At 43.6% G+C, this 66,454-nt stretch overlaps 2 protein-coding genes across 3 annotated transcripts; both read left to right on the top strand.

The window, feature by feature from the left end:
- The first annotated feature begins 5,794 nt into the window (after positions 1-5,794).
- Positions 5,795-36,502, top strand: Vps26a (VPS26, retromer complex component A). 2 transcript variants are annotated; one of them, XM_036168218.1, is made up of 9 exons: positions 5,795-5,910; positions 13,847-13,996; positions 21,981-22,056; positions 23,085-23,241; positions 24,597-24,761; positions 27,015-27,121; positions 28,035-28,103; positions 32,569-32,711; positions 34,930-36,502. In XM_036168218.1, exons 1-9 carry the CDS (start codon positions 5,908-5,910, stop codon positions 35,041-35,043), a joined length of 984 nt encoding a protein of 327 aa, XP_036024111.1. In that variant the 5' UTR covers positions 5,795-5,907; the 3' UTR covers positions 35,044-36,502. The 2 variants fall into 2 exon arrangements, with proteins under 2 accessions (XP_036024111.1, XP_036024112.1); XM_036168219.1 differs by lacking the exon at positions 32,569-32,711 and having other exon boundaries at positions 34,930-35,022.
- Positions 36,503-43,581: 7,079 nt separating this feature from the next.
- Positions 43,582-63,998, top strand: Supv3l1 (Suv3 like RNA helicase). The gene is made up of 15 exons (XM_036168388.1): positions 43,582-43,906; positions 45,373-45,450; positions 46,002-46,109; positions 46,755-46,869; positions 48,322-48,490; positions 50,738-50,849; positions 53,390-53,467; positions 55,460-55,551; positions 57,485-57,665; positions 57,789-57,882; positions 59,728-59,947; positions 61,075-61,155; positions 61,595-61,771; positions 62,764-62,912; positions 63,543-63,998. Exons 1-15 carry the CDS (start codon positions 43,636-43,638, stop codon positions 63,955-63,957), a joined length of 2,340 nt encoding a protein of 779 aa, XP_036024281.1. The 5' UTR covers positions 43,582-43,635; the 3' UTR covers positions 63,958-63,998.
- The last annotated feature ends 2,456 nt before the right edge of the window (positions 63,999-66,454 follow it).

The following is a 66,454-nucleotide window of genomic DNA, read 5'->3' as shown; positions in this document are numbered from 1 at the left end:
CCATGAGTTCTTGCCCTGATTTCTCTCAGTGATGAACTGTGACCTGGAAGTGTAAGCCCAGTAGATCCTTTCTAAGTTGCTTTCAGTCAGAATATTTTATCACAGCAACAGAAAGGAACAGATGACATGGCTTCCGGAGAACTTTCCCCCAAGGGGACATTGTGAGAGTCCCAGTGAACTTTAGGCATGACATTTTAATCCATGTATGCAAGGGATGAGAGCCAAAAATAGGACTCACCTTGGGTGTAATGGAGCTAATCACAGGATGGGCCTGCTGCATAGCTGAGAAAAGGGACGGTTGAGACTCAAGTATGTACAGAGGTTCCTCCTAATATTTTACCATTTTTAGCCAAGGACCAAACCATTAGGAATATTTATGACCATTCACAATATAGTAGTGGAAACACAAATAACTGTAATATATTTTTATTATACGTTTTTCCCAAATCGATAATAATTATAAATGGAATGCTAGGACAGCAGAGGGAAGGGGTGAATGATTGTGCAGAAGCGAAGCTGTTTGTTGCTGTTGTCTTAGTATTTTAGTCACTGTTTAAAATATTAATGTATTTATATCTTATGGTATTCTGCCTTCTTTCATCTGTGCTGAACCAGGATTTCTCATTCTTGTTATTATTGGTGCTTTGGGAAGGGTTTCTTTTTTTCCTTTTCTTCTTCTTCTGGCTGAATTGGTGTTTAAACCTAAGGCTCTGTGTAGCCGTAAGTTTCTCCAGTCCTGCCACACACACACCCATATCCCGCAGCCGCTTGGTCCCAAGTAAACACACAGAGACTTATATTATTTACAAACTGTATGGCCTATGGGTCAGGCTTCTTGCTACCTAGCTCTTACAACATACCTCAACTCATTTCTATTAATCTATATGTTGCCACGAGGCTGTGGCGTTACTGGTCCACTGGCATCTTGTTGCTCCTTGGATAGCAGGCTGGGGTCTCCTTCACACCACCCTTCTTCATCTCTTCATTAGGTTGAATGTACTGCCTAACCTTATCCTGTCCTGCCATAGGCCAATGCAGCTTTATTTATCAATCAGAGCAACACATATTCACAGCATACAGAAAAACATCCCACAGCAGCTCTACCACTAAGCTATACCCCAAGTCTCTGGACAGGATTTCTTTGTTGCAGGGTGATGCCTTGTTTATTGTGGAATGTTTAGCCATGTCTCCAACCACCCAGCTAATCCCAGCACTTCTTAAGTGGAGGCAGGTGAGTTCAAGGCCAGTCTGGTCTCTATAGTGAGTTCCAGGTCAGAAAGGGCTACAAAGTGAGACCCTGTTTAGAAAAACAAAACAAAACTGTCTGTAGAAAATAAGACACCAGTAGCATAGTCATTCAACTCTTTAATATAAAATTCCTTTTTAAAATATTTTTTATCTGGGAGGTGGTGGTACACGCCTCTAATCGCAGCAATCTGGAGACAGAGGCAGGCAAATCTTTGTGAGTTCCAGGCCTGGTCTACAGAGGGGATTCCAGGACAGACTGGAATACAAAGAAAAATCATTTCTTCAAAAAAACAAACAAAAACATATTTCTTAATGTGCATGGGTGTTTGCCTGCAAGTACATATGTTTACAGTGTGTGTACCTAGTGCCCACAGAGGCCAGTAGAGTACGTCAGGTCCTTTAAAACTGGAGTTACAGTTTCAGTCACCATTTGGATAGTGAGACCAAAGTTGGGTCCTCTGCAAGAGCAGCAAATGTTCTTAATTGTTGAGCCATCTCTCTAGCCTCTGACAGCAAAGTTCTTATGGAGGAAATTATATCAACAATTGATGTAAAAAGCATCCCCTTTCCTTTTTTTAGATGTCTGTGTGTTGATTACTTGGTGTTTAGTCTCCATAAGGACAGAATACTAACAGGATTTCCAGAGAAGAAGAGCTCTTCAGAACTGAAAATATGTTGGCATGAATTCCTTACTTATTGCTACATAATGAATCACCTTAAAATTTACTGGCTATGTATGTTTTTAATCCCAGTTCCTGGGAGGCAGAGGCAGGTGAATATCTGTGAGTTCAAGATTAGCAAGTTGCAGGCCAGCCAGGGCTAGATTCACACATTCACACACACACACACACACACACACACACACACACACACACACACACACCAAACAAACAAACCAAAACAAAATCTTGGTGGCTTAAAACAATACACTTTATAAACCTTACAGTTGCTGTGGATCAGAAATTGAGTAGATTGTTTAGAGATTCTACTCGAAGGGTCTTTTACAAAATCGCAGCCGGCGCTGGAGAGATGGCTCAGTGTTTAAGAGCACTGGCTACTCTTAGGACCCGGGTTCAATTCCCAGCACCCACAGGGCAGCTCACAACTGTCTGTAACTCCAGTTCCAGGGGATCTGACACCCTCACATAGATGTATATGCCAGCAAAACACCAATGCACATAAATCTTAGGAAAAAAAATTCCACTTAGGGTGTTCAATAGGGCTGGAGTCATCTGAAGACTTGATCAGGGATGAAGAGGAGAGCTTCCATGTTGAGATACTCAGGGAGCTGGCAAATTAATGGCCATTTTCAGAAGAGTTAAGAGATGACCTCTGCCTGTGGCTCTACAGCAGGGGAAGTGACCTCTATAGAAATATGTGACCCGGGGGAAACCAAGGCAGCAGCAGCTTGAGACAGGCACCCCCCCCCCTACTTTCTTTCCATCTTAGTCGGTTAGCCACACAAACCAGCTTTCATGGAACCTGACAATGGATCACACACTAAGAGAGAAGGCTCACGGAGAGCTAGGCCTGACATTGGCTACCACCATGCAGCGCAGGAGAAAGACTCATCATCAGCATCAGAACATGAACCATCATGGATATATGTGGTTCACGATATAATCTTTGCATTCAGGAGACCGAGGCAGGAGGATCACAAGGGCAAGGTCAGCCTGAGAAGGGTACTAAGACCATTTCCAGGACAAGAAGAAAAACAAGGGCTGGTGAGATGGCACAAGTGATGAACGTGTTGGCTGACAAACGTGAAGACAGGAGTTCAAGTCCCAGAAGGGACATCTATACATTCTGCTCTGTATGTACTGCATAACTCCCGCAATAAATGAGCATAAAGACATGGAAAGGGAAATAAACAACCAAAGACAGATAGTTAGAATACAGGAAAGAAAGTGAAAATCCACTCAGGAGGCTCAATCTAGAGTTCAAGTAATTCCAGGAAGAGGGCTGGAGATGTGGCCTAGGGGTAGAGTGCTGGATTGGGATACATGAGGTTCTGGGTTCAATCCTCAGCTCCACAAAGGGAAAACGAAATCCAGGTAGAGAGAGGGTGGGGGAGAAAATAAAAAGGACGGGAGCAAATCACCAAAGAAATTTAGAAAGATTGCAGGCTACACACAGTCAATACAGGACTGTCACTCACCTCACATTGACAAGCTGGAGAAGGAGTGATTTAAATCCTATTTATAATAGTGTAGAAGCTACAGGTACCTAGAGAGGAGTTTAACAGAAGATGTGCATGACTGAGAACTATAAAAAATGGTGAAGGACACTAAAAAAGATCTAAAAAATTAGGAAAATGTACCATGTCCATGAATGGAAGACCCAATATTGTTTTTATACTTCCTTGACTCAAGATTACTCTAACGTTTTAGTAGTCAAGACAGCGAGATGGTGTGTATAGATACAGAAAGTCTAGAAGAAAGAGACCCTTATTCTACAGTCAATTGATTAAAAAAAAAAAAAAGCAAAAACCCCAAACCCATATATATATATATATATATATGGATGTTTTGCTGAATGTCTGTGCACAACATGCATTGGTGGTGCCCATCGAGGCCAGAAGAGGGCATCAGTTTGGAGCCGCTGTTCTGATCCTGGGAATCAAATCTCATCCCTAGCAAGTGCAGCCAGCAAATGCTCTTCATTTAGCTGAGCCATCTTTCCAGCCCCAATCGATAGATTTCTGACAAGCATACTGCAGCAATTTAGAGGGGAAAGTTTTTTGAGCAAATGGGGCTGGAATCATGTGAGCACAGTTAAGCTGTCAGATCTTAGACTACATCAATTGTTTTTCTCTCTTTCGTTTATTTGTAAGAGGGTCTGGAGCCCAGCAGCTCCTTGCTGGCCTTTTAACTCACAACAGTTCCACTTCTGCCTCCAGAATGCTGGGATTACAGGTATGAACCGCTTTGCCTGTCTTTCTCTCTCTTACAGAGTGGCTGATGCTCCTTTGTCAAACAATCTGATTCTCAGTCCCCACCCCCCAACCTCCCCACCCCTCCAGGTAGCCCTGGCTGTCCTGGAACTCACTATGTAGAACAGGCTGGCCTCGAACTCAGGATCTACCTGCCTCTGTCTCCCAAGTGCTGGGATTAAAGGCGTGCACCACCACTGCTTAATTCACAGGTTTTTAACCAAGAGAATGTTGTGCTATATATCCTTCTCTGACTCCATACTATTTTTTTTTTTTAAACCTTTTTGTAAATCTGGCCAGTGGCAACACTGGCAGGTAATCCCCAGTTCTGAGAAGGCTGAAGGTAGAACGGATGTGTTTCTTGACAGCAGGGGCTACATAGAATGCCCCAGACAAGCCTGGGCCACCTAGTGAAACCCTGTCTCAACAATAAATAGATACACAAACATCCAACTGATCCAAAGCTTCCTGGTACAGAAATCTTTAAACCTTGTTTTCAGATAATATAATTTTAGGCTAGAGATTCCCCCTCTATGCATGCAGGAAGCCCAGGGGTTTATCTGCAGCAAAGCATAAAAGCCGTACGCGACTGCTGCAATCCCAGCATTGGGAAGGCACTTCAGGAGTGGAGGCGTGACCAAACATTTAAGGACCTCCTCCACTTGAGGCCAGCCTACACCTTGTGAGACCCTGTCGAAAAAGAAGGAGGAGGGGGAGGGGGAGGGGGAAGAAGAGGAAGAGGAGGAGGAGGAGGAGGAGGAGGAGGAGGAGGAGGACGAAGGAGGAGGAGCAGCAGCTAACTTCCAGTATTGGGATTCTGTCGTGATTAGAGACCACAGTCTCATATCAACCTTTAAACATTTTAGACTTGCAGACTTGGCACACCTGCTTGCCTCGTTGAATTTTGTTATGACGGGAGGATAGTTTCCCTCCCGAATTCGAGTCAAGGTTCAGCTCGGAAGCCTTGGTAGTATTTCATCCATCCTCAGATCTTCTAGGCCGCCACAACGGCGATTGGGTCACGGTGGTTGTTAGAGACGTGTTTTGCACTCTCTCGGAACTTTTAGGAAGGGCTGTTCCAGGGGAGGAGGGCGGAACCCGTTTGTGAGCCCAGCTACTCCGGCTCGGAGGGAATGAATGGTGGCGAGCTGTCCCTGGACTTGCAAAGGATGTGCTCGAAGATTAGTTTTTCTCCCCATGGGTCTCTCTGGAGGTGAAAAAGCCAACAGTTCTCGGGGGTGAGGCAGGAAACCGCTGCAGGTGAGATAAGGTGCGAAGGTCGGAAACGCAGCCAGGCAGCCTGCAAGGACACGCGACCCGCACAAACCCTGGCTTCCTTCCGAGCCGCTCAAACTTCTCTAGGGGAGAGGAAATGGGTGTGCCGGGGGAGGAGTTCCACAGCGCACTGCCCGTCACGTGACAGCTCTAGGGTGGAAGGACTGGGAGACCGCCCTTCGACCCCTCCCACCGGACGTCACCCACAGCGACCACGCCTCTCCCCCCCGAAGGGCGGGGCAAAGAAACCCCGCCTCTCAACGGCCTTCCTGGAGGGCGGCGCCTCCAGCGGGGCGGGGCCAGAGGCCAGGAGGGAGGGGAGGGAAAGGAGTGGTCACGTGCGGCTGGTGGCCTGCCGTCACGTGACGGGCGGCGGGGGTGCAGGCAGCCCGGCTGGGAGTTCTCCCGAGGAAAAGCCAAGTGAAGTGGGGGACCCGGCGGCGGCGGTGACCATGGTGAGTGCGCGGCGGTGTGTGCCGCCGTCTCCTGCGGGGTCTCGGTGCGCGTGGCGGGGCTCCAACGGCGGGCGCGGCGCCGAGGCTGCGGGGAAGGGGCGCGGAGCCGTGAGGCCTGACGGCTGCCCGGTCCGGGCCAGGCCTCCGGAGCACCTGCGGCCGGCCGCACTCTCCTGGCCATGTCGGAGCCTCTGCTCGCCTTCCTCGACCGGTTTTGGGGGCCGTGGCTGGGCACCCGCAGCCCGCCCAGCCGGAGCCCCGCGGCCTCGCCTTCCAGGGTAGCCGAGGACAGCCAGTGCCCAGACCCTCAGTTCCGGACTCTGCCTAGACCTGTTCACCTTCCTCTCTCGTCCCGAGCTCGATAAAGTCCGCTTCTTTTCTTTAAGCTGGATCTGGGGGCTTTGCGATTTCATGACCCGGGTGGAGGCTTTGGCATTTGTAAACTAGGATAGGGGAAAGAGAAAAGGGTGTCGGAACGGCGGGGACCCTCATTTATCTCCAGACGCCGACTTAAGCACTTGGTTTCACTTCCTTCCCTCAGCGGTTTCTACAACGTCGCGCTTTGGGATGTTGCAATGTCTTGGGAGCCAGGGAGGGAGGAAAATCAGAACACTTAACCACACTTAATGGGAAGCACCATTGGGCACGGTACTGTTTAACTGTGCCCACAGTCGTCTTTAGCTCGGAGCTCATTTGGCTCATGTTATTTAGCCTGTACACCTTGAGAGCCTTCAGTGTACCACCTGCTCTCCCCAAGCTCACCAGTTTCACTAAACTGCTTGAGACTTTTAGTTTAGACCAAGCCAGCCGGTTCTATTTAAAAAACAAAAAAACAAAAAAACGTTGCTTTGATTAAATAATTTAAGTCAGAAATCATGTTGCTCTCACCATAGATGGGGGGAGGGGGAAGAGGAAGGTTCATTCTGGGAACTTTTTCTTAAACACGTTATTTTGGGTGATCCCAGGGACAGATAAACTGTAAGGCTAGCCGCCTGCTCCCTTGCAGCTTACAGACTAAGGAGTGAGTTAACGATTTGTTCGGATAATTAGTTTAAGGTGGAAATTACAAATGCAATAAATAAGAAGGAATTATTTGGGTGTTAGGAAAACCTTCTTTCATTGCTTATAATTTGAAAAGGAAACTTAAACAGCTCTCCTACTTTTTGGTTATATTTGTAATTAGTCCTTCTGGTTGTGTTCAAGAGCAATTTATCTTTATTTTCAAAATACTGGCCAAACAAACGAAGTTATAAAGCTTTAAAACCTTGAAATGGCCACATATGTATATATGTATGAGAATTTGCTGTTTCATTGTGTGTGGGCTCAGTGAATACATTGTGGGAGCCTTGGTTCCCTTCTCCATTTCTTCTTTTTTCCCTTAATGAACGTTTTTCATATATATATATTTATGTTTTTCCTTTCCCTCAAGTTCTGTTTCTTTACATCCACCAGAGTTGGTGAGTTTTCTAAAACGGAGGTCAAAACTTTGTTAAATTTTTTCTGTATCCACGTGTGATTTTGTAAGATGGTAATGCTCAATAATGGGATTTTAAATTATAAGAAAGTTTCTTTTCTTTTTCTTTTTTTGAGTGTATGTGATTTCTTTTTTATTTTTATTTTTTTAATGCAAGGCCTTGCTATTTTGACCTTGTTGGCCTGGTATTTCCTGTGTGTGTAGCCCAAATGGGGCTTGAATTTGTGGCAATTCTTTTGACTCGACCTTTCAAGTGCTAAGATGATAGGTATTATTAGCCCAGATGAAGGGCAGTGAGACCCAAGAGTTTTAACTTTTATATTAATTTCCAGTACTTCTCCTGGAATGATTTGTGTGTGTGTGTGTGTGTGTGTGTGTGTGTGTGTGTGTGTGTGTTTCTCAGGAGCCAACTGCAGGTTTTGCACCACTTAGGGAAGAGATCCACCCCTGCTGTTCCTCCAGCCCCCAAGTCTCAAATCCTTTGTGCTTTGTTTGGCTTCTTGCAAATGAGATCCAAGAAACAAGCAAACAAACAACAACAAAACAAACCACGACACTAACCAAACACATTAAAAACCCACCCTCACCCCCAAGAAAGGACAGATGTATATGTGATGTTGGTGTCTGGAGCTGGAGAGATGCTCAGAGGTGAAGAGCACTCACTGCTCTCTCTCATAGGATCTCAGCACCTGCATGGCACTTCACAGTTACATGTAATTCCAGTTTCAGGGGTTCTGACACCCTCTTCTGGCTTCCACAGGAACTGCATGCACATGGTGCACATACGTCCGAAGCACTCATACACTTAAAGTGAAACAATTTAAAACATTTTGAAAGTTGGGTTTAGTTGTGATAAGCCACATGAACTGGGTTCAGTCCCCAGAATCCACGTGGTAGAAGGAGAGATCACTCTGCAGAGTGCCCTCTGACCTCCATGTGTGTGCTGTGACATGCTTGTGCTACCCTTTAAAACAATAAACAATAAGTAAGACAGAAATCAATGAGAGGCAGGCGTGGTGGTGCGTGCTTGTAGGCCAGAAAGTAGAGGTGAGGGCTGCTCTAAGTCCCTGGCTAGTTTGGGCTGCACTGCGATGGTGGCTACGGGGTCCTTACACCTCCCAGTGTACAACAGTTCAAACCAAGTCTTTGGGTGCAAACAAGCTCTTTACTTTGCTTTTTACTTTCTTCTTTTTTGTTGTTGTTTTTTTCCTTGTGTTGTCAAAATGTTCAGTAGATGATGTGTATAACTGGAGGCTTTTACAGTGATAGCGGTAATCTCGTTAAAGTGCTGCTTATTTCTCCTCTTCATATATGCTGTACTAAGCTTTGAAAAGGATCTTCTGAGCAATTTAATTTTGTTAAAATAGTGCTTAATTTGCATCTTTAAATGTCAGATTTCAAATTGGGAAGACTGTTCTGCTTGTTATATAGAGTATATATGTGGGGGGAAGTTGCCATATTTCATTTGATATATAAAACAACTTTCATGGTTTCCAAGTCTTACTTTTTTCCTTTCAGAAGCTTTGGGGAGTATACAGTTAGGGAGAGAATTCATCTTCATTCCTTGCCTGTGTTTTGTAACATGAGTTGATGTTGGCACTGTGGGAAGGGGAGTCCGCCCTGTTCTTTTCAGCCTTGGTTAACATAGCTGACTTCGTTCCCCTGTTTCAGATGGGCAGCTACGTGGGTGGATTGTCTCTCCCTCTTGTCAGTTTTTCTTTCTGCCACCACCTTCCTCCCTTGCTGCCTCACTGAGTTGGACATAGTGGATAATTGCTAACTATCAGGCAATCAGTTTTGAGCTGTACAGACATAGAAGTTTTTGGGGATAAATGCACGGTTTCAAAATTACCATTTTGCTTTTTAACGAAGTTTGACTTTCAAGACCGGTGTGTGAAAGGTAACTAAGACACCGGGCATGGTGTTGAATGTTGCCTGGTTGTTGAGACAAGAGAGATCTCAAGTTTAACCCAGCCTGGGCAGCTTAGACCCAGGCTCAGGCTAGAGTAAAGGGAATCAAAAGAGGATGTTCAAGCTCAGTGGTGGAACATAGTAAGCACAGGCCCTGGGTTCAGTCCTCACTGCCTGAAAGAAATCAAAATGGGTCAGGCGGTGGTAATGCACATCTTTAATCCCAGCACTTGGGTAGGAGGCAGAGGCAGGTGGATCTCTGTGAGTTCGAGACCAGCCTAATCTACAGAGCGAGATACAGGACAGGCACCAAAACTACACAGAGAAATCCTGTCTCAGAAAACAAAACAAAACAAAAACAAAAACAAACAAACAAAACCCCCCAAAACAGCCGTGCGGTGGTGGCACATGCCTGTAATCCCAGCACTCTCGAGGCAGAGCCAGGCGGATCTCTGTGAGTTCAAGGCCAGCCTGGTCTCCATAGTGAGTTCCTGGAAAGGCGCAAAGCTACACAGAGAAACTCTGTCTCGAAAACCCAAAAACCAAAAAACCAAAACAAACAAACAAACAGCTGGGAGTGGACCATGCAGATCATTTGCCCGCTATTTTCTCTTTGTAAATATTTAACTAATATAAGTTTTCTTGTTAAAGTTAGCTTTCTGGTTAAATTTTGAGTTTGTTTGTAATGTTGCTAAAAAAAAAGTTAAGAACTATCATCACAGAAAGAAAATTGCTGTGTGTCTTTGGAGCATGTCAAAAATACTAGTTTGTAGTTAGTTATTTGAAATTGTCCCTTCTGTTGGGGCTGGAGAGATGGCTCAGCAGTTAAGAGCACTGGCTGCTCTCTTAGAGAGGACCTGGATTCAATTCCCAGCACTCACACAGTGGCTTACAGCCACCTATGACTCCTGTTGCAGAGGATCGGATGCGTTCTTTAGACCTCTACAGGGATCAGGCACACACATACAGATATAACCACAGGCAAAACATCCATACAATAAAAATGAAGATGGTGCTGCAAGTCTTTAATCCCAGCACTCAGGAGCCAGAAGCAGGTGGACTTCTGAGTTTGAGGCCAGCCTGGTCTACAGAAGGAGTTCCAGATAGTCAGGGCTACATAAAGAAACCCTCCCTCAAAAAAACCAAAAAAAAAAAAAAAAAAAAAAACAAAAAAAGATACAAATAAATAAAAAATTATTTACCAGAGTGGGGAGTCTCTTTTGTTAATATAGAAATAATGAAAACAGGGTGGTCATTGTGTCACCTGTGACCCACATGACCTTAGGAGGCTCCTCACTTAGAGTGTTTACTGTCATTGTCCACCCTAGGACAGTGTGGATGCTTAATGAGTACAGACTTAGACTTTGCTACCTCACTAATCCTGACTTTCTGAGGAAGGGTTTGGGTCACCAACAATTAGAGATTTTAGTCCATGTTTTAAAAAAAGATTTATTTATTTATTATGTACACAGTATTCTGCCTGCATGTGTCCCTACAGGACAGAAGAGGGCACCAGATCTCATTACAAGTAGTTGTGGGCTATCATGTGGGTGCTGGGAATTGAACTCAGGACCTCTGGGAGAGCAGCCGGTGCTCTTAACCTCTGAGCCCTTTAGTCCATTTTCTTGTCTGTAGTCACTTATTTTCTGTTACTAGAATGCTGTGTGTATTGAAAATTAACACTCCACAGGTATTTGAGGCCTTGTTTCAAATACTATAAAATGCTTTTAGGTTCTGTTTTCAGTGGTGAACAAAGGAGAAAATGTCTGGCCTCACAGAGAGTCATAAACCTCCTCAGCCTGGAGACCAAAACTTGCAGAATCCAGTTTGCACTAGGGTGTCAGGTAAAGTAAGCCCTTACAGAGATGAGTCAGCCACCAAAGGCTGAGTGAGTCAGGCTGTAGGACATTGCCTGGCTCTAGGACAAGGGGGAGAGGGGCAAATTTGATGAACTTCTGCACAAATTATTTCATCATTTGAGGCTATTGTATCTGGAGAGCTGGTAGGTCTATCTAAGCCACATCAGAGAATATAGTGTATGTGTGTTTAAAATAATATATTTGAAGTCACCATTACCTATGAAGATTTTACATAATGGAACTAGAGCAGTGGCTCAGTGGTTAGAGCACTGGCTACTCTTCCAGAGGACCCAATTCAAGTCCCAGCACCCACATGATAGCTCACAACTATCTATGTAACTGAATTCCTAGGGGATCTGATACCTTCTTGTGGGCTCTGCAGGCACCAGGCATGCACATGGTGCACAGACTTATGTGCATACTAAACATTCACTCATACACAATAAAAGAAAAATTGTATAAATTGATGAACTCCACCTGTGAACAGCAAGAGCTTAGATACAATATTATCAGATACAATAGCACCTGGGTTGGGTATAGTGGCCCATCCCTTAAATGCCAGCACTCAAGAGGCAGAGATAGGTGGTGGGTCCCTGTGATTTTTGAGGCCCACCTGGGCTACATGGTGAGACCCTGCCTCAAAGAAACAATATGTATATTACTTATATGTAGTACATACATTAGCACCTCAGCTCCTCTGTAGCTTTGTAGGTTCTTTGTTGTTGTTTGTTTATCTCTGTTTTTAGACAGGTCCTGTTCTTAGCCTGGGCTCTCCTGGAACTCACTACATAGGCTAGGCTGCCTTGAACTTTTGTAAGCCTCCTGCCTCAGCTTCCTAAGTGCCGAGATTATAGGCATTCACCACCATGGCCAGCTGCCAAAGTACATTTTTTCCTAATTGAAGAAATATTTATGTCATTTTTTGTGTGTGTGTGCTTGTGCATGCACATGCCACAATGCATGTGTGGAAGTCAAAGGACAAGTTGTGGGCGTTGGTTTTCTCTTTCTGTCATGTGGATCCTAGGGATTAAACTCAGGTTACCAGGCTTGGTTCCAGGCACATACACTCAATGAGCCTTCTCTCTGGCCCCAAACTGCTCTCTAATGTAGTTCCACTTTATAAGCTTTCCAACCTCTTGCAATATTTAAAAGAAGTGCTGTGATCAGATTGGTTTTTATTTTATTAGAATTTCATTAGGACATTTTCTTTTTATTTCTGAGTTGTGGTGTGTGTGTGTGTGTGTGTGTGTGTGTGTGTGTGTGTGTGTGTATGTGTATGTATGTGTGTATGTATGCATGCATGCACAAGCCCACTAAGGCAGTCACACCTACAGTCAGCTTATTTTTTTTCCTCACATGGGTACTGGGGATCTGAACTCAGGTCCTCTCCCCAGTTCCCACTAGGACGTTTTCATACTTAGGTATCATTGTACTTTGCTTATATTTGCGCCCTTCTTAACTATCCTTTGTCTCCATTCCCTCCTTTCCTTGCTAGTCTCCTCTTCCTCTCTAAATAATTCCTCTCTACTTTTGTGATGTACGTGTGTGTGTGTGTGTATGTGTGTGTGTGTGTGTGTGTACACGTAGTTAAATATAGATTCTATCTATGAGAATTTTGCAGTATTTGTCTTCTTGAGATTATTTTACTTAACATCATGATTAGATGAATATTTTAAAAGGTCACTTTTTGTGTGTGTGTGTGTGTGTGCAGAACAGAGTAGAAAGGGGGCAGGCATATAGACACTGGTGTGGGGGGTTGTGCCTGTGGACCTAGCTACCTTGAAGGATGAGTGAGGTAAGAGGACTGCTCCAGCTTTCTGGGTAGAGACCAAATCGAGCAACATAGAAGGACCCCGTGAAAGCACACATGAGAAAGGATATAGGCCAGTATGATGGGAGGCTGTCACCCTTACATTTTAAAGACTAGAATGTCATCGTTGGTGATCACACAATCCATGGCTGTATCTAGATGTCTGAGCTGTCACTAGTGTCTGCTCATTGTTAGCTGCTGCATTGCCAGCTAGAGAGCTTTGTCCTTGGGAAGCAGTTATCTGAAGTTACAGTGTCTCTGTGTTTTCTTTGGAAATGTTTATAGGAATTTCATTAGTCTCAAATGTTTGTTAGTGCCGGGTTTACTCAAAAGTCTTGTGGGTTATGACACATTCTGTCCAGACCTGATAGGGCAGAGATTTTATGGTAATTAGTTCACTCTGCTGACACTGGAGCTTGAGGGTTACTTTAGACTGCAAGGTTTTCTCTGATGGAAGTCTCTTAGGGGTCTACACTTGCATGTAAGAAATTGACTTCCTACACTTTGGTTAAGTTAGTATTTGATTATTATGTAGGTTACCTGTGGAAATGGTTGACGTTATAGCACGTTCAAGTTTTTTTCATTTTGTTGATAAAAATTATAACGTGAAGTCTATTCTCCAAATTGTGAATTAGATAGTGTTAACTGTGTGTGCGCTGTGCTCAGTTCAGGTCGTTGCTTTGGTTTGATGGCAGAGCTGGGGATTAGATGTATGTGCGTTGAAGGCGAGCCCTTCAGTTTGATTTTCATGGAGAATTTAATACTTTTTAACTCATAGATTAGTAATTTGCTTGGCTTTAAAATAGAAGTAATTAAGTTTGAATTTCAAAATGTAGTGACTGGCTAAACATGATAATAATGAGCATTTTAATTTTGTTTCAGAGTTTTCTTGGAGGCTTTTTTGGTCCCATTTGTGAGATCGATGTTGCCCTTAATGATGGGGAGACCAGGAAAATGGCAGAAATGAAAACTGAAGATGGCAAAGCAGAAAAACACTATCTCTTCTATGACGGAGAGTCTGTTTCAGGAAAGGTAAACTTTGGTTTGGCCAATCACCTCATTTTAGGGTATTAGAATCAGTTATCAAAATAGTCTGTGCTGTATCCAAATCTGGATGATTGTATTAGAAACAGAGTTGTTTGTTTTTTCCCCCTGAAGGTCAACTAAAATCCTTGATGGATTAAGAGTAGAAACGGAAGATGCTTTCCATGGGAGGGTCTTGGGACAGAGTATTTGACTTTCACAAACATTTGTATTCCTCCTTTAGATAGAGTTGAGTTGGAGAGATGAGTCGTTGTCTGGGGTGGTGGACGAAGGGTTCTCTGACTGTAGCTTGCCCTCTATGCTGTCTGTATGTCTCATTTGTTCTTGTTTCTTCAATGGGGGCGGGGTTAGAGACATTGAAGATACCTTCTTCTGTAACAGTCAGACCTCTCTTGCCTTTTTAAAGACAGGATCTCACTATTGTAGCCTTTGCTAGACTGGAACTCAGTATGTCCACCAGGCTGTCCTACTCAGAGACCTGCCTGCCTTTGCCTCTAGACTGTTGTGATTAAAGCCCAGGCTTTTTTTTTTTTTTTCTTAATTCCTTCTATTTTCTTTTTTTGCGGGGAGGGGGTTGGTTTTTTGAGACAGGGTTTCTCTGTGTACCATTGCTCCTGTCCTGGATCTCACTCTGTAGACCACGTTGGCTTTGAACTCATGAAGATCTGCCTGCCTCTGCCTCCTGAGTGCTGGGATTCAAGGCGTGCGCCACCACCACCCGGCCTCCTTGTATTTTTTTGACTTGACTTTCTACTCATTTTCTTTATTTCTCTCTTCTAATTAGCGGATGATTGATGTCTCCTTTTTGTTCTTCTCAGATTGAGTCTAGGCATTTTCCAACCACAGCCAGGACACAAAGTTACTCTGTTTTCTTTCCCCTGAGTTTTTAAATTACATGTCCTGTCCTGGTTCTTAATTCATTTGGAATTGATTTTGCTTTATTGTAAAAGTCAAACATATCCCCACACTTGGACCTATAGTAACCCAGGGCATACCACGTCACCCTTCCTCTCATTGTTCTGTAATGGCACCTTTGTCCTAAAGCAAAGGTCAGGTGGGTCTATTCTGGCTCCTCTGTTCTGTGCTGTTGGCTTATCTGTGACACGTACCTCTTCATCCCTCTTAAATATTCTAATTAAGTTGCCATTCATTACCATAAACTGGCCCTCCTCTGCTTCAGTTGCTGCCTGCTCCATTTACAGAGTTGTGCAGCTTTCTCAACTTCAGAACATTATCCCTCTGAACAGAAGCAGTGTCCACTACCTGCCGATCTCTCATCTACAAACTTAGGTTGTTCCTCTCTTGAGTTGCCTGTTCTGGATGTTCGTATAAATGGAGTCACTGTGGCCTTTGGGTGTGGTTCCTTTCACTGAGCCTTATCTTTTCAAGGTAGCAAGTGTACTACTGCATTCTCTTAAACTATATTTTAAATTTAAAAATATTTTAGCTTTATTCAAGAAAGATCTCTTATCCTCCTTTATGAAAGGCTTTGACTTTGCTTACCAGACACATTATTCCTAGATATTCTGAAGTCTTCTATGGTTTTTAGATTAGTAACTCATTGTAAGGTTATTAATAATGATTATTATATATGTTTGTTATTCTGATTCATAGGAAAATTTTGCCTATTCAATTTTTGTTGGTATTGATATTTTATTGAAAATATACATAACAAAGATTTTAAGGGATTTTTCATGTTAATTTTTTTAAGACAGGGCTTCTCTGTAGCTTTGGAGCCTGTCCTGGAACTCTTTCTATAGACCAGACTGGTCTTGAACTCACAGAGATCTGCCTGCCTCTGCCTCCCAGTACTGGGATTAAAAACTTGTGCCACGCTGGGTGGTGGTGCCACACGCCTGTAATCCCAGCACTCGGGAGGCAGAGGCAGGCGGATCTCTGTGAGTTCGAGGCCAGCCTGGTCTACAAAGCGAGATCCAGGACAGGCTCCAAAGCTACAGAGAAACCCTGTCTCGAAAAAACAACAACAGCAACAACAACAAAACAAACAAAAGCTTGCGCCACCCCCACCTGGCTTAAAATTTTTTTTAAGCATTTATTTTATGAGGGGGTAGGGGAGGGTACGTGCCACACACATAGATCATAGACAACTTGTGGAAATTGGTTCTTTCCTTCCATCATGTTAGGTTCTAGGGATCAAACTCAGGTCAGCAATATTGGTGGCAAAGTGTCTTTACTTAATGAATTGTCTTGTCAATCCTGACTTGTCATTGTCATCATGCAGCCTAATGGCATTACTTGTGTTTTTTAATCTCAATCACACTGCATTTTCAAAGTTTTGATATGACCCCAAACAGAAACGTTATATCCTGTAGTCACTGCTCTTCCCTGGTGCCCTCTCCTCTGCTTCCTGACTGACACTCTACCTGCTGTAGCTATTTTGTATAAGTAGTTGCATAATATTTGTCCTTTAATGACTGCATTATTGAGCATGTTTTCAAGATCCCCTGTGTAATAGCATGTGTTAGAAATCCATTTTATTCTGAATCATATTCCTGCTATATCGTACCCATGTGGTAAAGGATATGCCAGGTTGGTTGTGGTAGTTCACACCTGTAATGCCAGCACTTGAAAGGTTGAGGCAGGAAAATTGCTGCTGCAGGTTGAAGACTAGCCTGAGTGTAACGTAGCATAGGTATACTCTAACAGTGAGTTAGAGGAGGCCCTGTTGGACCCTCCTCTCGGAAGAAAAGATGTTTCCTTCTCTCACTGTAAGGTGTCCATTTGTAGCCGTGTACTTAGGACCAGAGTTGCTGCTCTGTGCCAGCGCTGCTTCCCCTTGGAGGAGCTGCCTGCATTTGTAGAGCGGCCGGCCGCATCACTGTCCTCCCCAGCACTCAGGGAGGACTCTAATCTCTCTTCATTCTTAATGACACTTGTATTTCTTTCTTTTTTTTCGAGACAGGGTTTCTCTGTGTAGCTTTGGAGCCTGTCCTGGAACTCACTCTGGACTCAAACTCACAGAGATCTGCCTGGCTCTGCCTCCTGAGTGCTGGGATTAAAGGTGTGCGCCACCACTGCCAGCCTGCTTCCACCTTTCAAGTGCTGGGATGCCAGGTGTGTGCCACCCCAGGCAGATTGTGGATAGTTTTTCTGATTGTGTCTGTCTTAGTGTGTAGTGTTAGCTCATGGTTTTGATTTCTTTTCTTTTTCTAGACAGGGTCTCATAGAGCCAAGGATGACCTTGAACCGCTGGTCATCTTGGCTCCATCTAAGCACTGTTTGTAGGTTTGCACCACCATGCCTGGTGGCTTCCCAGTTCTTTGGTTTGTTTGTTGTTTTTCAAGGCAGGGTTTCTCTGTGTAACAGTCCTGGCTGTCCTGGAACTCACTGAGATCCACCTGCCTCTCTCTCCCAAATGCTTGGATTGAAAATGTGCACCACTACCACTCAGTTCTTGATGGTGTCTCCGCAGCACAAAAATTTAAAACTTTGATGGAGTGCAGTTTTTTTTAAATTTTATTTTTAAATTTTATTTTATTACTTGTGCTTTTAAGAAACCACAGCCTAACATGGCGGTGGTGGTGCACTCCTTTAATCCTAGCACAGAGCCAGGCAGATCTCTGTGAGTTCAAGGCCAGCTTGGTGTACAGAGCGAGTTCAGGACAGGCTCCAAAGCTACACAGAGAAACCCTGTCTCAAAAACCAAAAAAAAAAGAAAGAAAGAAAGAAAGAAAGAATTAGAAAGAAAGAAAGAAAGAGCAGCTGAAGTGAAGGTCCTGAAGTTGTGATTGTGTAGTCTACTAAGAATTTGGTGGTGTACAGGTCTTTATGTGTGCAGTGGGAGGCAGTCTTTCAGTGCTGGTCATTGTTGGTCAGTGTTGACATCCATTTGCCCCAGCACCACTTACTGAAAAGAGAATCGCTTCTCTTGTGTTGTCCTGACGCTCTTGTGTAGATACTTTGCAAATGAAAACTCCTGTCAAAAATTTAAGACAATTCTTAAATTTCTTAAGCTTCAATTTCTTCTCTGTTCTGTTCTGTACCTTGTATTATAAATTTATAAAGAAGGGCAAAAAGTAAAAACTCACTTTGAACTGGGAGGCTCATTCTCCTTTATTTTTCAGATAGCAGTCTTAAAAGGGCATTGTTGGGGCTGGAGAGATGGCTCAGAGGTTAAGAATACTGGCTTTTCTTCCAGAGGTCCTGAGTTCGATTCCCAGCACCCACATGGTGGTTCACAACCATCTGTAATGAGATCTGGCGCCCTCTTCTGGCCTGCAGGGATTCATGCAAACAGAACACTGTATACATAATAATTTTTTTAAAAAGGCATTGTTTTTACATGGAAAAACTATTACTATTGTTATTATTTATTAATTTTCAACAGGCCCTGCCTGCCCTAGAACTTACTATGTAGACCAGGTTGGTCTTTTTTTTCCCCCCCCATAGCTGAGGACCAAACCCAGGGGCCTTGCGCTTGCTAGGCAAGCGCTGTACCCCTGAGCTAAATCCCCAAACCCCCAGGTTGGTCTTAAACTCAGAGATCCGCTCACTTTTGCTTTACAAATATTGGTATTAAGGGTGTGCACTACTCTACCCTGCTTAAAAACAATTCCTGTCAAAGCAATTAGGTCCTGCTGTCAAAACTGTTGGGTCTGTAAATAGGAGTTCTGCCTTAGAAGGAAAAATTTGAGACCCTGTTAGATTTCATCAAGATAAAGCATTATAATTAATATCATTGGTAATTATTTTAAAGTGACATTATTATAAAAGTCAGTTTTTCTTGTTTCTAGCTTGTTTTTATTGGGCATTTTTACTATTTTGTCTGTGGACAGGGACTTGATATTTGATGACCTGGGGGCACTGGGCTGCCCACACTGAAAGGTGCTTTTTTCCTTTTGCAGCAGTAAATGCAGCAGTGCATAAAGGTGTATGTTTAGTCTGAGCTTATGGTTTATAGCTGAACAACTTAGGTGAGGGATGTTTGTGTAGTATCTTCCATTAGTGTGGACATGGACTGTGTTCTTCGGTCAGAACTTGAAAGGTGATCTTAGATCATCACAGTATTGAGTAATAATAATGTACAAATATTTTGCTGTCTTCCTGTGACACTGTAAATGGTATATGGTACATTGACACATTTGTCCTAAAGAGTACACCCTCTCAGTCCCTCAAATAAATCATGAAGATAAAATTATTTGACATTATTTGAGACATGTACAGATTAGTTTGAGCCAATACTGTGTAAATAGATCTGTCTTCCCTACATTCAGTATTCCTCACCTTTTAAACAAAATAGCCTCACCCATTTCTACACAAAATCCTTATTAGTAATAAAGGGGAAATATCAACTTTAAATTGGAGAAACTGGACAAATGGCATTAACTGAGTGATTGGAATTAGCATCACTTATGTTGAAACACAGTGACATAATGTAGCTAGGGATGGCATTCCTGTTTTGTGATGCCAACACCTGAGAGTTGGAGGAGAAGCCATCCTTGGATATATAGGGTGTTCAAGACCAGTCTGGGCTTCATGAAACTTTTCTCAAACAGACAAAAGCAGACATTATATGCTTCCTAATATGGATACACTGAGAAAAACACAACTTCATTTTTGTAGTGTTATTGCTAAAAATGTATAATCCTAGTAAAATGTCAGACTAAACAAAATAAGGGACATTATTGACCTGTGTTCTGGAAAACTTTAGTTGTGAGTTAGTTTAAACCCACCCCAGACCTCCAAACATACTTTTTAAAAAAAAAAAACAAAACAAAACAATTTATTTATTTTTGGGACAGAGTCTGTATTTGTAGCCTAGGATGGCCTAGAACGTGTTATGTAATCCAGGATGGGCTTGAATTCTTGATCCTTTTATCTCAGCTTCTCAAGTTCTGGGATTGAAGATGGGTGCTACCATACATGGCATAAACCTAAAATTCTTGGTATATGTGAAGCTTATTTAAGTACTTGTCTTTCTTAAAAGTTTTTCTGACAGAGTGAATGTAATTTATTAAGGAAAAGTAAGAAATTAAGTTTTCTGACTTTTGACAGGATTATTGGCCTATTATAAAAACTAAAACAGAGCTTGAAAACTACAAAGGAAGGTCTGGTCTTGGTTTACACTTGTAACTCAGAGGGCTGAGGCAGGAGGATTTAGAGTTTGAGTTGTTGTGGGCTTGTTGGAGTATCTCATCTCCACACACTTGAGTGAGGTAAATGCATGATCAGAGCAGATCCAGTGGGCTGTGGTGGTGGCCAGCCAGGCTACTGCCGCCATATTTCTCACAGTTATTGAAGCCACGGAGGTTATGTCACTGTCAAGTGACTCTTCCCAGAATACCCTGCTGCTGCCCCAAATCCAACTAGTGCTACCACCATGGTAGTGACAATGTCCTGCAGTCAACAGACAATCTCCTCTCTTCTGCATCTCTCTCCTGGTACACTTATGTCAAGAAGTGTCTCTGCCTATTTTCTAAATCCAGTTCAGATGGCTTCCAGAAGTTCAGTGTGGGAAGGAAGAAACAACTTTGCATCTAATCTATTAATTCCATGGCTTTTTTTTTTTTTTTTCTTTCTTCTTTTCGAGACAAGGTTTCTCTGTGGAGCCATGGCTGTCCTAGAACTTGCTCTGTAGCCCAGGCTGGCCTCCAGCTCAGCCTCCCTAGTCCTGGGATTAAAGGCCTGGGCCACCACTGCCTGACTGCATGTTTTTTTGATACAGAAAAGGTTGAAAGTTCTCCAGTTGATAGGTTGCAAACACACCTTTTGTTCAGATGAAATTTCTAAGTCTGAGGGGTGGAGGATGTATGTAGCTCAGTTGGTAGAGTGCTCACATGCATAAAGCCTTCCTTGGTTGCTTCAATCTACAGCCCCGCATAACTGGGACATGATGGCACATGCCTGGAATCCCAGTACTTGGCAAATAGAGTCAGGAGAGTCATAAATAAGTTCACAGTCATCCTCAGCTATGTAGAAAGCTTGAGGCCAGTCTGAGTTAGATACCCTGTCTCAAAAATAAACAAAAATGTATAAGTTTAGTATTTCTACTTGGCAGGTACATCAATCTAAGGATTTTGAGATAATGCAATTCAAAAGTAAGACAGGGCTGGAGAGTTAGCTCAGTGGAAGAACACTTGGTTAGTGTGAACAAGGCCCTGGGTTCAATTCTTAGCACTGAGATATGAATAAATGGGTTCATACAAGATAAACCATACCTAAAATTAATTTATATCTTAAGACAGTCTACATTTTAGCATGAGTTAGGGTAATAAGTGTTCTTTCAACTTTTTTTTTTTTTTTTTTTTGGTTTTTCGAGTCAGGGTTTCTCTGTGTAGCTTTATGCCTTTCCTGGATCTCGATCTGTAGACCAGGCTGGCCTCAACTCACAAAGATCCGCCTGCCTCTGCCTCCCTAGTGCTGGGATTCAAAGGCGTGCACCACCAACGCCCGGCTAACTTTTTTTTTGAGGCTGTGTCTTAAACTAGTCTCAAACTCAGTATGTAGCCCTGGCTGGCTTTGAACTCATGATCGATCATCTTACCTCAGCCTTCCAACTGCTGATTACAGATATGAGCCACTGTGTCCAGTTTAGTGAGCATTATTTTTAAGGCTAGAAGTCATAGCAAGTATATTGCTTATGGTTATACAAAACTGTAAGTTTTTAGGTTAATTCTTGGAATTAGTGATTATTTCACATTAAAATTATTTTAGTCCTAGAATTGTTTCATTATCCGACCAGACATATGGGTAGGTGGAGATTTCCTTTATCTTTGAGCCTTTTTATATATTTCTATACTATGAGGGACTCCTTCTTAATAAAGTAGATGCTTTATTTGTGCAAGTAATGGGTTCCTCGGTGACTGCCTCTCCCTGGTGCTGTGGGGATCACTGCCTTTCACCCCTCTTGAATGAATGCCTCAAGTACTTCCAGATTATAGTCATCTAAAAGGAATCTGGTAGGCGCACTCAAAGGACTGTTAACATCTCTGATAATTTCATGTTTTGGCAGGTAAACCTAGCCTTTAAGCAGCCTGGAAAGAGGCTAGAACATCAAGGAATTAGAATTGAATTTGTAGGTCAAATTGGTGAGTTTTAAAATAGTATTCTTTTTTCCTTTGATGACTGAAAAGGGTTGGATTTAGTAGTTAAATAATTGAATTAGAGCTTAGCTTTATGAAAAGAAGAAACCGATTATATGTAATAAAAGAGGACCTAGTATTGTAATCATGCATCTCAGTTGTATTTAATGTGACTCATTCTGCCTTTGTTCTTAGACTCTACTATTAAATTAAAGGAGTTATGTAAACTACCAGCCTTGAAGAATAATCATATTGTCTCTCACCTGCCTTCTTTTTTCATCAGCCTTACTCACAGTCACCACCTTCACCTCCATCTTTCCTTTTCTAACTACATGTCATCCTGGAGCCAGACCCCCTCCTGAACAGACAATCCCACATAAAAAGGAAAAGGAGTAATTTCCTCCTCACTTAGATCAGATTGTGTACATTTCCATGTGGGTGCTTTGGAGACACTCGAGTTAGCAGAAAGCAAAACCACACATCCATCTGGAGTTGAAGAGTCAGGAAAGGAAGCATGTCTTACTAAGACTCTCTCCATAGCTAGGTTTAAAATCTAGCTCATTTTTATTGTACTTTTTTAAAGTACCAAAGCTGGGATGGTGCATATTTATATCTCTATTATGGATAAGACTGTACTCAGGAGCAAGTTATAGAAATTAACTGGGAGTTGGTGTTATTCTTTTGTGCATGGTAGTTTTATCAAAGTAATATATTTATCTAATAAAATAGAATTGTTCTTAAAGGGAGGATGCTCAGATGACTACTGGGGTGTGTCTGCTTCATATTAGGAAGTATAGCTATGTGAAAGGAATGAGGACTTTTCTATCAGAAGTTGTCTTTGTGCCAGATTATTTATGCTCAAGTGGATGAAATGAGGGAATAAAATCCAGATCATAGCTTTAGATTATTAAAGTAGAAGCATAGTTAGCTAATTTCTTTTGGTTAAAAAAAATTTGTTTAAGCGATAGAAGCTTGGGTTTTATTGACTTGGATAATAAATATAATTGGTCTTTTTGCTGTTTTAAATTTCTTAGAACTTTTCAATGACAAGAGTAATACTCATGAATTTGTAAACCTAGTGAAAGAACTAGCCTTACCCGGAGAACTGACTCAGAGCAGAAGTTATGATTTTGAATTTATGCAAGTTGAAAAGCCATATGAGTCATACATCGGTGCCAATGTCCGCCTGAGGTATGGATGTGTATTAGAAATTATAACAGAATCAAAATTGGAAAACCATGCTACTGCCGATGTCTTTATATAAACTTGTAATTACTGTTCTGGAATGGAAGACTTAAGATTTAAAATATCCTGTTACATACTTTGTTTCACCTGACTGATAATGGGATTTAAAGTAATCATGGCTATTACCATAATGGATTCAGAGATGTTTCAGTTTTACTTTGTATGAATTATCAGTATTAGTTCAGATCTTTAGTTTCCTGATGAACCTCATTTAGCATATGTATGGTTAAGAAGAGATATCCTGGGGTTGGGGATTTAGCTCAGTGGTAGAGCGCTTGCCTAGCAAGCACAAGGCCCTGGGTTCGGTCCTCAGCTCTGGAAAAAAAAAAAAAGAAGAAGAAGAAGAGATAACTCGATCGGGTGGTGCACACCTTTAATCCCAGCAGAGGCAGGCAGATCTCTATGAGTTTGAGGCCAGCCTGGTCTACAGATGGAGTTCCAGGACAGCCAAGGCTACACAGAGAAACCCTGTCTCAAAACACCAAATTTAAAAAAAAAAAAAAAAAAATAGAGGAAGAAGAAGTGTTAACCCAGGGGCTGAGTGCAAAGGGCAGAACTGAAGTAGGATCCAGTTTTCTTTACCTTTTGTCTTTTTATTCTGTGGGTGGGCACCTGCATGCCACTGTGCACATCCACCACATGGGTCCCAGGAGTCGAGCTAAGGTTTCAGGCTTGGCAGCAAATTCTTGTACCTGCTGAGCCACCTCAATGACCCCAAAATCCCATTTTCTAAATTCTCAATCTAGTGTTTTTTTCCTGTAAGTCTCCATGCAGGAGGCCCAGGCTGCCTCCAAGAGTAATGAAATATTTGAATGGTGATGAAGCAGGTCCGAGAGCCCTCTCTCTTTTTCTGTTTAACATGGTGTTATTCACTTGGGGTTGGGTTTGACAGCCCCGGAGCTGACACTGGTGCCTTGACTAGAATTGAGGAAACAGCAGAACCAAAACAGTGACAGGGAGGGGCTTTTTAAACAGGCTGAGGATGGTCCTCCAAGGTCGTTTCAGAAGGGTTAGTCATACAATTGGATTTTGTGCTTTTTCGTGTTTGCAGCATTAAAAAATTTTTTGGAGAGCCAGAAGTGTAGCATAGGTAGAGTACATGCTTAGCCTGCAAGGGCCTTGAATCTACTCCCTAGTACCAAACAAAGCACCCCCAAATTAGAGTTCCTTTCTGAGTAAACAAATGGAGTAAGTTGACACTTAGTCCCATCAAGAAGAAAGCTGAATTGGCTGACATTTGCTTACTGAAGCACCTGATTTGGACATAGGTGGTTGACCCCATCTTCTCGTTAACTTTGTAGGTATTTTCTTAAGGTGACGATTGTGAGAAGGCTGACAGACTTAGTGAAAGAGTATGATCTTATTGTTCACCAGCTTGCTACCTATCCTGATGTCAACAACTCTATTAAAATGGAGGTGGGCATTGAAGATTGTCTGCACATCGAGTTCGAATATAATAAGTCAAAGTAAGTACCTGAGTGGTCAGACTACATGACAGGGGCAGGGTCGAGCAGTGAAGACTGCAGGCTTGTTTCTGACTACTCAAGCAATGCATGTGCACTGTTGGAAATTTATGTAAAAGTGAAAGGAGGAAAATCACATGACTCCATATTTACCACTAACCCACTATTCATGTCTTCTTGTATGTCTTTCCAGAGGTAAAAAGGAGTGGTATACATGCCCTTCATAGTGTACTTTTAGACAGTGGTCTCAGTTTGTTTATTGTAGAATGCCTTTTATTGTTGTTGTCGGTGCTGGTGCTGGTGCTGGTGCTGGTGGTTTGAGAAAGGCTCCTAACTACATAATCTTGGTGCCCTGGAACTCACTATGTAGACTAGGCTGACTCTGGACTCATAGAGATCTGCTTTTTTTTTTTTGGAGTGCTGGGAAAAGTACTCCTTTTTGGAGTACTTCTGGTCTTGTATAATGCCTTTGAAAATTGTATTATGGAAGATATGAAAGATGTGAAGATACCAGGGTACACGAATGATATAGTGATCAATAGAAGTCTTCACATAGGTATTGTCCCCTCTAATAGTTTGTTTTTAACTTGTATTTTGAGATAAAAGTTTGCTATATGGTCCAGGCTGACCTCAAACTCATGGTGCTACTGTCTCAGCTGGGATTTTAGGCATGTAACCACCATACTCAGTGTCACAGTAGTTACTAATACATAGTCTGATATGTTTTATCCATACAAAGTTCTGCCCTTCCCATTATATTGAATCAAATTGCAGACATTCATAAAATTATATGATGTTAAAAAAAATCTCTATACCATTATATTAAAATATTAATAACTCCTTAATATCATATATCTCTCCCCCCCCCCTGCACCCCCGCCTCCTTTTTTTTTTGTAGCCCTGGAACTCATTCTGTAGACCAGACTGGCCTCGAGTTCATAGAGATCCTCTTGCCTCTGCCTCCCAAGTGGTGGGATCAAAGGCATGCACCACCAAGACCAGCTTCCTGCTGTGTTCTAAACATTTTTCACGTGGTTTGTTCAAATCAGCATCCAAACAAAGATATTCTTCAGTATATTGCATTAGGGGTTTTGTTTGTTTGTTTGTTTTGCTTTTCAATAAAAGGTTTCTCTGTGTAGCTCTGGCTGTCCTGGAACTCACTCTGTAGACCAAGCTACCCTCAAACTCAGAAATTTACCTGTCACTCCCAAGTTTACATCACTGACACTGTCATACATGCCTTTGGAACTGTCCGTAAAATAATCAGGCAGTTTGGAACCTAAAAAGCTGTCGCTGAAGGGTTCCTTCAGATTTCTGTATTAATCTTGCATGTGTTATATTAATACCTAGTTCTGGGAGGGAGCAAAAAATACTCGAGTATTGTAGGGATTCTCAAGTTTATTACTTCATGATTTTATGGCTTATTTATTAAATACAATGCAGCAAACTTAACCCGAGTGTAGCCCCTGGATCTCTTTGGCTAGATGATGGGGTAGTTATTCTGTTCCATGCTTATCACACTAATACTTCTAAGTTCTGATAAGAACTTTAGTGTTGAAAACATATTAATATACTGTTAAATAAACATCAGGCATATAAGAGTCTAACTTTCTATTTAGTTAAGTGCTTGAGTGCCCTGAAAACTAACTTATTTGGGGCAGGCTTTTTGAGATAGGGTTTCTATGTATAGTCCTGGCTATCCTGGAACTCACTTTGTAGACCAGGCTGGCCTCAAACTCACAGAGATCCACTTGCTTCTGCCTCCTGAGTGCTGAGATTAAAGGGGTGTGCCACCATGTCCAGCTATGAAAACTAACTTTTAAAGAGAGACAGTTAGGGCTGGAGAGATGGCTTAGAGGTTAAGAGCACTGACTGCTCTTCCAGAGGTCCTGAGTTCAATTCCCATCAACCACATGGTGGTTCACAACCATCTGTAATGAAATGGTGCCCTCTTCTGGCCTGCAGTCATACATGCTGTACACATAATAAATAAGTAAATCTTAAAAAAAAAAAAAAAAGAGAGAGAGCAAGCGAGAGACAATTAATTGGGCTAATCAGTCCCTCAGGTATATTTGACCACCAAGTAAAAGTTTAATGAACTGATTAATACTGTTTGAGAAAGGACATTGAAGAATATGAATAGTTGCAGTAGTATTTTGAGATAGTTATTTTCCTTGAAGTAATCTATTACCTTTTTTGACTTGTCTCACTTTTTTTTTAAACCGATAGTATGTTATACATATTCTTTCCCAATAGGTATCATTTAAAGGATGTGATTGTTGGAAAAATTTACTTCTTATTAGTAAGAATAAAAATACAACACATGGAGTTACAACTGATCAAGAAAGAGATCACAGGAATTGGTAAGTTGAAGAAAAGATTTTAATTGAAATTAAAATTCCTTGTTAGTTGAAAATTTAGAAGCTTTGGATATTAACACAATTTGAAATCCACATTGGATATTGACTTTGCTATGTAGCATTTTGCTGTAATTCATGCTTTTAAAAAACAGTTCTTGAGCTGAATATAGTGCAAGGCCCTGTAGACTGAGGCCAGAGCATCACTTGAACCCAGGTGTTGAGACCAGCTCAGTTATGAAAATAATTTTGTAATGGGTACTTATAAATATCTGATTCTTTTTTCTTTTAAAGACAAGGTGTTGCTGGCCTCTAGCTTTTCTTGCCTCAGTTTCCAAGTGCTGAGACTACAGAGGCTGAAAAGGAAGCCAGGCTGGGCTATATAGCCAGACCCTGGTTCCAAACAAAACAAACAAACAAACAAATAGCAACTCACCTGGAAAGTGTTGTACTGCTAAACCACACCCTTAGCTCTCAATAGTTTTGTTTGTGTTTTTTAAACTTACAATTGACCTCACCTTTTAGCTATCTGAGTTCAAATGTCCTAGAGTTAATCCCAAAGTTTTGTATGCATGTCATCTAAGTATTCAGCTTGATGTTTTTCTCTATGTTAAAATTAACTCTACGGGAAGGTAGTTGGAAAGTTAAGAGAAAACCTTGCTGTAATGTAAGCTGTGATGTGTGTCACTGCCTTCTCTTTTAGCATAGAGTAGAAAGGATTGCAGGAGCTCTGTAAGGCTGACTCTGAACTGCATGTACCTGTGGGGAAACTGAAGCATGCCACTGAGTGATGAGTTTAAGAACAGAATAAAACTTGGAAAAGGATGGCCAACAGAGCCTAAGGTAGCAAGCACTGCAGTGATTGGCTGGAACAGGACAGAGGATATTCTAATCCGTGTTGTCTCCACTGTTACCCTAGGACCCAGTACCACAACAGAAACAGAAACAGTCGCTAAATACGAGATAATGGATGGCGCGCCAGTGAAAGGTCAGTCAGTTTCGATCATCTGTTATTTCCTATGGATATAAGTCCTACTCTACATCCCTGGCTGGCCCTATAACTTTGTAGACCAGGCAGGCCTAACTAACAAGTGTGCATCACTGCACCTGGATTCATTTACTTCAAAACATTTTTAAAATTTACTTTGATTTTTTTTTTTTTTTATGTCTATTGATGTTTTGCCTGCATGTATGTGGGCACTGTGTACATGCCTCATACCTGTGGAGGCCAGAATAGGGCACTGGATCCCTTGGAGCTGTAATTACAGACTGTAATTACAGAGCTGCCATGTGGGTGCTGGGAAACAAACCGGGTCCTCTGGAAGAGCAGCCAGTGCTCTTAAACTGCTGAACCATCTCTCCAGCCCCTGAAAATCTTTTTGTCCATTATTCATTTGTGTGTGGGGAGGGTTGTGTGTTTGCAGTGGCATGCATGTGGATGTCATAGGACAACTTGTAGGAGATGATTTTCTGCTTCTATGTCTTCAGGCTTGGTGGCAAGTGCCTTTACTTACTCAGCCTTCTTGAAGCCTTTTAGTTACTTCTTTTATGTGTGGACGGCACTGTTCATAGCAGTTGAACTTTACTCTTCATTCATTGTGGAAGTATGAACTCTTAAAATGTATAATGGCTGGGCATAGTAGCACACACCTTTAGTCCCAGAACTCGGAGACAGTAAGATGGATCTTTGTGTGTAGTGGTATTTGCTCTGCTCATGACCTTGGGCTATAGGGCCTGAAGGAGGTGATACTTTCTGCTGTTGTATGTGACTTCTTATAAGGAGGAGAGTGAGGTCATGTAGTCCCTTCCCCCTGCTGCCTTCTCCCTTTTGTTTGTTTGTTTGTTTATTTTTTACCCTGGCATGATCACACTCTGGATGACCTGGGAATTGAACCTGGTTCCTCTGGAACATCAGTCAGTGCTCCTAACCACCAAGTCATTATTATATATATATATATATATATATATATATATATATATATATATATATATACACACACACACACACACACACATATACACATACATACATACATACATACATACATACATACATACATATATGAGGTCACTTAACAACCACCTCCTTTGGGCCCTATAGCCTAAGGTTATGGGTGGAGCAAATACCACTGCATTTCCCCTTTCTGTCTAAATAAGAAGGTTCTAATGCAAACTATATACAATAAGAATGATTATCAAGTATTGTCCAGGAAAAACAAAGGGTAATAACATAAACAAAAATGGAACTACAACCAACAAGAATAACTTCAAACAAGAAAGACATGCTAAATGTCCAGAACATAGGTAAATGGCAAATTACCAAGATTACTCCAATAGCTGTTCTATCTTGAAGATTCTAACTCTAGTACTAATATGTTCTAGCTAAGAGGCAAGAAGATTGTAACCTAACTATCTAGTCTTCAGCTCTATCAAAGACCTGAGAAGGAACATAATAATACCTGAGAAAATGGAAAATGCAAGCAAGCAATTTCCGAAATTCTTGCGAGAATAGACAGAGACAGCCAGCAGCCTGGACAGTCACCTAAAGTTTCTCAGCATCATCGGAGCATCCAATTTGACAACAGGTCTAGAATATCTGACAGACCGTTTTCAGAAGCAGGACTTTTAAAAGACCATCTTACCTGGTCTTGGCAGAGTTCAGTAGTCGCTTTTCCATGTGTCCTGTTTATCCAGAAAGGACAGCGTTCATGCTGTCAACAGTTGAGGCAAGGGCAGTTCTTTGCCCAGCAGGCCATTTTGTGCCAAGAAGAAAACAAACTTCCAAATGGAAATGTCTCAGAAGCTCAGCATTCTCTCGGGATCAGATCAGTGCTGCCAGGAGCAATCGTGTCTCATGTCAACAGAATTCTAAGCTATCAAAACATTTAAATGCCATATTCTCTAGGTCTATGAAGTGTTTGAAGATTACCTACCCATCTGACATGTTTCTGTAAATCTGAAGAACCTAACTGACATAACTGTAGAAATGACAATCCTGGGTGACTAGCTCTGTAAGTCTTTTCTACCTAAATAACCTAAGGATGATAATCCTTAGTATGTAGGCGAATGAAACCAGTATTCTGGTTAGTTTTTGTCAACTTGATACAAACCTACATATATCTGAGAAGAAAGAATCTTAATTGGAAAAATGCCTTTGTAAGATTGGCCTGTTAGAAAGTCTTTTCTTGATTAATAATGGATGTGGAAGGCTAGCACACTGTGGGTAGCGCCACCCCTTGGCAGGTGGTCCTGGGTCCTATCAGAAAGCAAAGTGGAGCGAGCCATGGAGAGCAAGCTAGTAAGCAGCACTCCTCCATGGCTTCTGCTTCAGTCCTGCCTTCGGTTCCTGCCTTGGCTTTCCTCTGTAGACTGTGACTTGGGATGGGTAAGCCAAACAAACCCTTTTCCTCCTCTGTTGCTTCTGCCCATGGTCTCTATACTAACAGTAGAAAGTAACCTGAGATACCATGTTCCTAGGCTTTCTTCTTTGGGAGGAATTACTTCAGAAAGGAGATAATGTTTGTTGAGTGCTAATTGTAAATAAGACATTATAGTTTTTAGGTGTCATGAAATTCCTACTATTCTTTGAACTGTTTATATCTTATTTTTCAGATGAAACTAAAGTGCAAAGAACTTAAAACATGAGCTACAGCTTATAGAGTGAGTCACTGTATAGTTGGCATTGACCCAGGCCTTTCAGACTCCAAGGTCCACACACATGCACTTTTGTTAGATGCAATATGAGTTTGTAAAATTCTAGAACCTCAAATTTTTATGTAAAGTATAGATTTTATGTAAATGAAATCCTAGCTCATAGGTTCCTGAAGCAGGATGATCGCTGTGAATTCAAAGCCAGCTTGGGCTAGTATGAGATTGTCTCAGAAAACCCTACAAACAGAAGTGAAATAATGGGGGCCAGACAAGTTGGCTCATTGGACAAAGGTACCTTTGGGGAGGGACTCATGAGGCATGCTCTTTCATCAGGACCTATAGGCTGGTAATGGCTGCTGGGTGAGGGGGAGACATTTTCTTCAGGGGTGTAGTCACTCTGTAAAGAATGCTTGCCTGTGCTCCTAAGGAAGCCTGATTGAACTCTCTGGTGTTTGTCCCCCCCCATGACTAACTGGGAGGAGGAAGTAGATCAGCCGGGATTTCAGCAGGGGTTGGAGGGCTGCAAGAGAGCGTACTGAAGACCAACATGATAATGATCAAAACACATTATATACAGGAAAGTGCTGACATGAACCCATTGTTCATAATTGATGTATGCTAACTAGAATATTTACATCATACTAACTATGTATGACTGGGCTTGGTGTTGCCATGAATATTAACCCCAACATTTGGAAGGGCAGAGGCAGGAAGACTGAGAGTTCAAGGCTAGTCTGCTTTTCTCAAAAAGGAGCCAGGAGAGAGCAGAAGAGGGACAGAGAGGGGGTGAGGAAAACAGAAAATATGGGAATCTCAAGATTTCTTCCTGGTATTGAGGATTGAACCTAGGGTTATGAACAAGCTGGTCAAGTGTTCTACCACTGAGCTATCTCTCTGAGAGAGAGAGAGAGAGAGAGAGAGAGAGAGAGAGAGAGAGAGAGAGAGAGACAGACAGACAGACAGACAGACACAGACAGACAGTCTATGTTCATATGTGTGCATGCATGTGTATGTGGAAGCCAGAATCAGCCATGGATGTCATTCTTACGGAGTACTGTTCACCTTGGTTTTTGAGACCAGTCTCTCTTTGGGATCTGGGGCTTGCTGCAAGTTAAGGGGCCCTGGGACCACTTGCCTCTGGTTTCCTGGTGCTGGGATTAAAAGTGCATGCCAGCAGGCCTGGCATTTGACATGGGTGCTAGGAATTGAGCTCCAGTCTTCCTGCTTGTGCAGTAAGACTTTACCAGTTGAGCTGTTTCCTCGCCCCTGGGTCGTCTGTACATTTTTTGCTTTAGATGAACTAGTATGTATTAATAGACATTATATGCATTAATGAAATTATGGTAAAATTCAAAGCAGAAATGCAACTACTTCTTACAACACTAACTGGCTGGCACTGTTCTAATCTCTTTATGTATTTTAACCTCCCAACATAGTCCTTACAGTTTCCCTACAAAATGGGTGTCATTGTTACTGCCCATTTCACAGAAGAGAAGCTTGAAACAGTGGATAAGTCCCACAATCCAAGGATTCTTGGCCTGACCCAGGTTGCTCTAGAGCAGTGGTTCTGAGCTCAGGTCAACTCCCTGAGAGATACTTGACATTATCCAGAGAAATTTTGTGCTGTCTGTTGCTGGCATCTGGTGGTGTTACTAAGCATGTAGGACAGACTAGACAGTGCTTATCTTAGGTGCTGCATCTCGGTGAAGCCAAAGCACTGGTGTGCACTGGACCTCCGTCCTGAGTCTTGTGTGATTATATTTAATTACTTGAGAAGTAAATGGAAATTGCTTTTCTTTCAGGAGAATCTATTCCGATAAGACTGTTCTTAGCAGGGTATGACCCAACCCCCACAATGAGAGACGTGAACAAGAAGTTCTCAGTAAGGTACTTTTTGAACCTCGTGCTGGTTGATGAGGAAGATAGACGGTACTTCAAGCAGCAGGTAGGGCTCTGTTCTGGGCAGATCTGACACCACCTGGAGAGCATCTCCTCCTCAGAAGCTTACTATGCTAAGCAAGTGGGGCTCTGGGTGTGAGGGGACACCGAGTATTCAGTCCAGAAGTAGGTGTTGTAAGAGATCTTTCCAGCCATTCCACACGACTAGAGACGAGCTACACTGTCAGTCCTTTTATTCTCCTAAACACCTTTTTTTTTTTTTTGAGCTGAGGACCAAACCCAGGGCCTTGTGCTTGCTAGGCAAGTGTTATACCACTGAGCTAAATCCCCAACCCCCTAAACACTTTTTTACCCCTGAATAAAACCACCTATTTATGGTATCAGGCAAAGAACAGAGAATGGCTAAAAGCCAACAAAAATTCTATCATTACTGTGATTAGTTTTTCAGATACATGTTTTAGATCATACTTTTTCTTTTGTTTTTGGTGGTTCTGGGATGGAACCTTGGGCATACTAGGTAAGCCCTCCTCCCCACTCCTGAACCTTTACTTTCCTTCTGATTTTGACAGAGGTCTTACTGAGTTGCCAGGCTAGTCTTATATTTACCCTCTATCCCAGGCAAGCCTTGAATATTTGGTTCTTCTACCTTAGCATGCACCGGCAGCCCTAGCATTTAAGAGTGTCTTGAATGTGTTTCTACTATTAACTGTAGATACTTTCCTAACCCTGTCTCCATCATTGTGTACCATCCCCACTGTCCATTGAACCCAGGCTCATACATGCTAGGCCAGCCATCCATGGCTTAACTCCTCAGCTTACATCCTCAGCTCGCCATTGTGTTTTAGCTTTCTAGTTTTTTTTTGAGACAAACGTTTTACAATGTAGTCTAGGCTTACCTCAGATTTCCAATCCTCCTGCCTCACCTCTTACTGAGATTATAGGTATGAGGCATATATGTCTTCCATGCTCAACTACCAATTATTTCTAATGTCTGTAATTGATAGATTGAGATTGTCATTTTTTTAAAAATAAGTAGTTGTTATGTCTTTTAGAATACCCAGTTCTGATACTTTTTGTTAAGTGTAACATAAAACTTATCATTGGAGAATTACACAGCCTTTGGGGCATCTTGAATAAGGTTGTAATTAGAGTGCTCTACAATGTGAAGTAGATTAATAAGCGGGTCATCAAGTGTTCCATAGCCATATTAGAAATTACTCTGTGCTAGCTGGGCATGGTGGCTCATTCCTATAATCCTAGCACGTGGTGGCTGAGTCAGGAGGATCAGAGTTTGAGTCTAGCTTGGGCTATATAGCAAGAACTTGCCTTGTAAGAACTAAATAAGGGGCTGAGGAAATGGCTAATCAGTTAAGAGTACTTGGTGGTCTTGCAGAGATCCCGGATTAGCACCCAGATTGTGGCTCATATGGCCTTCCTAGGCACCATGCTTAGACGTTTATCCTGGAGGTACCAGGTACTATCAACGAGCAATACAAGCAATGCTTATAAAACAGATAATGTGGGGGCTGGAGAAATGGCTCAGAGGTTTAGAGTACTGATTGCTCTTCCAGAGGACCTGGGTTCAATTCCCAGCACCCACATGGCAGCTCACAACTGTCTGTAACTCCAGTTCAGAGGATCTGACACCCTCACACAAGCATACTTTCAAACAAAACACCAGTGCACACAAAATAAAAATAAAAATAAACAAAACAAAACAGATAATATGGGATCCAGTGAGTGTCTCACTGGGTAAAGATGCTTGCTGCCAAGCCAGAAGGCTTGGGTTCACCCCTCAGAACCCACGAGGTGAAAGAAGAAAGCTGACCCCCAAGTCCTTTAGCCTGTGCGTGTACACGGTGGCACACACGTGCACGCACACAGCGTGAAGTGTGCAAATAAAAACAACACGGCAGTGATATGCAGGATGAGTTAGAACACCAGAGCTACTCCCCTGAAAGTAGGTTTGGTGTTCTAAGCCATGGCAAGGGCTTGACCCTGGAGGAAAGCAGTGGAACAGCGGCAGATTGGGGGATTCTCTAAAGCAGTCACAACTAGGAGTATGTGCTAGGGTAGATTTTTGGTGGTGCTGACCGTGAGTGCAGGTGGGGGAACAGGAGAGGGGGAAGGGGTCAGTCAGGACGGCTGGAGGCCTTGGTAGGGAGGGATGGAGATTGTTTTACAGCTTGTTGCAGCCAGTCTCTTCATGGTGAAATGTAAGACATAGCAGAACACCACTTACGGCTGTCTTGTGTTTCCCCTAGGAGATCATCCTGTGGAGAAAAGCACCTGAAAAACTGAGAAAACAGAGGACGAACTTCCACCAGCGATTCGAATCTCCGGAGTCACAGGCATCTGTGGAACAGCCCGAGATGTAAGCAGAACAGGACCGAGCAGCAGGAGCAAGAGCTGCAGCAGAGAGGGGAGCTCAGTGGCTAAAGCCGGTCACGGCCGGCAGAGTCCAGCTTGGTCTGCTAATCTTCCTCACCCTCAAGGGCTGCGCTGTCTTACGTGTGGTTAGAGGGTCCCTGAGTCCGTCAATTTGAAAGTGCTTCCTTGGAAACACGGGAGCCTTCTTAAGCGGCCTTTTTTGTTTTCTTTTTTACTGCACACTGGTGAGTACTCAGATGCATCAGCATAAGCATTAAGGATTTTCATGTGAGTAGGCTGGTAGTTGTAATTTTGTTTTCTTTATGCATAATGTTGAAAATCCTTTTTTTTCATGCTAATGATTACCTCTTATTCTCTATGTGCAAAAAATTAAATATTTTTTTGTTCAAGTAAAGTGAGAAAACCTGAGCAGCCCTTATGCCCTGCAAAGTTTTAAGGCATGGCTCCTCAGTATTTTTGAGAATTGTTTTTACACGTGCATCAAACCAACCTGGTACTTCTGGATCTACCATTTCACGGCCTCCTGAATTTTAATGGGGTCTTCTGAGACATATTAAAATTTTCCAACCAAGGGATTACATGGCATGTCGTTGTGGTCCTCTTCCCCCATTAACTTTTTTGCTATTACTTTCTGTATCACCGTGTAGGTTCTGCAGTGTGGAGTTGACATGTTGGCATTTTAGAACACCTTACATCTGTATCATTTTTCCATAAATACTTTGAAACATGTATATATATTTTAATTAAGGACTTTTTACCATGTGTATGTGAATATCCGTTTGGGGATGAGAGGGCTCAAGAGGACCTATGAAGCATATGTAAGTATCCAGTTCTGGACAGTCTCTTGTTAACTGGAACACTGGCAAGTTCAAACTCATTAAAATGTCACCTCGTCTATTTATAAACAGACAAAACAAACAAACACTAAATTCATGTCAGTGTCTCTGAAGAAGTCGGCTGCCTTCATCTGAGCACAGATGACTAGTGTGGAATATGGGGCAAGACAGAGCCTGCTGTGTGGGAGCTACGTTCACTCATGGTTCATTGTTCTTTTGTTCATTTTTATACCAGTATTCCTTGACACACTTCAGAGCAAGTTTTGTCAGTTAAAACCTTACTTTCCAAGGAAGCTGAACAGCCCAAGTTACATTTCTTTAAACCTATTTGCTGTGATGGCACTTTGATAAAATGGCCAGCAACCAACCCTGGCCAAAGGTTCCACATATGTCCTGGAGCAGCTACTGTAAATGTGGAGTTCTAAGAATGGCCATGTTTCCCTTCATGTAAGTGCCTGTTCAGAGTTTCAAATTTTCAAAATGCCAAATATTTTCATGGTCACTTGCATGTAGTAATCTAGGAAATATTCAGAGATTTTGAAAACCAATTGTATTTAGCCAGCCTCAAGTTGTGCAACTATGACATATAATAAATAATTTGAGACAGAAACTTGTAGTCTGAGTATAATGACCTTGTTCTCACACCTTCTCATTGTTAGTAGGTTGAACACAGGCTTGCCCAATTGCTCAGGAAGACCTGGTCATAACAGTGAGTTTTCATAAATAGCACGTAGCTTCAGGTCTGTGAAGGTTTCTTCTATTTTTTTAATGTGTATTGCTGTTTTGCCTGCATGTCTGTCTGTCCAGACATGTGGGCAGTGTCCAGGCAGGGCAGAAGAGGGCATTAGACCCCCTGGAGCTGAAGTTACAGGTGGTTGTGAGCCCCCACGTGGGTGCTGGGAGCAGACCCAAGTGCCTGCTGTTAACCACTGAGCCATCTTTCCAGCTCCAGCAGCTTCAGTTTTAACTAGTTTGCTTAAAACTTATGTAAAATGCTGATTCACTCCACCTGAGACTTTCTGGTGCCTAATCAATGTAAATTTTTTTCTGAATTCAGTTTTGGGATTTTAGTCAAAAGCTGGTAAATAAACAACAGCAAACTACAAGCTGACTTTGTCCACTGATGCAGTGTCACAGTGGTTCTCAATCTTACTCCAAGAGCTCTGGAAAAATGGTCACACCTAGGTTTTACCTAGACGGTAAAATCAGAATCTCACTGGGAGTAGTGGTACATACATGTAATCTCAGCAATTGAGATGCAGAGGCAGGAGGATTACCACAGCTTCAAGGGCAGTTTGATCTACATAGTGAATTCCAAGCTAGTTAGAGTTATATGAGGCTCTATCTCCAAAAAAAAAAAGTTTTTTTCCTATGTATTAGGACATAACATAAAAACGAAACTACCCAGGGTAAAAGAGACACTGAACATGTTTCTTGTTTTAAGATGGTCTCATACAGGCAGAGCTGATCTCAAATTTTACTATATAGCTGAGGATGACCTCAAAATACTTTTAAATTAAATCCCAACACTCCGTTGGCAGAGGCAGATGGAACTCTGTGAGTTTGAGGCCAGCCTGGTCTACATAGAAGAGTTCCAGGACAGCCAGGGCTGTTACACAGAGAAACTGCATGGAAAAAGAAAGAAACAAAAGATTAAAGTAGGGTCTTGTAGCCCAGGTTAGCTTTGAACTCCTTATGTAATCAAGGTGATCTTTAACTTCTGATCCTTCTGTCTCCACAACCCCCTCCCACATGTTGATGTAGGCATCACCCCTCCTTGCCGTCCCCCCCCCCCACATTGATGTAGGCATCCCCATGGTGCCTGGCTTATGTGGTGCTTGGATTTCATGACTCAGGGCTTTGTGCACGCTAAGCAAGCTCCCTCTATCAACTGAGGTACAATCCTAGCTCTAACCTCAGACTTGTCCCTCTACCTCCTGGTTTATAAGATGCTATAGATGGGACCAAAGGCTTCATACATGCTAGGAAAGCACTCTAGCAGTTGAACTATATTCTCAGCCCCATTTAAATTTTTGGTTTTCCCATTAATGAAGTTTTCTTATTTGACATAGTTGGGGAAGAAAGGTTTTTCCACTATTGTTTGAGATAAGGTTTAGTGTTTAGTTAGACACTACCCTGTCTCAGCCTCTTGAATGCTGGGTTTACAGACATGAATCACCATGCCTGATTCTCTGTACTTCTACACTAAGTGATGGACACAAGAGGAAGGCCTATGTAACCACACACCTATGAAGGTTCACAAAACCACAACTCAAAGGGAGTGGATAGAACTTGGTGCTTATGTACCTTCTTAAAGAGTGGTATCTTCGGCGAGCTGCAGAGGCTTTTGTGAGACTTAGGCATGGTGCCCACTTATTGCTTAGGAATAAAAGTTAGTCTTGGGCTGGAGAGATGGCTCAGAGGTTAAGAGCATTGGTTAGAGGTCCTGAATTCAATTCCCAGCAACCACATGGTGGCTCACAACCATCTACAATAAGAGATCTGGTACCCTCTTCTGGCCTGCAGGCTGAACACTCACTGTATACATAATAAATAAAGAAGTCTTAAAGTGAGTCTTCCCTGGTCAGCTCCTGGGTGGGTATCAGTGGCATATCTGAACCTCTTCAGTACGGATATGGTAGTTGTGATACTAAATTTCAGTTACAGTGTAGTGAGCAAAGTTATTTGCTGTACCATTTATATTGGTTGAATCTGCTGATCATGTATGAAAGCACCCTCCAGTGGCTTATACCTCTGCTGGAACTTTACAGATTTTAAAACAGGTTCTCAGTATTCTTGGCTAGCCTGGAACTCTATGGACCAGGCTGGCCTCAAACTTGGAGATACTCTTGCGTCTGCCTCCGGAGTGCTGGGATTAATTTTGTATGCCGCCATACCTGGCCAAGTCTCTGAATTTTCAAGTTTGTGGGGGAAGTGGACAAGGAGAGAGGTGGAGTTAGTTTGAGGAGTGGGAAGAACCCGGGAGTAGGGTGAGAATTCTGAGGCAGAGGAAGGGAATCTTCACTTTGGAAGTGGGAAACTGGACTGGGAGAGTGGGATGGGTTTAGAGGGCACAGCCTTTGAGCCAGGCACAGAGATTTTGCCCAACAGCCAATGACCAATGTAAGAACTGACTGAGGTTCTGGGGTACCTGTGACCTTGAGCCAGATGGCTCAAGCAGCGGTGGGGTCCAGAGAGCCAGCTGCTGGCCAGCCCACCTTATATGAGGGCCAACTGACCTCACAAAAAAACACAGTTTCCCCTTAGTGAGGGTAACACAATAATTGTTCCCAAAACTGTGGGGAAAATTCTTGAACTTGCACTGTAGGACAGGTTTGGAATGATTGGCCCCCATTGGAGAGAAAAGTGTATGTGACTCCAGGAAGCAAAAGGTCAAAGGGATCAGACCAGAGAAGGTAACAAGATGAGGTGATATTAAGTGAGACCTTTGAGTCGAGGACAGGAGTGTACTTGCTCATAGACCTGGAGGACTCTTGTCCTAAGAAAAAAGGAGAGAGGGTAGTTTGCAGACTGTGGGGCCTTCCCTTTTTCCTTGTGGTCTGGTTGGCCACCAGCCTGTAAGGACAAAGGGAGCAGAGGTGGCGTGCAGGGCTTTGTACAGCCTGTGAGTAAGCTGGAAATAGCCTTCCAGGAGTCTGCTTCAGTGCTGCGGCTCAACTTTACTTCAGAGTGAGGGGAATATATAGATTGGGAACAGTAGCTGGCTACCACCTAGTCTGCATTTTGCAGTATGCTTCTATCATACAGCTGGAGTCCAATACCTAATTACCATATGGGCAGCAGGGAAGAGCATCTGCAAGCAGCTACGTCAAAGGTCACACTGGGCTCAAAGAAGCTTCCAAATGAAGTCAGGTGGAGAGCAGGAAGCCCCCCAATGGGGGAAGGGAGTCCTCCATTTTACACCAAGCTCAGGAGATCTGTCCTGACAAGGTGGACTGCTACCTACATGCAATAGGGCCCTCCAATAGCAGACAAGGAGGGCAGAACTTACTGGAACTGTCATTATCCCAGGGAAGGGATTAACACTGCTCTTGTAACTCAGGCGAAGAGGGCAGTGGGTTGCTTCTTGAAAGGTGAGGTGCACACCCCAGGTTGACTTCTGGTTGTCACTAGGTCAAGGACAGACCAGCTCTTGTATCCTTGAGACAGACAAAAGGGACAGAAGACAGAACAGATACACAGAGAACAAAGATCTGGACCTCACCCCCCCCCCCCCCAAGGACAAGCACTGTCCAGAGCAGAACTTGCTCCGCTCACCAGCTGGCTCTCCATCTTGGGGAACTTTGACAACAGGCAGATTCTGAACTGAGTCATACGAAGTCCCCGCCAGTTAGGACCCATTTAGACTCCATGGCCTCTGCCAGATTCCCAGCTCTAGCCATGGAGCCTGTGGTCCAGATGCAAGCAAACTGCTCCACTGAATCATTCACACGTTACTTGGGCTGGCCACTTGCTCAGACTAAATCAAGAAATGAGGTCTTTAGTAATTGGCATTCCAATATAAAGCAAAGGAACAGGGAAAGACCTTCTTGAGCCGGAACTGAATGTAGAATACAGATTTACCTCCCAGGAGAACCAGATGGATCGGATCCATTGTAGTGTCTGGGAACATGGCAGTCATGCCAGACCTCTCCAGACTCAGTGAGAGGCCCTGGAATGTCTTCAGGGCATGCCTCCCCTTCAACCTTTTGTCTGCAGTGAGGCTGAGTCTCATGTGGTATGAGATAGCTCGCTGGGGCCTCCAAATGAGATGCTCATTTATGTAATATATAGACCACCACAGATATAAGACCAAGTCGGAGTCCTTTATTGAAGCTGGCAACTGACAATAGGCTTCTGCCACAAAGGACTCTCAGCCCTGATGGGAGAGAATACAGTTTACAGAGGCAAAAATAATGTAACAAAGAGTTCTGTCAAGCAAGATGTGGTTTTGAAGTGGAGGTACGGGTCATCTGTGCACTGGGTGTCTGAGTGTGTGTGTGTGTGTGTGTGTGTGTGTGTGTGTGTGTGTGTGTGTGTGTGTATGTATGAGTGCTGAAGAGTTAATGACCTGAAAGTTTCAGGCAAGATATGAAACTCCATACAAGAAAGCTGACACACTGGTAACATCTGCAAGCATTTTGGAGCTGAGAAAGGAAGTCAACTCCTGACAAGGAAGTCAACATATTGGTAAGAACCTGTAAGTGCAGCACACAGATCTGTAGATGGAATTTACACTCCAAGAGTTCCCTGCCCTATGAAGCCCTCAAGTCACCCCCACCCCCACCTTGGAGCATCTTCTCCAACTCTGCTGAGACTGTTGTCCTTCACTGTTCTAATGCTCTAAGAAAGACAATCTGCTTCTGCTAGGCTCCCTTTTGTTTGCAAGTTGCCTCAATCAATTCTGATCCAACAAGAGCAATGTGAGACAAAAACAGGAACAGATGCCTTGCAAGTTAATGACCAGAACAGAAAAATTATACCTTGCAGGTTTAGAGTTCTGTTTGCAGCTAAGAGAGTTTAAAAGACATTCCTGTTTGTCCTGTGTTAAATCTTCACAAAATAAGGTTTCTATTTGTAATTAAGAAGTTCCTGAAAAAAAAAAGTTCCTGTCTGCTCTATGCTGAGTTCTAGTTAAGGGACAAGTCCCTGTTTGTGCTAAATAAGGTTTCTATTTGTAATTAAGAGTAAGTTCGCTGGTGGTAGCGTATGCCTTTAATCCCAGCACTTGGGAGACAGAGGCATAGTGAGTTCCAGGACAGCCAGAGCTGTTACACAGAGAAATCCTGCCTCTAAAAACCAAAAGTAAATAAATAAAAATAAAAGTTCTTGTTTCTTAGGTCTGATGTAAACTGCTTGTAACCCCATTCACTTGATATATATTCTTGCCTTTGTTCACCCTTTTCATTGTATCCTTTTAACAACATATAACAGCCAACCTTCTCGCCCCTATAAGAGGGACTTAAAAGGCCACCGGGGGCTGCTCTTTTAAATTCCAATTTAGGGTGAGGCAGGCAATGAGCCAGTCCCGGGTGCACTCCCAAATATAGCTTGCTTTAACTGGACAATCAAGGACTTGGGTCTTTTCTCCTCACGAATTACAGGCTTAACAGCAACCTGATTTCTAGGCCACTTATACTTGTCTTCGGACTAGACTTCACCTATCATTTCTCCATTCCTCATGTTGGTTTTAATTCTGCAGAAATCTCGTTGTAGCTTTGGAAATTACTACCTGGACTTGCTGTTAGCCCATTATAGTAATAAATACTTTCATTATTTAACGGGTACCATTATCACTAAAATCAGATCAGAAATTGAGTGTAAAGTAGTAAGTTTTCTGCCCCCTCCCCCCCAAATAGTTTTCTCCACCCACGCAGTAAGCCAGAGAAAGCCAGACTGAGAAAGTCTAACAACGGGTTTATTTGAGCAAAGCAACTTCTGGGCGGGTTCTCCAGTCACAGAGATCGAGGCGAGAGAAGACGGCGCCCACAAATGAAAGCAGGGAGACTTCATAGGTTGTAGGCAAGGGATGATGACATGTACGCCACAAGCTGGGTTTGTGCCTAGTATGGTCAAAAGCTGAGCGCATTAGATGGGGACTTGCGCAGCTGGCAACTTCAGGGGAGTAAGCTGCAGTAGCCGCTAAGAATTCGGAACTGGTCTTTTTGCCGCCTTTCCTTTGTTCGGAGGCTGAGTGTGTGTGGGAGGGGGCGGGAGGGCTTGGGGGTAGAGACAGGCAGAGACATAAATGGGGCTTTCCGGATTCATGCAGGGGCGAGCTGGAGGTTCCAACTGAACATAAAGGACTTCTTAAATCCCTAACGTTACCTTGTAAATCAAAAGCACTTAGCAAACTGTTTCAAGAACCCTACTGGACATAGAATGTTGCTTATATAACATGTCATTTTAAGTTACAAGATCATAATGTAGGAATGGGGGTGGGTGGGTATAAGGAACATCTGGCTGTTTGTTTTGAACTTAATATGTTTCAGTCTCGGGAGGAAACAGTATCCAACTAATATAACCGAGATTAATCTTTTAAGAAGGCACGAAGCGTCTACTTTTGTCTTGTTCTGACTTTTGAGTTGTGAGGAGTGCAAGCTGCTTACACTAATGTTTAAGTCCTGTAGCTCAAGGGTGGAGCAAATGTCTAGCATGCTCATGGTTCCATCATCGAGTCCTAGCACCGAGGAGGGACACATATGTCATACAAGGACTTTACTTACTGTCGTACAACGAAATTTCTCCGCAACTGGTCTTGATCTGTTACAGATCAAGTCATGTCCTCCAACGTTATCCTACCAGAAAACTAAGGATGATAGCACACCAATTTTTCGGGGGGGGGGGGGATGCATTTTAGCGTTTAAAGCCACGTGCTGCTGGATGCTGGCTCACCGCAGAGGCCAGTTTGGTCACATGACGACGCTCGCAAGAGTCCCCTTGGCTCAGCTGTGGCGTCCCTAAAGATGCCTGATTATTTTCCCTTCTTTGGGAAAAGCTGCTGCTAATTGCCGCAGAAAGCGTGAGAGGATGGGAGCTTGTTTCCTCCGGTATACCCTACAGACGTCATCCTCCCTTGAAGAGACTGAGCCTCCTGTCCTTACCTCTCCTTTACGGTCAGGCGCATACTGGGACAGCCCTGTTCCCGCTCTGGGTCCTTTCGCTCTGCGGGCGCCGGCGTGCGTCACTGTTCGGCGCCCAGTCGCCGGGCTTCTCCCGGCTCGGGTTGGAGCCGCGGCCTCGATGTCCTTTTCTCGGTGTGCCCTGCTGTGGGCTCGGCTCCCGGCGGGGCGCGGGGCTGGGTCCCGGGCGGCCACCCGCTCTGCCGTTCGCGCCCTCGTGGGGCCTTTCCCCGGGGCTCCAGGACGTGTTCCCTGCCTAGCCGCCTCCTCCTCCGCCTCTGGTGGCTCCAAAGCCCCGAACACGTCCTTGTTCGTGCCGCTGACAGTGAAGCCTCAGGGTCCCAGCGCCGACGGCGACGTGGGTGCAGAGCTCACTCGGCCTCTGGACAAGAGTGAGTGTTGGAGCCGCTCGAGGAAGCGGCAGAGTTTGAGGCTCGGGCATGCGGAATGCTGTGTGTGCTCCTTTCTGGAGCCCTCAGCACTCGGAACTAATTCATTCTTAGCCCCCTTTATAGGGGCTTTGACCCTTCCCGTCCTTCCTCTGAGTGGTTAAACTCTTATCCCGAGGGTTAAGAAATAACTTAGTCCTTAAATGGTGTGCCGTTTGTGCTCCTCGGGTCCTCAGAGAGCGTGAAGGGATGACAGCGGGGACTTTCAGAATTCTTTGCCATTGACTGGACACGGATGTCTAACAATGTTAAGATAGCGTCTTGTTGCCAAGACGACGAGTGTCAGATCTCGATTTCTCAATAAATGTACTCTCCCACGAGGTGGACCGACATGTAAATACAAGATAGAAGTTGATAAATGTGTCCTTGCCAAAAGTAGTAGACATCTGTACTGTCCCAGGTTCCAGAGATGAAGGGGTGGGGGAAACCAACAACTTAGCAACACTGGGTGGCAGTGGGTTTTGTCCTACCAACTAGATTCGAGTGAGTTTGACAAGCGTGTAAATGTTTTCAGTGGAACTGGGCTTCAGATTATATGGCCACCGTATGATTTAGAGGGTGAAAGGTTTCCTCCAACCGAATGACATTCTTGAAGATTGAAGGAACACCACATCTTCTAGACTTAAGCTGTCCAGGAACGACCGTTAGGCAGCTGGCTTTAATAAGCAAAATTGATACTTCCTATTGTGACTTTAAAACAGACTTTATCTTAGGGAGTCTGAGACAGAGGGATGGTAAGTTTAGTGCCAGCCTGGGCTATAGAGTGAGTTCAAAACTAACTAGAGCAACTTAAAGAGATCCTGTTTCAAAATTAAGTTTGTTTGTTTTTAAATGAGCTAGAGGATACAGCCCTGGGATACAGCACTTGACAAGCATGTGTGCAATGCCCTAGGTTCATTTCCCAGTACTGTGATCAACTAACCAACAAAATAGTACTCCTCTTCTTTCCCCTTCCCCCCCTCTACCCTTTCCCTCCTCAAAAGAAGCCCAGGCTGTTCTTAGATGGGATTGCCACTGATTGATTACTGGTACAGGCCACCATGGCCAACACTACTGCTAGCAGTGAGGTACTTCTGCCTCGGAAAGCAGAAGGGCTCACCTCTTCCTGGAAGTGATGGCTACTGTGGGAGCTTTGGGCACAAGTGGATGTTAGAAGACCACTCTGTGGAGCTGGTTCTCTCCTTGTGTGTCTGCGGTGGAGCAGGGATGTTGTGTTGTTTCATTCTGTCATTTTCCTTATGCTCCATTGCACGCTAACTCACCAAGAGGGATCAGCTCACAGCTTCACGTTCTTGCAGCGTTCTTGAGGCTGCTGCTGCGTTTAGCGTTGTGACTTCAAAGTCCCTTTTCTTTTTGAAGATGTGTCTAAATTGGGAAACAAATGTTAAACTTTCCTATCTCTCTTTTAGATGAAGTAAAGAAGATCTTAGACAAATTTTATAAGAGGCAAGAAATTCAAAAACTGAGTGCTGACTATGGACTTGATGGTAAGTAAGGCCAACAACTTTTTAAAGATTTCTTTTCAATTATTTTTATCACTTTATGAGTATTTTGCCTGTGTACCACTTTCCTAAAGTGCCCATGGAAGACAATGTTGGATACCCTGGAGTTGGAGTTAGAGATGGTTGTGAGCCACCACGTGGGCACTGAGAATGGCGCCTTCTTTCCCTGGAAGGGCACTCTTAACCACTGAGCTTCTCTCCAGCTCTGCCAATAACATCTTTATAGAATTGTTACATTTTACTTTGTACTTTGTTATATGTAGTTACAGTAAGTAGTTGTAGTCTGAAGAAAAGTCTCTCTCTGGGGACCCACAAGCCCATCTTGCAAGCCAGACTGCACACTGCAGGAGGAGCTACATATTTAGCCTGCCTCAGTGTCCTGTTTAGTTTCAGTTTTAGCCCAACTTATAATAAACCAGCTGTGCTACCAAAATATTAATAGATGCTTGGAGCTTGTTGTGGTGTGTATATGTTCTAAGATTGAGAAAGCAAATAAAGACTAAGTCTTGTATGCTTTGATTTTGTGTTTTCCACAGCCCGTCTCTTCCACCAAGCTTTCATAAGCTTTAGAAATTACATTATGCAATCCCATTCTCTGGATGTGGACATTCACATTGTCTTGAATGACATCTGCTTCAGTGCTGGCAAGTGCTTAGAGAATTCTTTAAAAAAATTATTTTGTGTATTAGAGTTGGGGGGAAGAAGAGAAAAGAAGCGGGTGTGTGTGTGTGTGTGTGTGTGTGTGTGTGTGTGTGTGGTTGGAGGTCAGAGGGCACCTTTTGGGAGTCTGCTCTCTTCCTGCTGTAGGTTCCCAGGATTGTAAAGCAGTACCTTTGCTTGCTGAGCTATCTCCTTGGTCTGCTTAGAGGATTTTTTAAAATTATTTTTATTTTATGTGTATGGTGTTGTGCCTGTACAGATTTCTGTGCTCCACACCCACGTGGTGTCTGTAGAGGCCAGAGGAAGGTATTAGATCCCCCAGGACTGGAGCTGCAGTCAGTTGTGAGCTGTCATGTGGGTGCTGGGAATACAGCTTGGGTCATTTCAAGGCTAGCCTGGTCTACAAAGGAGTTCCAGGACAGCTAGGGCTACACAGAGAAATCCTTTCTCAAAAAGTCAGGAGAGAGAGAGGCGGGGGGTGGGAGGGTGGGGGGGTGGGAGAATGGTGGTGGTGGTAATGGGATGGTTTCCATAGAGTGGGGGGTCTGAACTGGGAGGATTGCAGTTTGAGGTTCAGTTTTGAGTATTCATGCAGAGTGAGCATGCTAATGCACTGTGTTATTTTACAGCTCATGTGGACGATTTATTTCCATTTTTCTTGAGACATGCCAAACAGATATTTCCTGTATTGGAATGCAAGGATGACCTCCGTAAGATCAGTGACTTGAGGATACCACCCAACTGGTTAGTTCTGGTGCTTACTGATAGGGGATTTCCTAATTTGGGGAAACTAATGTTGATGCTTTTGTTTTATACTAGATAATAAATTATAGAGTCTAAATTTTGTTTTCTCTGGAAACAAAACAAAATAAAATAACAGAGATTAATTCTGTCAGACATTTTATTGGTGTGTCCCTTTCATCCTGATAGAGCTTGGATTAAGGTTTTCTTAGGACAGATTTCAGATAAAGTTTCTTTTGCAAAATTGTTCTAAGTTGTAGTCCTGATATCTTAGCTGACTGCCTGAATATTAAGAGTTTCATCACTGGAGCTCAGCATCTTAACACTGTGACGCCTTTGAGACACTCCACTCAGATCCTGTGGGCTGCTTTCTAGGCCCTGCCAGATCTCACCTTACATAGGTCTAGCCCAGCCCTTGGCTAAAACCCCACAGAACCTCCCTTTCCCACTGCATACGGTGACTTCAGGGCTCCTACTGTCTTCATCTTTTCTGCCCTTTGACATTCTGCTGTTCAAATCCCAACTGCTTCAATCCAAATTGGAGATTTTGCTCAGTTGATAGGTCATCTGTCTAGTAGGGACAAAGCTCCAGACTTGATGCCCAGTACTTTGTAAAGCCAGGCATGGTGGTAGATGCCTGTAATCTTAGCATTTGGGCGGTAGAAGCAGAGGGTTAAGAATTCAAAGTTGCTGGTCATGGTGGTGCACTCAGCACCCAACACTCAGGAAACAGAGGAAAGAGTATCCCTGTGAGTTCAAGGCCAGCCTGGTCTACATAGAGAGTTCTAGGCTAGCCAGGGCTACGTAGACTCTGTCTCAAGAAAAAGAAGAAGAAAAAAGAAAGAAAAAAAAATGAGTCATTCTTGGCTATATAGCAAGTTGGAGGCCAACCTAGGCCGCATGAAACCCTGTCTTAAAAAAAATTGTAGTCACTTGAGCAGCTCTAAGTCTGACCTGCTGGTTCAGGGCAGTTATCCTTTGCTTGGCTTCCGTGTCTCTGTCCTGCTGGGGTGGACAGTGCTCCCTTCCGTCAGGAGTCTAACCCTCACTGCCTGTGTCTCTGTCCCAAAGAGCTACTCCAGGATTTGCCCCATTTTGTGTTTGCAGATGGTGGTAGGGCGCATTTCCTCCCCAGTCAGTCCACATGTCCAGAAGCAGAGGCTCAGCTACTATCTTTATAAATAGTGACATTACAAGGCCGGGGGTATTTGCTTTGGGGTCTTAGGGTCAGAGTTGTGGGAATATGAGAATGATGTAAGCATATCTATGGGGCCAGTTTAAACTCATTTTCAGAACCTTGAGATAGCCAAAACATTCTTTTGCATTTCTCCAGTAAGTCCATTCTGGAAGTCTTGTTATTTTAATGTGGTTATACATCCCTTCAGTGAGTTTCAGAGACTGCTAGGATGGATCGTGAGGTTAATAGAATGAATTCTCTACCTATTCATGTTTTAGGTACCCAGAAGCCAGAGCCATACAACGGAAGATAATATTCCACTCGGGCCCCACCAACAGTGGAAAGACTTACCATGCAATTCAGAGATACTTGTCAGCGAAATCTGGAGTGTACTGTGGCCCTTTGAAACTGCTGGCACACGAGATCTTTGACAAGACTAATGCTGCTGTCAGTACACTACCAAGTGTTTGCTCACTTCCTGGATAACCTTCCTTTGTTGGGGTGGAGGTGGAGGTGGGGAAAACTACGTAGTAATTCACTTGTTGACAGGAAACGCCTATGTAGCGCACTGAGAAGCCTTCAGTTGTAAAAGGTAATGGTGCCCCACCCAGTTTCGGGAGGAAGAGATGCCAACTCCAACATGCCACCAGTGCTGTATCCGTAGTTCAGAGAAATTGTGAGGAAAGGCCTGTGATCCCAGCACTTGGCATATGGAGGCGGGAGGCAAGCCTGAGCTACATAGAAGCTCTGTCTCAGAAAACCAAAAGAACATCGAAGAACACCTGGTACAGAGAAGGAGATTAAATATTACTGGATATTTATCGTAGAGAGAATGATGAGGAACCCACCATCAAACTCTACAGTTGCTTCATTTCCTTTTTTAAATTTATTTGCTTTTTCAAGGAAGAAACCATCAGTTAGTTGAAACTCTCTTTGAACTGTTCCTTGCAAAGATGTTTACTTAGCAGTTTTAGATCAGACTTGGATGCTCCGAGCTGGACCTGCTCCTCGGGACTAGAGCCATGTTTTCGAAACTGGACTGACGCCCTTTGGTCTGAGCATTGTCTTACTAAATGGGCCACTTTTCATTATCTTAGTATAGCATGACATGATGTTAGCCAGTTTGGTTTAGATAATTTGTATGCTGCATTAAAAAAAATTACTTTTTTTTGTATACATAGTGCTTTATCCATACATTTTTGGATGTTTGTCTTCAGAACAAAGACCTAGGTGTTTTTTTTTTTTTGGAGCTGAGGATCGAACCCAGGACCTTGCACTTGCTAGGCAAGCACTCTATCACTGAGCTAAGTCCCCAACCCTGGTTTTTTTTGTTTTTGTTTTTTTTGTTGTTTTTTTTTTAACAGAACTATAGAATGTTTATCTGAAAGGATATTTAGTTGATAGACTACTATTATTTAATACTTAATCCATATTCAAATTCAAGTTTTTTTGGGCTGAAAAAAATGGCTTCACTGGTTAAGAGTGCTTGCTGCTCTTGCAGAGGATCCATGTAGGGGCTAGCTCACAAAGTGCCTGTAACTCCAGCTCCAAGGGACCCAACACCTTCCTGTCTCTACAGGTACTACGCACATATGCTTAAAGAAAAAATAATATATCAATGTTTGGCAGTGGTGGCGCACGCCTTTAATCCCAGCACTCTGGAGGCAGAGCCAGGTGGATCTCTGTGAGTTCAAGGCCAGCCTGATCTACAGAATGAGATCCAGGACAGGCACCAAAACTACACAGAGAAACCCTGTCTCCTGAAAAAAAAATAAAAGAAAAAATAAAATATCTTAAATATTTTTCTATGTCAGTTTTCAGGTAACAATCTCTCTAGTCCTTCCTAGGATCCCATCTAAGTTCTCACATGCTGTGGCCATTTTTCTAGTTTACATTAATTTCAGAATTCCTCAGTCTGTCTTTGTCTCCTGGAGCCTTTTTATGTTTTAAATACTCTAGCTACTTGTTGACTAGACTTTCTCAGATTGAGCACAAAACATCCTGTATTTTGGAGAATGTTGCAGCCCTGTAGCCATGCCTAGAATGGTTGAGAACCCCAGTGTACCATAGCACTGATGTTTCTTCTGGGGGAGTTAAAGTGAGGCCTTTTTATTCTCAAACTTTACTGTTAGTGTTGTTCTTGAGTGTAGAAACAGTTCATGCTGATTGCATTCATTCCACCAGTGCTGAAATGTGTAGAGTGGAAGTGAAAGATGGAGCCCAGTGGTAGAGCACCTGCCTGGATCCACTACCTACTACTGCAAAAGGAAACAGAAACCAGAGCCAGGATATTAGCTGGGAGCCTTGCTGCATGTCTATAATCCCAGTACTTGGGAGCTGGAGGCAGGAGGATGAGGAGTTCAAATCATAGTTAGTTACATAGTGAGTTTGAGGCCAGCCTGGGCTACATGAGACTCTCAAGGATCAGGAACCACTATGGTTTCTCTGCTGAGTGTTCTGATTGGATGTTTCTCCAAATTTATCTTAAGTTTTACAACAGAGTGGCTCTGTGTGTGTGTGTGTGTGTGTGTGTGTGTGTGTGTGTGTGTGTAAAAGCATTGAGAATTTTTTATTCAGCTATTTGAATAAGTTTGATAGTAATAGAATGCGTCCTTTTAAACATCCTAGGCTACTTTTTGTTACCATTTTCAAGTCGGAGATAATCTGGGTTTTGTTTTGTTTTTTCTCTTCCAGGGTGTACCGTGTGACTTGGTGACAGGTGAAGAGCGGCAGACAGTGGAGCCTGAGGGGAAGCAAGCCACCCATGTCTCCTGTACTGTGGAGATGTGCAGTGTTACAACTCCTTGTATGTATATGCTGTTCACAGAGCTGGGATGGGGAGGGTTTCAGCATAGGTAAACTTGATGTAGGGCTGGCTTTCTGATGAGAAAGTTCAAAATCTAGAGAGAAATAGTACACTGAGTACTTAGTGCTTTACAGTATTCTGTGTCATGCTTGATCTGACCCCAGTGCTTTATCCCAGCACTTGAGGAGGCAGATGGGTCTCTGTGAGTTCCAGGACAGCCTGGTCTGCATAAGGAGTTCAGAACAGCCTGATGTGCATAAGGAGTTCCAGGACAGCCAGGGCTACATAGTGAGACCTTGTCTTTAAAAAAAAAAAAAAAAAAAAGTCAGACATAGTCTGGTTGTGTTATCTATACATGTATTTGGAGTTTATCCATTCAAACCATTACATAATATTTTTTATGACCAAAAAAAAAACCTTCATTTTCCCTATTAAGGAATATTTAGGTTGTTTAAATTTTGCCATGGGTCCAGAATGTAGCTCAGTGATAGAACACTTGCCTAGCAAGTGCAAGGCTCTGGGTTCCATTCTCAGTGCTGAAAAAAAAATCTGTATTGTATACAGTGCATTAGTGAACTTCTGGCTTCATTTTTATTTGTTTGTTTGGTCCTTTGCGACAGGGTTTTGCTGTGTAGCTTTGAGCCTGTCCTGGAACTTGCTGTGTAGACCAGGCTGGCCTCAGACTCACAGAGATCCACTTGTCTCTGCCTTCTAAGTGCTGGGATTAAAGATGTGAGCCACCACTGCCCAGCTTTTTTTTTTTTTTTTTTTCCTGGCTTCATTTTTAAAATACTAAAGTAGGGGCTGGAGAGGTGGCTCAGAGGTTAAGAGTACTGACTGCTCTTCCAGAGGTCCTGAGTTCAATTCCCAGCAACCACATGTTGGCTCCTAATCATCTGTAATGATATCTGGTGCTCTCTTCTGGCCTTCAGGGATATATGCAGGCAAGAACACTGTATACATAATAAATAAATCTTAAAAAAAAAACAAACAAATAAAAAACCTAAAGTGTAAGCAAATAAAGAAAATAAATATATGTAATGTTTTAATCCTACCTGTCCCCAAACAGTGATTTTTAATTAACCTGTATATTTTCTCAACTCTGCTAATATTCAGATTTTGTTATGTGTTACGGTAGGGTATGGACTCAGGTGAATAAGTTAAATAAAGTAAGGATCATAGGATTTTTTACTAACAGCTTGCTTTTCTTTTTAAAATCATCTCTTCAAATAAATAGTTTTATATTTTTCAGTGTGTTGTAAAAGTCATACCTATAACAATGCAAATGCACACACAAATCATAGGTTCTCTACTTCCTGCTTTTTAGCCTGTTTGTATGCCTTGATGTGATGAGCAATTTTTAATCTTTTTTTTTTTGGAGCTGAGGATTGAACCCAAGGCCTGTGCTTGCTAGGAAAGCGCTCTACCACTGAGCTAAATCCCCAACCCCGTAATTTTTAATCTTGTTTTCATTATGAATTAGCTTTCTTTGATGTTCTCAATGCCTTGGTATTTGGGAGGGACATGAAAGTGTGACTTACAGAAACAGTGTAGCATGGTTAGAAGTATTTGGGCCAAAGCAGTGTGCTGGTGGTGCACGCCTTTAATCCCAGCACTGGGGAGGCAGAGGCAGGTGGATCCCCATGAGTTCAAGGCCAGCCTGGTCTATAGAGCGAGATCCAGGACAGCCAGGGTTACACAGAGAAGCCTTGTCTCAAAAAACTGAGAAGGGGGGGGGGGGGGGCGCTGAGGCGGGAAGCCAGGTGCCGCTTTGTTTTCCGTGATGACGGGAAACCCTCAAGCATGAGCAGAGCCAGCAGGGCCGAGGAGTCCTCCATCACGGCTCTTGCTGGTCTTGAGAGATGTCTCAGGGGAAGCTTCCTAAGTCTCTGAAAGGCTCTCCACTCCTCACTCCTGGACGCATAGTGCCTGTCTTCTCCTTTGCCACTGGGTAGATGGGGTAGTTTGTTTGTTGAGACTATGGAGCCTTGGCTGGCCTGGAACTTGCTATGTGGACCTGGCTCCTCTCAACCTCATAGAGGTCTTCCTGCCTCTGCCTCTACTGCTGGATCAAAGACTTATGCTGCCATGATGTGCTAAGATTTATTTCTAAGTGTGTGTGTGTTTGTGCCCTCATGTTTAAAAGAGGGGGCTAATCCAGATCCTCTGGACGCGCTCCATTGCCCATCAAGCTGTCTTGTCTCCAGTCCAATGTGGTCGTTGGTGCTGGGCAGAGTTAGCAAGTGTGTCTGAGGCTGTAGAGAGTGGTACAGATGGGGACAGCGGCTCAGAGTGTGGTGTTGAGAGCAGGTGGCTTGGATGTGAGTCTTATCCCTACACATGCTATCTACCTTCCTGGGGCCTCCGTTTACTTGCCATTCAAATGGAGATAACCTCATAGGGTTCTGAAGGGGAACAAACCACTTAGAACAAGCCTGCTAGGAAAGATGCACCCCGTAAGCCATGGCACTAACACTGGTGAGGGAGCTGCTGTTGCCGTGTAAGTGGCTTGTTGCTCACGGGGACTCTTCTGTTTTAAGATGAAGTGGCTGTGATCGATGAAATTCAGATGATTCGAGACTCAGCCAGAGGATGGGCCTGGACCAGAGCACTGCTAGGTGAGTGTCTGACTGCTTCAGCCAGCCGCCGCCTCTCTTTCTGAGAAAAGGTATAAGTTTTTTTTTTGAGCTGAGGATCGAACCCAGGGCCTTGCGCTTGCTAGGCAAGTGCTCTATCACTGAATTAAATCCCAACCCCATGGTATAAGCTTTAATGTTACTTAAATATTATTCTGATAGTGAAAAAAAATCCTGTTTTGTGAGTTATAAAGTTAACACAACCAAATAACCGAAGTAGAAATGTTTGAATCTTGGAGGATATAACCCAGTGGTAGAGCACTCTCCTAGCAAAGGGAGGCCCTGAGTTTAATCGTTAGCACCAAAAAAGTTAAAGTTTGAGGTTAGGGATGTAGATCATTTGTAGAGTACCTGCCATCAGACCATGCATGAAGCCCTGGGTGGGCCTGATTCGCAGAACCACATACCGGGTATGGCTGAATATTCCAGTTATCCTAGCACTTGGGAGGAGGAAGCAGGACCATCGGGAGAGGTGAGAGGATTATTATGGACTACACAGCAAGGTGGGGCCAGCCTGGGCTACCTTAAGGAAAAGGAAGGAAAGTTTGTCTTGCTATATTTACAGTCACTGTTAATATTTTGCTATAGTTTTTTTATGCACGTGGTGTGTGAAGGACTTGGAACTTTGTGTTTTGCTGTTTCTGGTTCTGTTGTTTCATATTCTGCAGATGACTGTGTCTGGGTATTGTCTGTTGAAGAGCAGTACTGCATGCAGTTTGTTTCATGGTGCTGAACATTTTTCTCATCACCAACAGTGCTGTAGTAGGATTATCGGTGGATGTAGCTTACTTTTGATTTTTGTTTTATATAGGATGTGGTCCTAGAAGTGGAATTCTTTAGGTTCACAGGCATGAATGCATGTGTATTGCCTGATTTTTGTTTTGTTTACTTTTTGTTTTTCGAGACAGGGTTTCTCTGTGTAGCCCTGGCTGCCCTGAAACTCACTTTGTAGACTAGGCTAACCTCAAACTCACAGAGATCCACCTGCCTCTGCCTCCCCAGTGCTGGGGTTGAAGGTGCACCACCACGCCCAGTGTATTGCCTGATTTTTGAAGTGGATTTTTTCTTCTTCTTCTTCTTCTTTTTTTTTCCAAACAGGGTTTCACTCTGTAGCCCAGGCTGACTTTAAACTCCATGTCCCCCTGCCCCAGCCTGGAAAGTGTGGAAAGTGTAGGGTTATAGGCTAGTCCCACCATACTTGGCTTGGAATGAGTTTTGATCTAACATGTTGTAGGGCAGGCATTTTCAGATTGAAACAAAGAGGTGAACCTTGAGTTTGCTGTTAAACAGTAGGGAAAAGTAGGTCTGCTCAGCTTCCATGGAGTTCTGACTTGAAGAACTCGGGCCTAGGACTAATACCCATCATTAAGCATCAGAGTGCCAGCCTCCAGTCCTGCCTGGCCTCACCCTACAGTGGTGACAACCTTGTTTGGAGCAATTTAAAGCCTATAAATTTATAAAATTGGCCTCTATCTTTGCCCATTCAAAGGCTTGGGTCAGAGAAACTGAAAACACTGGAAAGAGTTACAGTGCCATTAGGAAGAATACAGAGTGTAGTTGGAAGTTTCTCTGGTCCTGCCTGGGCCCTGTGTTCCAGACAAATCTCTCCCGCCCTGTCCTGCAGCCACTTAGACCCAAATAAACATACAGAGGCTTAATATTAATTATGAACTGTATGACCATTAGCTCAGGCCTATTATTGACTAGCTCTTACACTTAAACTCAGCCCATTTCTGTTCATCTATATGTTGCCACATTTTCTGTGGCTTTACCTGTATGCCATTACATGCTGCTCCCAGGATGGCGGGATGGCGTCTCCTGACTCAGCCTTCCTCTTCCCAGAATTCTCCTTGTCTGCTTGTCCTGCTTATACTTCCATCCTGGCTACTGGTCAATCAGTGCTTTATTAAACCAGTGTATAAAAGCATTATCCCACAGCATCATAACAATGTAAATTTCTCTGTGCTTTTACAGGACTCTGTGCTGAAGAAGTCCATTTGTGTGGAGAATCTGCTGCTATTGACCTGGTCACTGAGCTTCTATACACAACTGGTGAGGAGGTAGAGGTAAGAGATTATGGGCTGCTTTCTCAAGGGCTGTGCCATAGAGCTTCGGGTACCTGTCACTGGCTCCTGTAAGCTCTAGGCTCGCAAAATCAGAACTTAACTACATACAATGAACAAGTGCCAGAACATGTGTGAAGTCAGCATTTGTATGCAGTCTAAAAAGTATTGTTTTAAGAAAGATTGAAAACATAGCTTAGCAAAAAGGGAATCTTTATTTTCTTATAGCTGACTGGCTCCTATACATATGGTTAAACTTCATAATGTGAAGTGCTGATGGAGAGGCCATGACCCCATGTCTTCCAAGAGTGTGGGAGAGTCTTCATCTTCACAAAATAACTTGTTTGTTTGTAGGATGAGGTGGTTTTGTGATTTTTGCTTTTGAGATACGGTCTCACTAAGGCTGGCTTTAAATTCGTGGCAATTCCTGCCTTAGCTTCCTGAGTGCTGGGATTATAGGCGTTTACCACCACGCTCAGCTTTTAATTTCATAAACATCTTTGGAGGATTAAGCCAGATATATTTATTTACTTACTTACTTGTTGTGCTGGGAATCGAACCAAGGGCTTTATGCATGCTCTTCTGTGCAGCTACATCCACAGCTCATGAATTGAAGTCTCTTTAGAGCTAAGTGAGTCAGACTATTGAATTTGAGACTCAGTCCTCTATATCACACGTTGAGGCCTTTGTTATTTATGTAATTGCCAGATCTAGTTTGTATCTGTTTTGCAGATGTGGAGTAGGAAGAAACTGGTTTCCTTTAAGAACTGCCCAGAATTGAGAATTCCTTAATAAGATAGTAAAATTGTGTCTGTTCCTTTTCTCATTGCTGTGCCAGATAGACAAGCAGTGGAAGGAAGGAAGGAAGGAAGGAAGGAAGGAAGGAAGGAAGGAAGGAAGGAAGGGCGGGCTTCTTTTGCTCACAGTGTCAGGGTCAGAAACAGAGAGCCACTGACAGGTGCTCAGCCAGCTTGCTCTTTATTCTCCCCATCCCCAGCCATGCAAAGGTGTCACTCACACTGGTTCTTTCCTGCTGTTACACCCTTTGACAAACACTCTCACAAGGCACACCCAGAGATGTGTTTCCATGGTGATTCTAAATCTAGTCTACCTGACAGTGAAGATTAGCTTCTGCAGAAATGTAGACGTGCTCTTGACCTGTAACAGTTCCGTGCTGTACTTTGAGGGAGACAGAGTAGGATGCAGCGGGAGAAATTCTGGATTCAAGTTCTGGACTTGGCTGCTTTGGGTGCTGTCTGCAGCAAACCACAGAAAGCTGAAAAGATCTGGTCTCATCTTTTATTGGACTGTTTTACCCTGTCATAAAATGGAAATGACCTGTGGTGGGATACCTTGCTCAGCCTTGATACCATGGGGAGGGGCTAGGCTCTCCTTCAACTTGGTATGCCAGACTTTGTTGACTACCATGGGAGGCCTTACCCACTCTGAGGAGTGGATGGGGGCAGAGTGGGAGGGAGGTGAGTAGGAGGGAGAAGGGGAGGGAGGGGGAACTGGGGTTGGTATGTAAAATGAAAAAAATTTTAATAAATAAATATTTTTTTTTTAAAAATGGAAATGGGGTTGGGGATTTAGCTCAGTGGTAGAGCGTTTGCCTAGCAAGCGCAAAGCTCTGGGTTCTATCCTCAGCTCAAAAAAAAAAAAAAAAAAAAAATGGAAATGTCAGTCATAACCTCTCTGAAGCTGCCACACTGTCCTGAAAATCAGTGTGTGTTAAAGTTCTTTAAGGATGTCGACACAACATTAATTTAGCAATGTGAAGAATTGAAGGTAGCACAGCATCCCAGTGAATGTTTCTACGTGTTGATCCTGGAAGTTGATGCTTACCCAGCCTCTAGTTCAGCTGCCTGCCTGCAAGCTTTCTGGTGTCTGGTACTGACTTGAGTGTGTTTCTTTTCCGTGTATGTCTTTATTGCAGGTTCACAAATATGAAAGGCTTACCCCCATTTCCGTGCTGGATCATGCACTAGAGTCTTTAGATAATCTTCAGCCTGGGGACTGCATTGTCTGTTTTAGCAAGAATGATATTTATTCTGTGAGCCGACAGATTGAAATCCGGGGACTGGAATCTGCTGTCATATATGGCAGCCTCCCACCTGGTAATAATCGGCCTTTACTGGGACTGGGTGTAAAATCTCTTACATTTGCCATTTAGGTTGAGATACGTTTAGAAAGCATAGTAAGAGAAAAAAAATGGAATTAATGTGAACTATTCCTTCTAGGGACCAAACTTGCTCAATCAAGAAAGTTTAATGACCCCAGTGATCCATGCAAAATCCTGGTAGCTACAGATGCCATTGGCATGGGACTTAATTTGTAAGTAATTTACAATTTACATAATTTGTAAGTGATAATAAACAGTGGGTTAGATGGCAGGTGTTTGTTTTTTTGTTTTTGTTTTTCAGTTTTCTAATTGATTAGGATGGAATTAACAATGTAGATTTGAAGTTTATCTTTCTGTACTTGTTTGGGAAATAAAAGAGAATATCACAGAACACTGGAGTTTGGAGTGTTCCCCCACTAGGGCAAATCAGTTGTTACCTTGCTTTATTTCAGGTCTCTTAGTCATGCGGTGTCCAGTGCCTCCAGTGGGGTGCACTCAGTATCTCCAGAGAGTGAAAGCAGTGACCCAAAAACCTACTCAGTTGTTCTTGGCAGCTTCGTGTGTGCGTGTGCGTGTGCGTGTGCGTGTGCGTGTGCGTGTGTGTGTGTGTGTGTGAGAGAGAGAGAGAGAGAGAGAGAGAGAGAGAGAGAGCGACTTGCTGGTTGCCCAGGCTTGCCCTGCCTTGAGTTTAATATGTAGGCTCCACTGACTTTGAGCTCTTGGCCACCACTCAGTTTGTCTTTTTTGTTTGTTTTTATTTTTATTTTTTTAGAAGATTTAAGAATTTTGTGTGTGAGTGTTTCACTTGCATGTTAGATACATGCATCACATGTATGCAGTACTGAGGGGGCCAGAACCTCTGGAATTGTAATTATAGATCATTGTGAGGTACCGTGTAGGTGCTGGGAGTAGAACTCAAGTCCTCTGCAAGAGCAGCCAGTGCTCCTAAACTGAGCTGTTCCTTCAGTTGGTGCACTACACTGCCCGGCTGGCCTCAAACTCCTGGGTCAGACAGTCTTTCTGCCTCAGCTCCTCTAGTACCTGGGACTTGAGTGGTGTGCCTCTGTTCTCGACACCACTTACCTTTAACACAGTATGAGAGCACTTTATCTGTTGTCATTTTCTTTAGCTTAATAATTCGAATACTTTACAGTTTGCCCTCTCAAATGGGTGATTTTAAGTAAATATCAACAGTTATTCAGACATCTTGCTTGAGAGCTGGCCATGCTAGCACATGCCTGTAAACCCCAGCACCCACTAGGCCTAGGCAGGAAGGTCCTGTCTTTTTGTTTGTTTGTTTGTTTTTTGTTTTTCAAGACAGGATTCCTCTATGTAACAGTCCTGGCTATCCTGGGATGAATAAAAAGAATTCACAACAAGCCTCTTTTTTTTTTTTTTTTCTTTTTTCTTTTTTTAAAAATTTTATTAGCCAGGCTGTCCTAGAAGTCATTGTATAGCCCAATCTGCCCTCAAACACACAATCTTCCTGTGTCAACTTCCTGGGTGCCACAGTGCCCGGACTTTTCTCATTAAGAAAAAAAAAAAAATCAGCCAGGTGTTGTAGTACACACCTTTAATCCCAGTACTCAGGAAGCAGAGCCAGGTGGATCTCTGTGAGTTTGAGGCCAGCCTGGTCTACAGAGCGAGATCCAAGACAGGCACCAAAACTACACAGAGAAACCCTGTCTTGAAAAAGCAAAACAAAACAAAAAAACAAACATAATGAGTTCCTGGACAGCTAAGGAAGGACTATGTAAAGAGACAAAAAAAAAAAGTTTTTTTTTTAAAATAAGTTTATGTGTGGGTGTTTGCCTAATGTGGTACAATTGGAGGTGTCAGATCCCCCCAGGACTTGATTTCCAAATGATGGTGAGCCACCGTGTGGGTGCTGGGAATAATAGAACTCTAGAGTCTTCTGGAGGAGCAACAGGTACTCTTAACTGGTGAGCCATCTAGCCAGCCCCATTTTGACTTAAAGGAGAGTTAGACTGAGCACATCTTGACCCAAGTGACAGGGCTGTGTACAGTCTGTGGGGTCACTTTTATTTCTATTTCAGGAGCATAAGGAGAATTATTTTTTACTCCCTTATAAAGCCCAGCATCAATGAAAAGGGAGAGAAAGAGCTAGAGCCGATCACCACCTCCCAAGCTCTGCAGATTGCCGGCCGAGCCGGCAGGTTCAGCTCACACTTTAAGGAGGGAGAAGTCACAACAATGCACCGGGAGGACTTGGCTTTACTGAAGGAGATTCTGAACAGACCTGTGGCTCCTATACAGGTAAGGCTTAACATGTCACCGCTCCCGCTGCACGCAGGACAGTCACTCCTTCCCTCGTCTCTTGCCTCAAATGTGTGGAAACAGAAGGGCAGCTTGAGACCACGACAAGAAAGCTCTCCTTGGGGCTGGAGAGATGGCTCAGCAGAGTACCAGCACCCATGCCAGCAGCTCATAACTGCCTGTAACTCCAGCTTCAGAGACCTTCTGTACGCATGCACACACGCACGCACGCACGCCATAATTTAAAAATAAATAGAAGGCTTTCCTCTAGTGTTTGGAGAGGCATCGATACCTCTTAGAGAATTGTGGACAAGTGAAAGTCAACAGGTTAGTTGGCCTGATTTCCTTGCTGTGGGCACACATAGAGTCATGTCATAAAGTGGAGACAAACTGCAGCTTGACTGGACAAGAGACTAGCACCGGGTTATGCAGCTGCAAATAAGGACTTCTGTGGTTCAGCCCCTGGTTGGTGGATCACATCTTAAGTTTCTAGAGACTCGCTTCGGTGGCTCATTTCTTTGTTAGGAAGAGGTTAGAAAGAACTCTCTGTGAGGTGATGGGGTGGAGGCTGGTGACATGACTCTTGGTTCCTGGGTGTGAGGGCTCCTGAGTGGTTCCTGTGCCGTGTGTACTCAGCCCTCTTTCCTGTGCACCTCATTTCTGGGCGTCACACGACCTTTAGGGCTTCCTCTCTCTCATCCTCATCCTCGGCTGTGGGCATGGCTTAGCACTGCAGTGTACAAGGGGCCAGCTGATGGCCAGTGTAGATGTTGTCTCATGACTGGGGCTTCCTTGTTCATGCCTAGTCAATAGAGAAAACTGCAATTTGGAAAATAGTTTCAGCCTTGAAGGCATTTTTGTTATTCTGTCAAATCTAGTCATCTGACTAAAACATAGCAGAAGGCTACATAATCTGCCATTTTCCTTAAATAATCCTATCAGCTTTGCTAATTGCAGTAAATACTTCAAATGGTCATGTCTTTTTCTCTCTAGTACTGAAATTCTTGGCATGGGACTCGTTTGCAAGAACTTAGCCTAATGTAGGACATGGTTTCAAAAGAAGGAAATGCCCTTCAAAACTGAAGGGCAAACTCAGCTCGCAATTTTCTGATCTTCTACTTCTGCAGGCTGCTGGCCTTCACCCCACTGCTGAGCAGATTGAAATGTTTGCCTACCATCTCCCTGAGACAACGCTGTCCAATCTCATCGTAGGTGGAAGTTCTTCTCTTCTCCAGGTGTTGACATGCCATGTCAGTACCGCTCACTGCAGGGCAGGAGTGGACAGTCGGCCTTTGTGCAGTGCCGTCCGTGAAAGGGACATTGCTGGTGAAACCTTCTGAAGGCTTCGAGTGCTGGGTGCACATGTCAGTGCACACCTGTGAACCAGTACTCAGGACACTGAGGCTGGAGGCCCTAGAGTCGGAGGCTAGCCCAAGGGAGCATAGTGAGCCTCTGTCTCAAAAAGAAGTTCGGGTTAGGAAGACCATGGGAGAAATGTCTTAGCTTTAGAGAGCAGAAAGTATGGCACACCTCTCCTGAGGTCTGCTAAGGACCAAGAGTTGTCTTTTGTGGGCTTGAATTCTTTATTCACACCCAGTGGGGTAGTCACATCTAGGCAGTTCAGTAATTTCATATATTTTCCTCCAGGATATTTTTGTAGACTTTGCACAAGTTGATGGGCAGTATTTTGTCTGCAATATGGATGATTTTAAGTTCTCTGCAGAGTTGATCCAGCATATTCCACTAAGTCTACGGGTGAGGTATGTGTTCTGCACAGCCCCCATCAACAAGAAACAGCCTTTCGTCTGCTCGTCACTGTTACAGGTACGTCTTTAGCTCTATGCTGTTTTGAGTTGTTCCAGGGTGATCCATTTTCCTCCAAACAGTACTTTGTCTACTGAAAGAAAACACTTGGGAGAGTACCCTAAATATAGGACACTTTGTGAAAATTTAAACATAAAGTGACCTTGTATTTGGGCCTGGATGAATGCCACTGTGAAAAAGCTGATGCATATGGACAAATAAGCGCTTGGTGGGATTAGGGTTGATGGTGGCAGTGGTCCTCATTTCTTTAACTGAGGGCTGCGCCTCTTCCCTCTCACCCATTCACACTGGGCTGTGGTGTGATGTGTGAGGAGCACAGGACTCTAGGAGGAAGGGCAGTAGACAGAACTGTCTGGCCTTAAGTACCTGCTGCTCCATCCTCAGTGCTCACCTCATGCTGCTAAACTCAGGCTTTTCTGGATTTCCTGATTTCTCCACCATAGGCCTTAGCATTCTCTTTATCAGCTCTATTTCGATTACATTTATTTGTGAATTTACTTTTTAAGTTATTGTAATATATATATAATGCCCATGCCGACTTAAGGCATTACAGAAAGGTTAAAACTGTCTGCCATCCCCAGTCTGAGGCCTCTGAACACCCGCTGTTAGTTTATTTCACATGGTGTCTCCGTACCTGTAGGAAGTCCAGTTCTGTTTTGCGGGTGTTTTCCCATAGGTATTATAATGAATTGTTCCACAACCCGCTTTTCCTCTTCCCTAGCAGTGTGCCTCAGAGGTCCGTGTTCAGGTATTTTTCCAGGACGTCTGTCATTGGTGGAGAGCCAGGGTAAAGGGAGGTTGTGGGGCAGTCTTCAGCTCCTGCATGCTCACATCCTATTTACACCATTCTTCAAACAACAGTTCCAACAAAGCAGGGGCCTCTGCCAGGGAGAGGGGACCCTGGAAGAGTGCAAGTCAGGTTGCACCTCCTTTTTCTTTCTAATAGACCTAGAGGATTCTGGTGGTTACCAAACTCTGTTCTCTCCTCTCAGTTTGCCAGGCAATATAGCAGGAATGAGCCGCTGACCTTTGCTTGGTTACGCCGGTACATCAAGTGGCCTTTGCTTCCGCCCAAGAATATTAAAGACCTCATGGACCTTGAAGCTGTCCATGATGTCCTTGACCTCTACCTGTGGCTAAGGTACTGAACCTTCTCCTTCTGTGCTCTCAGTTTTCTCACTCACAGGGCGAATTGGAGGTTTGTGGGTGGATTTCTGCTCTTCCAAGTTCGAGATACATGGTGGGTACTGTCTGTTCTATTTTCTGTGGAGGAAATGAGTTTGGCTTGTACTCGTTCCTGAGAAGACCTCAGGGACACCTGAGATAGCCGATGGCGATGTTGACTAGACCCTTGCTAGTGGAAGGGAACTCTTTAGAAGTAAAGAACTTCAGCCCCATCTAGACTTAAATTCTCAATTTTAAGAAAATGATTGCTCTGTTCATGTGTGCGTGTGTGCGTGTATGTGTGTGTGTGTGTGTGTGTGTGTGCGTGTTGTGTGATGGGGTAGGTGGGAAGTGCATTTTGTTTCATTGTTTGGAACTGATTCTCTACTTCATGTTCCCTGTGGGCCCTGTGACTCTAACTCAGGTCGCCTGGTCTGTGAAGCAGTCACTTTTATCTTCTGACCGTCTCCACGGCCCAGGCGGTGCGTGTGAACACAGCTTCCAGCCGTTAATTGCGCATTCCTGTTGAGAAGCTTTGCTCTAGAATGGGTAGGTTGTCAGAGTTGGTTCAGAGCCGTTGTTCTAATTCTCTTTGTTCTTTTCCCAGCTACCGATTTATGGATATGTTCCCAGACTCCAGCCTTGTTCGAAATCTCCAGAAAGAACTGGATGTCATTATCCAAGATGGTGTGCACAACATCACCAAACTGATTAAAATTTCTGAGTCCCGCAAGCTTTTGAAGCTGGAGAGCCTATCTTCAGGGAGCCAGTCAACTTTGTCAGGGGCCTTAAAGAGCCCGGCAAGAAGGACACGTGGCACCAAAGGTGTTGGGGGTAAAGCGGCAGAGGCGCCCAGCCCGGGTGCCGAGGAGCTGCCCCTCGCTTCCAGGCTGGTGCAGCAAGGACTCCTCACTACAGACATGCTGAAGCAGCTCCAGAAAGAGTGGATGACACAGCAACCAGAGCAGAGCAGGGAAAGGGCTGGGACAAGAAGGAAGAAGAAGGACCCCAACTCCGAATAGGTTTTTTAATTTTGCAAATAAAAGTCGATGTTAAATCCTTATGCACATGGCATTCACTGCCTGTGGTAGGATTGTGGCCATCTTGCACTTTTTTATATTTTTTTGCCAAGTAAATTCCTAAAGCCACCTAAACTACTTTTTCCAACTTTTAAAATCATGTCTTGGAGGTTTCACCTTTGTTCCATTCCTAATGGCCTCTTGTAGCGCAGCCCCGAGACACTGCTGCTTCAGAAATCCTGCACGACATCAGATCATTTTAGGAGATTGTTAGGCCTGTTGTCGAGGATGTCACAGGTGGAATTCTCTGACACACACTGCTGTCAGTTATGCCCACGACCAGAGATTGTTCTAGAAGCTGGAAATACACACTAGCAAGATAAGAGTACAGCTCAGCAGGGCAAGGACACTGTGTCTCTAGTGCGCTGTTGTAGCCACTGTATGGGCTTGTGAGGAAGCAGTTTGACTCTGAAATGAGTGCACACACAGGTAGAAATAAGTGATGGGGAAGGAGGGGGCACTGTCAGGTCACCCCTGTTTAAAGGCCAGTCTGTTGCATAATGGTCTTTATATGCCCTGGTTAAAAATGTAGCTAGAGGTTTAAAGGCATCAGCTTAGGCGCTGGATGGACATGGTTCTGTCTTTTGTTTTGTTTTGTTTTTTAATTATTTTTATTTTATGTGCATTGGTGTTTTGCCTGTGTGTATGTCTGTGTGAGGGTCTCCTGGTACTGGAGTTACAAACAGTTGTGAGCTGCTGTATGGGTGCTGGGAATTGAACCTGGGTCCCCTGGAAGAGAAGTCAATGCTCTTAACCACTGAGCCATCTCTCCAGTCCCGGTTCTGCTTTTTTCAGGGCAACGCCTGTGAAGGGATGCTTAAGTGACGGACGGTAAGCTCTTTCGTCCCAGCCTGCCCACCGCAAGTATTTCCTAAATGAGCCTGAAGGTTTAGGCCACTGTGCCTGAGGACGCAACTCTCAGGTCATTGGAAGAATTAAGCCAGTTTCCTGAGCACGTGCTGATCAAAGCTGACTGCAGAGTAGAGGCTCAGGGAACAGCCAGAGATGCTAGTCAACGTGTCTCAGCTTTTCTCAGGTGGCTCTGATGGCAGTGTTCACCGCAGACCTCTGTCTTCATGGGCTCAAAGGCTGAGAAGTGCTCTCCTTTCCTTGTGAGTGAAGGAGTGAAGCGCCCTGGAGAATGTGTGGGTGTCCTGGCTGGACAGCTCTCACTTCTAGAATTGACTCTCCTCTGGGACTTATCGTAATTCTTGTCCACGTGATCTAAAAAATCCCCATGAACTGAAGTAGACAGCTGGGCTTTTACGAAGGCAGGTTGGTCTCCCAAAGCCTCTGGGCTCTCAGGAAGAGCTGCTTGAGTGCCTAGCTGAAGAAGGCTCTTCAGTGAGTGTTTGCTCTGGCCCTTCCCTTTGCCTCCTCAGGGACAGGAGGGTGTGTGGTTTAGCAGAAGAACCGAGAGATGTCACCAAGATGATGTCAGGGAACCCAAACGGGGAAAACGATTGGAGTGGCGCTGGACTGATCTCGGAGAGCTGACCCTGTCACCCTGAGAGCAGCTTGGTCTTGTTTTTTTTTTTTTTTTTTTTTGGTTTTTTTTTTAGATTTATTTATTATGTATACATTATTCTGCCTGTATGTACACCTGCACACCAGAAGAGGGCGCCAGATCTCATTACAGTTGGTGGTGAGCCACCATGTGATTGCTGGGAATTGAACTCAGGACCTCTGGAAGAACAGCCAGTGCTCTTAACCTCTGAGCCATCTCTCCAGCCCCGAGCTTGGTCTTGTTAATGTTTGACTGTCACCTTTTTTTGTGGGCTTGTATTAATTCCCACGTGTGCATTTTATTTTAATCTAATGGCATCCCTTCTAAAGTATAGCTGTTTTCATTTTCTCTGGCCGTTTTCTAATGTGCTTTGAAATACCTAGCTGAGAGCCCTTTGTGGATTATTGTTGATTCTTCTGAACAGCAGCATGAGGTGTGAACTGAAGCCCAGGTATTGATCCTGATCAGCTCTGTCACTACAGATCTGGGGGGCTTACAGAAACGTGGTTAGTACGTATCTGGCTGCCATTAATAACCAGCGACTTAGTACTTTGCATGTTAGATCTGTTGGTGAGTCCACATCTACAGCATGACACTAGGTCTTTTGAGAGATAACTCCCTATGAATTGCAGATACACAGTACTGTCAGCACAAATCATCAGTCTCATGCTCCAAGCCATCATAAAGCAGTCATTCTGTGTCTAGATCACACAAGTACTTCTAGAGCTGGTCATGGTGGCACACACCTTTATTCCCAGCACTCAGGAGGCAGAGGCAGAGGCAGGTGGACCTCTGAGTTGAGGGCAGCCTGGTCCCGTACCAGTTCCAGGGTGGCTAGGGCTACACAGTGAGACTGCGTCTCAGAATCAGAAGCAAACATACATGGTGGTGTGTTTGGTGCATACATGTATGGAGAGGCGAAGCTAGCTGAGG

Source organism: Onychomys torridus, chromosome 18 (genome assembly GCF_903995425.1).
Source record: "Onychomys torridus chromosome 18, mOncTor1.1, whole genome shotgun sequence".
NCBI classification, from domain to species: Eukaryota; Metazoa; Chordata; class Mammalia; order Rodentia; family Cricetidae; genus Onychomys; species Onychomys torridus.
Note: the sequence above shows the minus strand (reverse complement) of the source record. Positions and strands in the feature narration are given on the sequence as shown.

What these genes read in the sequence shown, in the direction of transcription:
- Vps26a (XM_036168218.1), top strand. An exon ending in GAGAGTCTGTTTCAGGAAAG is followed by an intron (nt 13,997 to 21,980) that starts GTAAACTTTGGT and finishes ATGTTTTGGCAG; the next exon opens with GTAAACCTAGCCTTTAAGCA. An exon ending in TGAATTTGTAGGTCAAATTG is followed by an intron (nt 22,057 to 23,084) that starts GTGAGTTTTAAA and finishes TAAATTTCTTAG; the next exon opens with AACTTTTCAATGACAAGAGT.
- Supv3l1 (XM_036168388.1), top strand. Translation starts at nt 43,636, where the DNA reads ATGTCCTTTTCTCGGTGTGCCCTGCTGTGGGCTCGGCTCCCGGCGGGG. An exon ending in CTGGACCAGAGCACTGCTAG is followed by an intron (nt 53,468 to 55,459) that starts GTGAGTGTCTGA and finishes GTGCTTTTACAG; the next exon opens with GACTCTGTGCTGAAGAAGTC. An exon ending in CAACGCTGTCCAATCTCATC is followed by an intron (nt 61,156 to 61,594) that starts GTAGGTGGAAGT and finishes ATTTTCCTCCAG; the next exon opens with GATATTTTTGTAGACTTTGC.